Genomic DNA, 72089 nt, shown 5'->3' with positions numbered 1-72089 from the left:
CGATGCTCTTGTCCAGCTTTTAATGACAATCAATTCTCTCTCTGGCTCTTTGTTAAGTAAGTGTCACTGAGAACAATTGCATTTTGTGAACCTGATTGCTGGCCTTGAATTTACAGCTTCCTCCAGCTGAGGAGAGTCAGAGCTCCTTGTTACTACTCTGTTCTCAGCCAGTCACACAGGATGCTCAGCTGGACAATTAATGATCTTTCCGGTCTATTTTTTAGTCAACGTGTCAGCTCCACTAATCAGAAAGAAAGTCCACCCGTGTGCACAGGCTCTAAGGGAGGGGTGGGGGAGCCTGGGCACTGGCTGGCCTCTTTGCTGACCCTGAGTAAATGAGACAAGGTGGCTGGTGTTAAACACACTAGGTTTCCAGTCCCACCTCTGCTATTTACTAGCTGTGTGACCTTGGGCAAATCACTCACCCTCTCTGAGGCTCTGTTTCAGCATCTGTGGAATGCCATAATAACAGTACCACCATGTAGGGGTTGTTAAGAGGATTAAATGAGATGATGCATTAGAAAGGGGGTTAATATAACGTGTCACATCTAAGAGGCTCAATAAATAGCTATTATTATCATTATTGCTATTATTATTATTTTATCCTTAGGAATCCCGGAACTGCATAGTCCAACCTCTGTCAGTGCTGATGCTGACCAGGATAGGAGCCACTGGCCATATGTGGGTGCTGTAGAGCAGTTGACATGTAGAATCCAAATTGAGATGTGCTCTGAATATACCGGATTTCAAAAACTTAATATATAAAAGAGAATGTAAAATAGCTCATCAATACCTTTTCTAAAAATGCTTTTAAAATATTGATTACATATTGCAATAACACTTGGATATATTGGTTTAAACAAAATATATTCTTAAGATTAACTGCACCTGTTTCTTTTTACTTTTTTAATTGGCTACTGCTGGGAAATTTTAAATGACATGTGCGCCTCAGACTCTATTTCTCTTGCACAGCCCTTTTCTGTATGAGTCACTTTCAAAGAAGCCCCATCCAATAGTCCAAAGTAATCAAAAACCAAAATAACAAAAAGCATGTGTTGGGGAAGAAGAATTACTCCTCAACCCTCTAGGTCCTTCTGGCTGGTCTAAAAATTAAATTGACGTGAAACAGAATAACAGGAGAAAATCAAGCAAAGTTTAATAACATGTGTACGTGGGAAAAACCCAGGAAAACTGAGTAACTCGCCAGAATGGCCAAAGCCACCACCTTAAATACTGTCTTCAGGTGAAGACAAAGGCGGATGTTGGGGTGGTGGTTTGAGATTTCACCGGAGAGGAAGGCACTTTACATGGAGATGGAAAAGCAAATGTTTGATAAACAAATATTTGCTGGGCCGTCTATAAACAGTGAGACTCCAGAGAGATCTTTGATAGAAATGAGCTAGCTAGTGCCCTCCTGTCACCTATTTACATCATACTTATGTCTTATGGCATTAGCTCCTTCGTGGGATGGGACTTCTGTCTTAAATTCTTTCAGGCAGTTTCTTTCACAGTCTTTTGTTCTTAACAATAATCAAGCCAAAGAGACACATTTTGGGGTGGGAAATTCTGATCCCCCACACAAACAGTAAACAAAACCCCTAGGAATTCCAACGCTTAAGTTAATTTAGGTCTCTTTAAGCAAGAAGAACAAACAAACAAAATGTAAGCATCATTAATTCCTCTCTCATCGGCTTTCCTCTCCTCCCAATTTTCTTGCATCCAGTGCTGTTTTAAAGCCTTTCATTTGCCACTTCCCCACCCCCACCACCAAGTGCACATAAAGGATCTCTCACTTCAGCCCACAGGACATTTTTTCCCTCCCCACCTGTTTCACCAGCTCCACTACTATGTCTTCTCTCTATATTTTTCCTTTCCTCCTCCCTCCTCTCAAGCCTTGTCTTTTTCTAACTATTCTCTGAATTAACATCTTCCAGGAACTTGTCTCTGGATTTTGGCACCCAAGGAACTTGGGTGGGACAGAACAGACTACCATTAACTAATATCACAAAAGACTGATGGATAAACCAGATTGCCAAAGGGTTATTTGACAACAGAGAGAGTCCTTTTTGGGAACTGTATGCTCCCTCTGCAGTCAGTTGAGGGCCCCTGACCCTGGGTCCATATTGTAGCTTGTGTGGGGTGTGCATTGGACACCAGGGGATAGCATTTATATAGACTACCAGGAACATAGCAGTTCCCAGTATCAGGGTCCCTGAGAAGATGAATTAGTAAATTTGGTGGGCTTGAAATTAGAATCAAGAAGGTCTTGAAAGAGGTTCCATCAAAGCCATGGAAAAGCCTAGTGGGCACGCCCTGCCCGGCAGCCGAGTATAACTAGTCAAGACAGGTTTGCTGACTCTCTTGGCCAGAGCTGGATAAACATCAGCAAACACTTGTTCTTTGACTTTCTCTTTTTCCAGGCTCCAGGACGCATCTTGCTGTTCTGATTATAAGGTTCCCCGCCAGCCTGGACGCGAGACATTTGGTCAGGTTTCAGCTCAGTGACATGTCAATTTTCCCTCCTAAGAATACAGCCTGATCCCCATGACTCGATTTCAGAGTTTCCCCGTGTCCTTGGCCACAGTTACAGGTTGAATTGTGTCACCCTGAAATTCATATGTTGAAATCCTTAGCCCCAGCACTTCAGAATGTGACCGTATTTGGAAACAGGCTCGTTGCAGATGTAATTAGTTAAGTTAAGATGAGGTCGTACTGGAGTAGGGTGGGCCCCTAATCCAACAGGACTGTGTCTTTATAAAAAGGGGAACTCTGGACACAGACACAGAGGGAGAACACCACGTGAAGATGGGAGTGATGCTGCCAGAAGCCAAGGAAGTACCAGAAGCTGGGAGAGAGGCCTGGAACACAGCCTTCCCTGGAGCCATCAGAGGGAGCGTGGCCTGGCTGACACCTTGATCTTGGACTTTCCAGCCTCCAGAACCGGGAGAGAATAAATGTCTGCTGTCTAAACCACCCACTTTGTGGTACTCGGTGGGGGCAGCCGGAGGAAACTAATTCAGCCACCAACCACCTCGGCTGCCTTGAAGGTGACTCCTCTTGCTGCCATTATAGGTAAACTCTTCCTAATTTCTCTCTTGAGAAGAAACTTAAGGTTTTGGGGGAAAACCTGCTATCACCTATGAGTTGTAATCGCTTTATTAATATTATGAACAAAATCTTTTTAAATAAAACATTTAAACTTTTGGTTTTATTTCTTATAAGGTAGACTCATAAATTCCTTTAAGGATACTTGCTTTCTTACGTACTCATCTTGTTTTGAGAATTGATATAAGAAACTGTCAGGAAAAGGAGCTCCTCTGTGTTGGGAGTGACATTTGAAAATATTGTTCATTAAGTCACTCAAGGATCCTGAGCCAAAGCCCCCATGACCTGTCACAAAATCTTCTCAAAGCTCAGAGCCAAGAATCAGTTGGCTTTGGGGTTATTTTTTCCCACGATGCACTGGTCTATGATGAAAGAGCCATGGTGTCTCTCCTCCCCTTTTTTTTTTTCAGATTGCTAGGAAGTCTGGGGTTTTGTGACCATAACTTCCCTCAGCCAAGACTTCCTGGTAAGTTTTTTCTCTTTTCTCTTTCCTACACGTCATTCTTCTCTTCTGCTTCGTGATAGTTGGTTTTATTGTTCCTTCAGTATGACAATAAGCCACTTCAAATGCCTTTTGGAAGCAAGCAAGATATGAATCAACAAATTGAAATTAAGATAAAAGACCCAAAGCAATGACGTTTTTGGAGATGAGAGGGAGGGATAATTATACCAGAAGCCTAGTCTTAAAAAAAACAAAAAACAAACAAAACCAAAGCAAGTATAGTCGTCGGCCGTCTGACGTGAGTTGCAGGCGTGTGGCGGAAGATGGAGACAGATCAGAGAATGGTAGGAAAGGGTCACGTTAACCGATTACGAGCGTGAGCCGACACGGGAGCATGTTGCCCTGCATCTTCTCGACGATTGTTTCATGTCCCTGCTAAGTGTGGAGCCAGGCAGTTCTATAGGAACCCGATTGAGTCGTCTAACTCCTTTCTACATCTGGAGTAAACAGCAAGGCTGCTCCAGAAGCTTTACGAATAGCCGGGTTCTGTTCCCAGCACCCTGAGTCCATCTGGGACTAGTCATGGGTTCCTGTGTGGAGTAGGGTCACCAGGGTGCCGGCGTGTCCCACCTGTTTCTGTGGGGTTCCACACAGGGGATGGAGAGGAGGGCGGATGTGGGGGCAAGAGGCCCCACCCCCCCGCCCAGCAAAGCACGGCTCCTGGGGTGAAGGGTACTAAGTAATGACCCTTCTTGTTTTCTGAACTCTCCCTCCCCTGGGTAGGGCTCCTTTTTGTCAAATAAAGGATTTGAGATACAAGAGGAACCAAGATAATCCTGGTGTTGAAGGCTGTTAGGGGAAATCAGCAGCAGAGCGCACGTTTGTTGAGTGCTGACTATCCGCAGGGCCTGTGGCAAGCACTTTATGTGCACGAACCTACCTAACCTCTCTTCAAGTTTACGGGCAGCTATTGTTATTATCCTCATTTTGCAGATGAGAAAACTGAGGCACAGAGACCACACAGAGGTAAGTGGAAGAGCTGGGATTTGAACCCAGGTATTGTGGCTCCCGATCCAGGTGCCCAAGTTGGGGTGCAGCAGCGAGGCCCATTAGCACGAGTCACGTGTGCACAGAGCCCGGAGAGAGCACTCAATGATTCTTTGCTTTTGCTGTCAGTTCCTCTTTCAGATCACATAGAGGCCCCTCAGATGGGCATCCTGGAGCCCCCTGTTCTCTGGAGTCTCTTTCCTTCTCTTCTCCTCTTTCCTTATCTTGAAACCTGCCCTTCGGGATGCAGGCTCCACTGCATGATCCCCGCGTCCCATCCCGCTGCAGCATTGTTAGATGTCCTGGTTTCTTCCTGGTGGAGCTTGTACACAACAAACATGTCTTCTTTTGTTAACATTGACCTCTTATCAGAGCAGAACTCCCAGGCTTTACTGGGTTAGCAGTGTGGAGCTTTACTCCATTTTGCTAAGGAATCTGTCCCCTGAGTTGAGAAGTAAATGAGGTGGGAAGGAGAAGGAATCTTCTACTTTTTCATGCTAACAACGACAGCTCGTATTTATTGAGCATCGACCACAAAGCAGGCCCTGCGCCAAGTGCCTCATCTTACAACCTTGTGATGGGGGATTCTTGTCCTCATTTTCCAGGGAAAGAAGTTGAGATGGAAAAGGGTAAGTCACTTGCCCAAGGCCTCACGGCTATTGAGTGGCAGAGCCGAGGCTTGAACCCGGGTCTTTCTGGGCTCACATAAAGAAAAGCAGCCAAGTCATTTTTTAAGAGCAAGGAGGCGGTGAGGGAGGCTTCCCCACAGCTGTCATCCCTGCGTCATCACCTGTGTCTTAGAAGCTTTCCACGCAGGTCCCAGCCACTCTCTCCTGCAGGCTCAGCCCTGCCCCAGCTACCATCCAGGGCTGGATGAGGCGGCCAGCGTTCTCCTGCCTCAGCCTCTCATCCAGGGAAATGTGTGCGGTTGCCCTTGGGTCTGCCCTTGGTGACTGTCGAGTGTCTGTGGCTACACCCTGACCAGCGGGCAGGTCTCATGCCAGGAAGATGTTCTGCCACCCTCTTCAGGAGCCCTGAGCTGTGGGGAGGAGGCACCACGCCCAGTCCCCAAGGTCACACCAGGCCAGGCCAAACACGAGGCCAGGCCCAGCACGACTGTTTTCAGGGATCCTGGCCGAGACCCTCCCAAGCCCCCCACTCATCACTGGAGAGTCTTTTGGAGCTGCCCCCACCTTTGGAGTTCAAGAGTGATGGAGGGACTAAGGAGGAACCCCCATTCAGGGATCTGGGGGTGTGGACTAGATGTAGGAGGAGTCCAGAGGTTCCCTTTGGACACTGACCAGGGCCCCTGCTGATGCGTGGCTCTATCTGGCTTGCTCAGTGGCTCTCAGCACCTACACGTGGGCACGCTTAGGCTTCTCCCACACAGACAGTGGGCAGGAGCCCCGAGCGGGGAAGACAATGTGATCAGGACAATCCTATGATGCAGCGAAGCTGTCAGATTCCCACCCAAGCCCCCTTAGCACACGCGCTCCAGTCCCTGCCAACAGGACTGCCAGCACTGCAACTCCCTGCCTGGGACAGAAGGGCAGGGCAGTTAGTGCCCCACCTCCAGCAGCCCTCAGCCAATGACGGATGGAGCTGGAGTTTAGTAGCCCAGCTTCCTCAACCTCCTAGTAGGATAATTCTATGATGTGTGCTACACACTTGCTGCTCAAAGCATGGTCCAAGGGCCAGCAGCATCAACATCACTGGCAGCTTGTTAGAAATGCAGAATCTTTGAGGCTGGCCTGCTGGCGTAGTAGTTAAGTTAGCACACCCCACTTTGGCAGCCTGGGGTTTGTGGGTTCAAATCTGTGTGTGGACCTACATGCCACTCATCAAGCCATGCTCTGGTGGCATCCCACATACAAAATGAAGGAAGATTGCCACAGGTGTTAGCTCAGGGACAGTCTTCCTCACCAAAAAAAAAAACAAAGAAAAGAAAAGAAATGCAGAATCTTGGGCCCCACCTGAACTTCTGCATCAGATTCTGCATTTTAACAGGATCCCAGATTTGTGGATGTGTTAAAGTTTGAGAAGCACCATCCAATGATGTTTCCCTAAGGTCCCCAGAGGGATGAAATTCAGGTTGCCCATCGAAGTAACCTGCTCCATACCATTCTTTTACAGGCTTCCTACACGTTCATTCTCATTCACGCTACCCCTCACTGCTTCCTGGAATCCTCTCCCAAGAAAACTCCATCATGAGTCCTGAGACCCATGGCATCTTTGGGATAAAATAATGGATCTGCTGCAAAAGCCCAGTCTACCTTTCTAAGCTGTGCAATGCTGGGCAAGGGAAATGGGAAGAGACTAATACTTAGTTCTCAGAATTCCTTTGAGAATTAAATGAGGTAGTTCTTATACCGTTTGCACAGTGGCTAGCAAAGAGTAGCCCTTCCATAGATGTTGGCTATTATTACTCTCCTGCTGCTTCTTCTGAAGCCTTCTCCGTCCCCTGTGCCCTGTGGGCATCCAACATCCAGATCATGCAGGAATGGTGACGTGGAGCTTCAGAAAGGTGTCTGTACTTGCGATGGGAGAAAAGGGCTTGAATCTAGCTGGGCCACCTATCAAGGAAACTGAAACTTGGTTTCCTTATCTGTGAAATGAGAATGTAAATATCAACCTCACGGGGCTATTGTGAAGAAGAAATTAAACAATGTGTAGACAGCACTTGGCAATGAATCTGGTGTGTGGTCGGCACTCAGCAAACGTTTGTTGAAGGAAAAGCAGGAGTGACAGGGTCCTGAATGACCTGCTGGGGTTGTGGCATCTCTCCCACTGCCCCCTGCATGGGACTCCCCAGGGCCACCTTGGCCTAGGCAAGCAGGAGGAGTCAGTAGATGGAAAGGCCTGGCCACTTGCCACTCTTGATGAGGCTCAACTCCTTGTTCCGTGCCCAGCCAGGAAACAGTATTATTCCATGAGCCCAAACCCCTCATTGGACGAGGCCAGCAATAACCACTGGGATGCCATTGTTGTTTGTGAGATGTCTGGGCAGGACTAATAGGTGGGGTTGACCAGAATGAGGGATTGTATTATGAGGGAAGGTGTGTTCTCAAGGGATCCCTCCTACTCCAAAGGATGGAGGAAGATGCTCCATTGAATGAGAGCGGAGACACAGACCTGCCGCCCCAGAAGTAGCTTTCAGTCTTCCATCAGTGGGCAGGCCTCAGACTTGCCAAGAGAAGCCACTGTCTTGGAAGGGGCTGCAAAATTGAAACAAGACCAGTCTGCTAGTTTAGGCTGCTTTAATTTTACAAACGGTTTGTTATTTGCTAGCTTATTTGATCCTCACAACCACCCCGTAAAACAGGCTGGGAAATAGTATCTCCTATTGACAATTGAGGGAAACTGAGGTCCAGAGAGGTAATTAACCAGCTTCAGTCAGTTGCTAGCGGCTGACGCAGGAGTCGTCCCATATCGTGGGTCCCGGTCCTGTGAATTCTCCATCCCAGAAGATGGACAATTTAAATGGCAGGAGAAGGAGAGCCTCTGCTTTAATTTTTAAAGATATTTTAAAAGTAAAGGAAAAAAGTCTTTATGAGGCTAGCCTGGTGGTGCAGTGGTTAAGTTCATGGGCTCCACTTTGATGGCCCAGGGTTCACAGGTTTGGATCCCAGGCGCAGACCTAGCACCGCTCATCAAGCCACGCTGTGGTGACATCCCACATAAAGTGCAGGAAGGTTGTCACAGATGTTAGCTCAGTGACAGTCTTCCTCAAGCAAAAAGAAGAAGATTGACAACAGATGTTAGCTCAGGGCCAATCTTCCTCACACTCACACAAAAAAAGTAAAGGAAAAAGTCTTTTATATTCACTTACATTGATACCATTTTCAGTGCTCTTCACTCCTTTGTGTAAATCCTTTGTGTAAATATATATTTCCATCTAGTACCATTTTTCTTCTGCACAAAGGACTCCCTTTGACATTTCTTGTAGTGCAGGTCTGCTGGGGACAAATTCTTTCAGCTTTAGTATGTCAGCTTTTGTTTATTGAAAGATGTTTCCATTGGGTGTAGAATTCTAGGTTGTTAGTTCTTTTTCTTTCAGTTTTTTTTTTTTTGAGGAGGATTAGCCCTGAGCTAACTGCCACCAATCCTCCTTTTTTGCTGAAGAAGTCTGGTCCTGAGCTAACATCCATGCCCATCTTCTTCTACTTTATATGTGGGATGCCTATGACAGCATGGCGTGCCAAGCGGTGCCATGTCCGCACCTGGGATCTGAACCGGTGAACCCCGGGCTGCCGAAGCAGAACATGCGAACTTAACTGCTGTGCCACCGGGCCGGCCCCTTCTTTCAATATTTTAAAGAAGTGTCTCCACTGTCCCCTGACTTACATTAGTTCTGGTGAGAAATCTGCTGTCATCCTTATCTTTGCTCCTCTGTATGGAATGCATACTTTTTTTGCTTTTAACATGTTCTCTTTATCACTGCTTTTAAACAATTCCATTCTTGTTTAGTTTGGTGTTATTTTCTTCATGTTTCTTGTGCTTGGGATTCACTGAGCTTCTTGGATCCATGAGTTTATAGTTTTCTTCAAATTTGGAAAAGTTTCAGCCATCATTTCTTCCGATATTTTTTCTGTTCCTCCCCACCCTCCCACAGGCACTCCAGCTACATATATATTAGACTGCCTGGGGTGCCTCCACAGCTCACTGATGCTCTTCTCACTTTATTTTCCCAGTCATTTTTCTCTCTGTTTCATTTTGAATAGTTTCTGTTGCCAAGTCTTCAAGTTGAGTAACATTTTACTCTGTGGTCTTTAATCTGCTGTTACTCTCATCTAGTATATTTTTTATTGCAGACATTGTATTTTTCATCTTTAGTAGTTCTATTTGGGTCTTTTAAAATATCTTCTGTGTCTCTCTTTAGCGTGCTCGTGCTTTTCTTTACCTTCTCGAAAATATGAATACAGTTAAAAAGACTGTTTTGATGTCCTTGTTCACTAATTATATCATCTGTATCATGTCTGGATGTGTTTCTATTGGTTGATTTTTTTGTCTCATTTTGGGTTATATTTTTCTGCTTCTTTGCATGCCTGGTCAGCTTTTTTTTTACTGGATGTCAGATGCTATGTTTTTGGATGCTGGATGTTTTTGTATCCCTTTAAATATTCTTGAACTTTGTTCGGGGATATAGTTACATTTCTTTAATCCTTCTGGGGCTGGTTTTTAAGCTTTGTTCGGTGAGGCCAGAGGACACTTTAATCTAGGGTTAATTTCTTTCCATGACTGAAACAACACCCTCTGAGGACTCTTTCTGTGCCCTGTGTGGTATGACATTTTTTTTCCATTCTGGTTGGTGGGAACATAAACTACTCCCAGTCCTGAGCGAGCCCCATGGATTGTTCAGGATGCTCCTTTTGTTGATTCTTTTTCCAGCCTCAGGGTGTTTCCTCACAGGCATGCAGCCATCAGTGGTCCCTCCAGGAGAATCCTCTGCATCTTCAGCACTTTCTCTCTTTCTAGCTCTCTCCTCTCCCTGCAGCTCTTCCCTCTCAGCTCTTCTGCCTTGTGAATTCTACCTACCCAACCCCTCTCGAACTCTCAACTTTGTCTTCTCAACTCAGAGAGACCAACAGGCTCCGTGCAGATTTCCCTCCCTGTACCATGGGCTGGAAATTCCTTTTCCTTCTTTGTTTCTCTTCCCTCAGGGATCATTTTCTGGACTACCTATTATCTAATATCTGAAAAGTGTTATTTCATATGTTTTGTTCAGTTTTTTAGTTGTTTAAGGCAGGAAGGTAGATCTAATCCCTGTTAGTCTATCATGCCTGAAAGCGTAAGTCCCCAGCAGTTTTTTAATTAAAGTTTTTTTATTGTGGTAACATAAACACAACAAAAAATTTGCCATTTTAGCCATTTTTAAGTGTACAGCTCAGTGGCATTAGGTAGGTTTAAGTCAGGAAAAAAACTTTATTTTTCTTCTACTAGTTATTAAGCACTTACTAAGTGCCAGGTGTTAAAGTAGATGTTATGATTACACCCGTTTTACAGTCGAGGAATGTGAAGTTTAGAATGTAACTTGCCCAAAGTCTGTGCCAGTGCTCAACATTTACTCCCAAGGGCCAGGCAATGAGCTTCGCTGATAAAACGTCTCAAAATTACATGGCCTTCACCTATGTGTAAGGACTCCCTCTAGAAGACTCTTCCTTGGCCTGGAGCAGACTTCCCAGAAATCAACCCCCAATCTATGGCTGCAGAGGCACACTGGGCTTGGGGCCAGACCGATGTCTGAGGGGCAGAATCCCTGTCACCTGTGAACCAAGACAAAGCCAGACCTGGCACAGAGATCCAGGGAGGAGTCCATCCTCGAGGCGCTGTGCAGGGCAAGGATGCACTGGGAATCTGTGTGTGTGTGTTGCTGGTGGGACCCCGAGACCACCGTACACAGTCAGCCACTTGGAGTTAAATGTCAGCTTCATTTGCATCACTGGTTTATATTAAATTACAATTACAAATCTTCTGAAATTTCTATTTAACTTCTTACCAGCTCCAAATGGGCACGCTAGCAGCCATTGACTCAGCACATCAGGGATTCTTGGCTTCAAGGAGTCGATTCCTTTATGTACATGAATGGAAACAAGACTCTTGTCTCAGAAATACTCTGGCAGCCTCTTTGCAAAGGCTGTGGGTCATTTACTCCCAGCCTTTCACAAGAAAACCCTAGAAACACATTCCTTTGTACGCTTTCCGTTTGTGTCAAATGCACTTTAAGAATCTCAAGTGGGTTTTTATTAGTTATTTCTCACTAGCGACCTGTGAAACCTGGAGCAGTTTATAGATGCTCCTTTTACAGACAGAAGTATCAAAGCCAAGGGACATTCGCTCTCTCACAGCCTCTCCCATCACATCAGGGCAGTGCAGAGCCCACACACCACCCCCTCCTGTTCTCCGGTGGGTCTTTGCTTGCTCCTGAGATGGGGGCCCCTCACGCTGTGTCAGGAGCCCTCTCAGCCCTGGAGGGCTGGGCCATGTTATTCATCTTTGTTTCCCTCCCGTGTCTGGGACAGGGAACCCAACATGCTCCTGAATGAAAATTTCCAGCCTTCATCACCATCACTTTATCTTCAGACAGTCCCAGTTTTGTGGCATCCAGACCATCATTAGTGCTTACCTACAAGGATGTGCAGGGGAAAGAGCAGTGCAAATTTTACTCTCTTTACCCAGCTCAGATTTGGCATAAAACTCAGCCTCACAGAGACCCCAGACTGGGAAACAACTACCCAGTGGTCAGTTTTTCCAGAGATCCTATAGAGGAAGAACTATTCATCTGGTAAAATAATGGTTTTTTTCCAAAAGCCAGGAGTGGGCAGTTCTGGGAAATCAACTTTTCTGGTGAACAGAGGTTCACGGTTGTCCCGGCACTTTGGTTCAGGTGGGCTTGGCAGGGACGGAGCTGATGTCATCTGGGGGGATGACGGAGAATCTGAAGGGCACGGGAACCGTCGTGCTGAGCAGCAGCTCTTTCCTAAAGGTCAGGGTGGAGGGGCAGCAGATACGGGAGCCTCACTATAGTTAAGGAAGGGAACCAACCTGGAGGCAATGGTGTTCCCAGCATCCAAGACACTCAGAGCCAGGGCCAGCTTCAGGGGTGTGTGACCTGTGCCGTCACACAGGGACTCATGTTCAGAAGGGCTCCAAGCTTGGTTTAATGCTTTACTGTCACCATCTTGAAATTCTTAATCATTTTTGAACAAAGGACCTGTGCTAGGCTCTTGAAATTACACAGCCAGTCCTGCCTGGATGGGGCACTCCTAAACTGCCCCCTTCCTTTATAGGACAAAATTATTTTTGGCAGTAATCACGAAATGAAGTGAATAACAACACTGAGAAGAGAAATGCAAACATTGAGATTTTCTTTTATTGAACTTTGTGTGTATTATATATAAGTAAAAATTTTTTAAAAAAACACAGAAAACAAAATAAATATTACAGCACAAAAAAGAGAAAAATCTCAACTGTTTGTTCAACAGTTTTTATCTTTACCCAACAGTTTGAACTAATAATATTTGATAAAAATAATTATCTAGTAACTAATAATTTTCCAGTAAGATTTTATTTTCTTGACTTGTTCTTTCGTTTCTAAACAATCAACAATTTTAAAAAAAGAGCACCTCTCAATCTTAAAGATAGTGTTTAAACTCAGTAAAATAGTTTAGGCATGAACTAAAATTTGTTCTGTCAAAATGAAAATACTACACCTCGCAGTTTGTACTTTGTTTCCTTTGAAATTTAGACACAAATAAAAATTCCAAGTGTTCACATGGAATGAACTCATTCAAGTTCTGTGCTGTCATAATTTATTTCCAATTTCCGTTCAGACAGAACCATCTGGCTGCCACGGTGGTTGGGGGTAAGAACTGAGCTCCAAGTAAACTTGGAGGACTTCAAGCCATCATGAATTTCATCTTGAAAGGAACCTGAGTAGCTGCCCCACGTGTGTCCCAAACTGGGGGCGACTGGATAACTGGGAGTCCTCCAAATTAACTCCCATATGGAATATAATTTGTATTAAAGAAGTAATAAAAATGCACTAATTTTAAAGTTACATATATATTATGGAAACTCAACAATAACCACAACAATTGTTTAGAAATTAGACCCAAAAAAGCTAAGGAGTATTTATCACTGTTAATATTTAATATTGCTGACACATAGTGCTAATAAAAAGCAGACCAACTTTGGTACGTTTTATTATTGTTTTTAAAGTCTCTGCAGACAGAGCATCCCTCATTGCCTGCCTCTGGGCAGGCGTACACTGCTGCCAGGAGATGCCCTTTTTATTTTGCCATCAAAAGTCACAAACTTATTTTTTTTAATGGTAATAATAGCCAGTATTTCTCAGGGTTCAGGGCTACCGGTGGAAATACAGTCTTGGGGCAGGATAAGGTGGCAAAATGTCAAAGTGCACATCTTTTGGCCTAGAAATTTTGCTTCAAGGATTTTCATTTAAATGGATGGCCGTGGGTGTATTTAAAGATCTGGCAGCAGAGACAGTCATCATGGTATTGTTTGTAATAATGACACTGGAAATAAACTGGTCAAATAAATAACGGTACATCCATGCATTCAAATATGTGGCAGCCATTTTTAAAAATGTGTCAAAGAATTTAATGTTACAGGAGACTTTTCATAACATATTCTTGAGTGAAACAATCAGGTTATAAAACACAATGTATTGTATTTCTCTCTTTTTTTAAAAAAAAAGAATATGCATATTATTAGTATATGCCACCACTTCCCAGCTGAAGCATAAAATAAGTTTACGTTTTCTTTTATATCCAAATTATAATGATTCCAGACTCCCCACCCCAAAGATCACAGGAAATTCATTCTTCTTCCAGTTCACATCCAAGGTCATTCTGGGAAGTGCTGGGGGATGCTTGGCAGTTGAAAGTCCTATCTCCTTGCTGTCTCATCTCTAGCAGCCTTGCTCAGCTGTTTTGGGGAGTCACTCTCTTTTCCAGGCAGCTGCTCCAAGCAGCTCCCCTTCCTGAGCTGCCCCAAACTGTGTAAATCCAAGCTCAGGTATTCAGCACATCTTTGCTGAACGCTTGGGGCAATAACCCAGAGTCAAGTGCAGTGTGTGCCTTGGCAGCTAAGGGCTCTACATTCCTTTGGGACTCACAGGCCCAAAGCCACCCTCAGGGTCTGTGCTCAGAGCCTGAGAGGGCCCCACAGGCACCAGCCCAGCCCTCCTCCAGCCCTAATGAGGTAAGGCGGCCCCTCCCTGGTCCTAGAGCTGATCCTTACGCCCACCCACGATGATGGAAAGAGAGAGGATCTCTTTCCTTCAAGGGTTACAGCCTTCCACACACCCACCCACTCACAGACACACACCCCACATGCCTATGGGCACACAGGGTTTGATCTGTCCTCTCTGACCTAGAAAAAGCAAAACCAGCAGTTGTCAGCACAATTCCCAAAGCCAGTTATATAAATGTAAATAACGCAATGTAAAGAACACCGACAGTCCAACCTACATTTTCATTTAGATAAAAATCGCTTCTCCAACTCATTAAGGGCACAGTCAGGCTAAAGAATCGCCCCGTTTCCATTAGTAGCCATGTCACACTATACAGCTGCGGTCGCATTTATGGTGACCTTGCCACTTTCTTTCAGTATCCTTGGTAAGTCCTTTACGTTTACGTAACTAAAGAGCCCCAACTGGCACTTTTCTAAAAACAGAAGTCTGCTCCAAAGGAGAAATGACGTCTCCACGTCTCCGCCTCCAGAAACTAAGCTGTCAACACAGTTCAAATATTATTACTCAAGTTACAAACTTCCATGAGGAAGGGAACATCCCCAGCAGCCCTCGGACTCCCAGATGTGTGTGCACGCGTGTGTATGCATGTACGTGCATGTGTTTTGTGTATGCATTAAAGATTGGTGGCACGCGTGCAAAATCACAAATGGTGGCTACATCGAAGTGAAGAGATTGTGGGCTATGTTAATTTCCTTGTATTTGCTTTGTGGGTTTCTTTTTGCTTGGATTTTAAGATGAGTCAGAAAGTGGAGCAAGCACAAAGCACACACACAAAGCTGAGCTTGAGGTGCTTTTTGTTGGATATAGGCCCCTAATATTCTACTTTTCCCTTCCCTTGATCTTTCTCCTAAAAAACAAAGCCCTGATGTCTGATTAATTAAGGTTTTCAGTTAATCAGCTTTTGTTAGGTATCTTACAAGTTTTATAGACAGTTGTCCTTAAGCTGGCCTGATACAAAATGGCAGATGGGGCCCATCTGATCACAGAGACCAGCCTGCAAAGTGAAGGTGTTCATTTAAATCAGTGTGATTTGGAATCTGAAGAGTTTGTTTTTAAAAGCATTCATTTTAGCAATGGTGAATTGGAATTTGTGCTATTTATTTAAAACTACACAATGCGTTTTGAAACCACAGGCCTACCTTGATTATCTTGTCCATAGCTCACTTTTTGGACTCCAATCTGATTTTCAAAAAATATTAATTTTAATTTTAAAATTTCAAACAATTGTTTTTCTCTGTGCTTGAGCAGTTTCCCATCTGTCAGGTGGCAAATGGGCTGGTGCTTTTTTAAACACGTTTTTATTTCAAATTACCAAAGTAATACATATTCATTGATGAAAATGTGATAAATACAGAGGAGCCCAAAGAGAAACAATCCTCCATAATCTTACCATGCTGTTCATGAAAAAGCTGCTCATTCGAGACATTTACTTCCAGCCTCATAGACACACACAAACAGGCACATACACAGACACAGGCATACTCGTCTTATTGTGCTTCTTTTTATCGCCCTTCAAAGCTAATGCGTTTTTTACAAAGTGAAGGTTTGTGGCAACCCTGAATTGAGCAAGTCTATTGGCGCCATTTTTCCAACGGCATTTGTTCACTTTGTGTCTCTGTGTCACGTTTTGGCGACTCTCACAATATTTCAAACTTTTTCATCATTATTATATTCATCATGGTGATCTGTGGTCAGTGATCTTTGATATTACTATTGTAATTGTTTGGGGCGCCATGAATTGCACCCACGTAAGACGGCGAACTTAATCAATAAATGCTGTGTGTGGTTTGGGTGCTCCACTGACCAGCTGTTCTCCTGTCTCTCTCCCTCTCCTCAGCCCTCCCTATTCCCTGAGAAAGAACAATATTGAGATCAGGCCAGTTAATAACCCTACAATGGCCTCTGAGTGTTCAAGTGAAAGGAAGAGTCGCAAGTCCAGGTCTCTCACTTTAAATCAAAAGCTAGAAATGATTAAGCTCAGTAAGGAAGGCACGTTGAAAGCCGAGATGGGCTGCAAGCTGGGCCTCTTTCTCCAAATAGTTAGCGAAGTTGTGAATGCAAGGGAAAAGTTCTTGAAGGAACTTAGAAGTGCTGCTCCGGTGAACACAAGAATGGTAAGAAAGCAAAACAGGTTTATTACTAATATGCAGAACGTTTCAGTGGTCTGGGTAGAAGATCAAACCAGCCACTACATTCCCTTAAGCCTAAGACTAATCCAGAGCAAGGTCCTAACTCTCTTCAATTCCATGAAGACTGAGAGAGGGGAGGAAGCTGCAGAAGAAAAGTGTGAAGTTAGCAGAGGTTGGTTCCTGATGTTTAAGGAAAGAAGCCGTCTCCATAACATAAAAGGGCAAGGGGAAGCATCTTGTGATGTAGAAGCTGAAGCAAGTTACCCCGAAGATCTAGGTAAGATAATTCATGAAGGTGGCTAACTAAACAACAGATTTTCTTTTCTTTTCTTTTTGTTTTTTTGAGGAAGATTAGCCCTGAGCTAACTACTGCCAATCCTCCTCTTTTTGCTGAGGAAGACTGGCCCTGAGCTAGCATCCGTGCCCATCTTCCTCTACTTTATATGTGGGACACCTACCACAGCATGGCTTTTGCCAAGCAGTGCCATGTCCACACCTGGGATCCGAACCAGCGAGATGAGGGGCATGCAAACTTAACCGCTGCGCCACTGGGCCAGCCTCCAGATTTTCAGTGTAGACAAAAGAGTCTTATATTAGGAGAAGATGCCATCTAGGACTTTTATAGCTAGAAAAGAGAAGTCAATGCCTGGCTTCAAAGCTTCAAAGACACGCTGACTCTCTTGTTAGGGCCTAATGCAGCTGGTGACTTTAAGTGGAAGCCAATGCTCATTTACCATTCTGAAAATCCTAGGGCCCTTAAGAATTATGCTAAATCTACTCTGCCTGTGCTCTATAAATGGAAAAACAAAGCCTGGATAATAGCCCATCTGTTTACAACATGGTTTACTGAATATTTTAAGCCCACTATTGAGACCTAACTCACAAAAAAAGATTCCTTTCAAAATATGACTGCTCATCGACAATGCACCTGGTCACCCAACAGCTCTGATGGAGACGTACAAGGAGAGCAATGTTGTTTTCATGCCCGCTAACACAACACCCATTCTGCAGCCCATGGATCAAGGAGTCACTTCGACTTTCAAGTTTTATTATTTAAGAAATACATTCCGGGGGCTGGCCCCGTGGCCGAGTGGTTAAGTTCGCGCGCTCCGCTGCAGGCGGCCCAGTGTTTCGTTGGTTCAAATCCTGGGCGCGGACATGGCACTGCTCATCAAACCACGCTGAGGCAGCGTCCCATGTGCCACAACTAGAAGGACCCACAATGAAGAATATGCAACTGTGTACTGGGGGGCTTTGGGGAGAAAAAAGGAAAAAATAAAATCTTAAGAAATACATTCCGTAAGTCTTTAGCTGCCATAGATAGCGATTCCTCCGATAGATCTGGCCAAAGAAAACTGAAAACCTTCTGGGAAGGATTCACCAGTCAGATGCCATTCAGAACATATGTGATTCATGGGAAGAGGTCAAAATATCAACATTAACAGGAGTTTGGAAGAAGTTGATTCCAACCCTCATGGATGACTTTGAGGGGTTCAAGACTTCAGTGGAGGAAGTAACTGCAGGTGTGGAAATAGCAAGAGGACTAGAATCAGAAGTGGAGCCTGAAGACGTGACTGAATGGCTGCATCTCATGATAGAACTTTAACGCATGAGGAGTTGCTGCTTATGGATGAGCAAAGAAAGTGGTTTCCTGAAATGGAATCTACTGCTGGTGAAGAGGCTGCGAAGATTATTGAAATGACAACTAAGGATTTAGAATGTTACGTAAACTTAGTTGACAAAGCAGTGACAGGGTTTGAGAGGATTGACTCTAATTCTGAAAGAAGTTCTACTGTGGGGAAAATGCTGTCAAACAGCATCACGTGCTACAGAGAAATCATTCATGAAAGGAAGCGTCAATCGACGCAGCGAACTTCATTGTTGTCTTATTTTAAGAAATTTCCACAGCCACCCCAACCTTCAGCAACGACCACTCTGATGAGTCAACAGCCATCAACATCAAGGCAAGACCCTCCACCAGCAAAAAGATTATGACTCGCTGAAGGCCCAGATGATGGTTAGCATTTTTTAGCAACAAGGTATTTTTGAAGTAAGGATGTACATTGTTTTTTTAGACATAATTTTATTGCACACTTAATAGACTATATTATACTGTAAACGTAACTTTTACTTGCACTGGGAAACCAAAAAATTGTGTGACTGGCTCTATTGCAATATTAACTTTATCATGGTGGTCTGGAACTGAACCTGCATTCAGTTGTATATTCCCTATTTCCTGTAAATAATTTTCTTAAAGAAGAATTGCTAAAGCGAAGAAAATGTGCATTTTTGAGGTTTTTGATACATATTGACAGATATCCCTCTGGACAAGTTGTAGAAATGTACACTTCTTCAAGCCAAATGTGAGCACTGGTTTCCACACACACACACACATAACACCTGTATATTGGGTACACCAATACTTAAAAATGTCTTTGGGGCCAGCCCCAGTGGTCTAGTGGTTAAGTTTGGAGCACTTCACTTTGGCGACCTGGATCCAGTTCCCAGGAATGGACCCTCCACCACTCGTCTGTCTGTGGTCATGCTGTGGCACCAGCTCAAAGACAAAAAGAGGAAGATTGGCAGTGGATGTTAGCTCAGGGCAAATCTTCCTCAGTAAAAAAAAAAAAAAAAAAAAATTCTTTGGCTAATAGGCTAAAGCATTGATATGTTAAGATGTGATTCTGATTCAACAGCCCTAAAATGGGGATTAGGACACTATCAAAGTACAAGGCAGTAGCCTGCATCTGTTTTGCTTCCAGATGCTTGAAGTTGGATCCCATCCTACATTTCACTGTCCTACTGCATGAGCAACAGGGATGCTGGGCAAACAGCAAAAAAGTTCAGATAGCAAAGATATATACATGTATATGTACATACAGACACATATATGTGTATAAATATATCCCAATTTTGTTAAAATGTGTGTATGTTTATATACTCGCACTCATATACACATACTCCCCCAAGAGAGTTTATAATAAAAATTATAAACCAAAATGTTAACAGCAGTTATCTTTGAGAAGTAGATTACAGAAGGTTTTTATTTTCTCCCTTTTACTTACCAATGTTTTCAAATTTTCTACAGACCATCAACTACTTTTGAAAACACACATACCCAATAATCAATGTGATATTTTTTTCTAAGTGAATAAAATTCATCCTGGTGTTCTAGGCAATAGCGTAGCCCTGCCATTGTTTTTCCCTTCCGCCTGCCCCAACGTGGCCCTCAGGTTTGGAAACCAGCGTCGGGGAGCTGGGGATTCAGTCTGCAGAAGATCCAAGTCCTGGCACCAGCCTGCAACTAACCAACGGAAGCAAACCTCTGGGCCCCAGTTTCTTCATCTTTGGAATAAGAAATCAGGGATAGCTTTAGGTTTCAACTCAAGTGTCAGCTCTGCTGGAGTGGGACACTGTGTTGAGAAAATTTTGGAAGCTGAATCCGAATTTAAATCTGGAAAGTGGGAAAGATATCTGTGATTGACTAGTAATGTCTGCCATGGGAAGCAATGCAGCGATTGACTACTGATGTCTGTCATTCTGTCAGGGGAATAAGAGCAGAAATCCTCCTGTCTTATACAACATAGTTGCCACGTCTGGAGCAGGCATCTTGAATATCCCTTCCCAGTTTTAATACTACTTTCTTGCGATTCTTCATTCATCTTGACTTTCCATATTACCTTTCCCTTTTTTAAATGCCTCACTTTTTAAAGAAAATCTGAAATTTAATTTAGTTCCATAAATATTTGCTATAGCAAATGTAAAGGTAAATAGGATTTGGTCCCTGCTCTGGAGAGATCCTTAGTCTTGGGGATACTGGAGAAAGGAGTCCTGGGCTGCATTTCACCTATGTTTTTCTTGGATTATAAAGGAGGCTCAGTGTAGTGATGGCTAAAGAGTTCATCCAAAGGAAAAGGCCAGGGATTCGGGGACTCAGGTGCATTGGAAAGAAAAGTCACCACGCAGAGGAGGGGGGACACCGATTGAATCTCTGACTGGCTCCCAGCCCATCCTGCGTGCAGTCCAGTTCTGCCTCACCTGTCTCCAACTGCCTGCATCTGACCCATCAGAGTTGGCAGGCGAGAGCTGGCTGTGCATCAGGATGAGCACTGGCTGCCTTGAGCACTGGCTGCCTTGCTGGGTCGTTGCTAGTCTTAGACTGACGAGGAAGACAGAAGGTTCGGGATGGGGGACTGGGTGAGCTATTGGTGGTGGCAGGATCTGTTCAGTGTTCTGTAACTGGTATTGAATTAGACTTCCACATCCTAGGGAGTATGGGACCTTGACTCAGGGACACCTGCCCTCTCAGCAGGAGTGAGAAAAGAAGAATAGCAAACACAGAGCTTTCATTGGGAGGTTGGCTCTGAACCCGCTACCCTGGGTGCTTTCCTGCTTTGGCAGAGTCTTTGGTCCCGAATATACATCCCTCTCTGGGAGATGCACTTTTCACTCAGTAGAAAACAGAACTTCCTGACTTGTAAAGGCATCTGAATGGGGACTTTGATCCCCAGTGGGAAATTGGTCCAGATGTTCTTAAAGGTCCCTTCCAACCCTGAGGCTCTGTGCCCCCTCCCCTCAAAATGCCACCTCAGAAGCCAGTGTATCACTCACTCTGTTACATGAAAACGTTCTATTTATGTGAGTGTCACCAAGGCTGCCTGGCCTCCATTCCCGGCTTCCCCACTTACCATCTCTGTGACCTTGAGCAACCTACTAAATCTGTCTGCCTCAGTTTCCTCATCTATTAAATGGGGATAATACTACTCATTGCCTGGGGTTGTTGTGAGGATAAAATGAGCTAATGTGTGCTCAGTAATGATTTGTTGCATATTGAAGGAATGTCTGTTTCCCTCTGGACTGAGTGGATAGACCATGGTTCTTCTTTGTGTCTTGAGCAGCCAAACATAGATTGCACCAGGACTTTCAACTACAAACATCTCCTTCAGTCTTCCTCTTTCAAGAGAAAGACGTAAGTAATAGAATATGCAGGTGTGTGGGATGTGGGAATAAAAGGAAACTTCCAGTGGAACACCAAAGCCAATGGAACTCCAGCTAATCTCCTGATCTTCTCAGGCAACGGTTCTGTGTAGATTATCACAATTTGCTGGACCTGCAGGAGCCTTACCCAGCAACACAAACTCCAGGACAGGGCCTTGTGCCCACATTTTCCATAGCAGGGCTAGTAGGGGGCCAGTTTACAAATATGAATTTATTTATAGGTATGCATGTAATAAAGAGAAGAAAAGAAACGTAACAAAAACATAAAATTTAGAAATACAATAAATGTATTTATTTATTTTTATGATTTATGTATTATACTTTATATAATATAAATTTATTTATTGTACTCTATAAAAATAGAATATAATAAAAAACTAATAAAAATACCTGTGACATTGTAATCTTCCCACATAACAATTCGTATTCATAAACATCATTCTCACTGTAAGTGGAATCTTTGCAAGGGTTGTGGGTAGTAAAGAGGGGGTGCTGTCTGACAAATGGAGGGTGGTCCCCAAGCCCCTCCCTGTCACCTATGAATCAGAAATTGGTGGAACCATTTCTAACCCCTAGAGCAATGGTGTTCAACCTCAACTGCACGTGGGATCATTTGGGGAGTTTTAAAAAATACTAATGTCCAGGGGCTGGCCCCATGGCCGAGTGGTTAAGTTCGCACGCTCCGCTGGAGGTGGCCCAGTGTTTCGTTGGTTCAAGTCCTGGGCGCGGACATGGCGCTGCACATCAAGCCACTCTGGGGCAGCGTCCCACATGCCACAACTGGAAGGACCCACAACGAAGAGTATGCAACTGTGTACTGGGGGGCTTCGGGGAGAAAAAGGAAAAAAAGTAAAAAATAAAGTCTTTAAAAAAAAATACTAATGTCCAGTTGATTTGAAAGTGCTGTCAAGGTTGAGAACCACTGGTCCAGGGCACCCTCAGCCTCAGGTTCTGGCAGGTGTTTGTCATCGCTGACAGTAAGTGAGGGAGGGACCCCTCCTCAGAAGGGGGCCCTCCATCTGTCTGTGTTGTATGGATTCTTAGGGTCCTTCTGTGGAGAAGGCCTGGTCACAGGACCAAGATCTGTTAGGCATGCAGTTGCCACATCACCTGCTTACAGGGCCTTCTGTAGATGATGCAAAAGGGATAGAAGAAATGGAAACAGTTGTTATGTTAAATGGCTGAGAATACAGAGAGAGTTTAAAGTGCTGAAATGCTGATTCTAGTAAATCAACATTTAAAAATCCACTGTTGCCTTTTTTTGTAGAGAGTTCTTTTAGAGACTCTGAAAATGTAATTCTGTGCTGTTGTCTGGCTGGCTCTCCTCAGGAGGTTTCTTTTCTAAAGTTACTGCTGTGGAGAAGCCTGGGAGGGAAGCAGGAGTCAAGCCTATGGAGCTGGTGAGAGCACAGAGTGGGAGGGCAAGGTCTTTGGGCCATTGCTCCTCTGCTTTGGTCATTAAAGAGACCTGCTGGGGGAAGAAGGAGGGAAAGATGAACTCTGCAGACATCCAATTGGGGATGTGAAAAATGGGAGGCATGTGGGTTACAGGTTCTGATCACAGCATGGCAGAGGCCAGGAAGTGTGTTCTGGTCACAGTTCTCCAGGGACAAGACATAGCAAGACCTTGGAAAATCACATGACTTCCCTGGCTTTCATGTCCTCCTCTGAAAAATGGGAAGAGGTCTGAAATAGATGACACCTGTGGCTCCATCCAGCTCAGATATTCTGGGAGACAATAAGTTTGAAAAGAAGTGACTGGCTGACTGCGAGGGAGAAGAAAGAAGACCTCTATTGAAGGAATAATGTTCAGGAGGGTTTAGGGAAGGAACAGATAAGGTTGGGTGACACTTAGGGAAACAAGGGGTCTCAGGACAAAAGTGAGCCTCGGTACTTGGGCAGCTCCATCTCCAGTTTTCCCTATGACCCAGAGGCTGCCATTTAGATTATGAGGCAGAAAATGGCAGTGGTGCCAGCTTCCTCTTCCTAGCTTCACAGGGACTTGCCGTTACCATGGCGATGGCTAGGCAGTGTGATGTGTGGCTTTGTGCTGTGACTACCTCCTTCTTTGTTCTCATCCCAACTATAGGTACTACCTCTAGGGCTATAAGAAAGGGTCCAAGCAGGGAATTTCTGTGCTTGTTTGAGTCACCTCAGGAGCAAATCTCTTTCTCTTCTGCCATTACTTGTATCCTCCAGGGAATTCAGTTTCCTGATTAGAAGTTCTGAGGCACTTCGGTCCTATTTCTTGAGGGAGGCAGAGAATAAAACCTGAAATATAAAACCCACTAAATAAGAACAGAATAAAATTTGGTCTGTCTCTTTGTTCTGTCTCTGACAGTAGTAGCAAGGGATGCTTTATGGGAAAGACGGTAGCTGCCTTGGGTGAAGTCGATTTCTAAAGGTTAGAGATGTGAGCCTCTTTGACTCGCCCCTTAATAACTCATTCTGGCTCTATCATTCATGTGAGCTCCTCTAAGTCCTTCTGGAGCTTATTCATTCTTTCAGTCTTTATTGGATTCCAAATGATAGAGGCAACCCCTGAGACTTGTGGTCGAATCATGCCCTCATCCATCAGCTGTGGACTCCAATTGTGAAGTAATGTTCTCTGTAGAAAATTCTCCACTGGGGTTCTTTCCTTGGCTCTGCCACTAAAAAGCTATGACCCTGAGCAAAGTCCTTCAATCTCTCTGAGTCTCAGTTACCTGTTCTAGAAAATAGAAGTAGGAGCATCTGACAACCTCTAGCTCATGGGGTAGTTGTATTTTGAGGGCAGGAGCTGTACCTTATTCATCGTTGCATCCCGAGATCCCAACATGGTCCCAGCGCAGCAAAAAAATTCAGGGATGGCTGTCAAATGGAATAAATAAGAGAAAACAACATTAGTGGCAATACTTCTGTACCACTTGGAACTCTTGGTGCCAAATGGCAGAAACCAACTCAAACTAGCACAAGCAAACAAGGAATTTCCATCTCACATAACTGGGAAATCCAGTGGTTGAGTTGGGTTCAGTGATGACTCTATTCCAAGGGCTCTGGGAAGCCACAAGAGCAAAAACCACTGGAACAAAAGATAATTCTGCTTGTTTGGGGGCCACACCTCTGCAGGGAGCTAAGTTTCAGTATCAAAAGACATCTGGATTTCTCATCCTGCTCTGCCCCTTCCAAGTTAATTGATCTTGAGTGAGTCACTTTTTTCTAAGTCCTAACTCTCAATTTTCTAAATGGGGATAAGAATACTTGCTTTGCATAGGGTGATTGAAAGCTCAAAAGAGGTAAGAATGTGAAAATTTCCTACTAGTCTTAAAATGTAATTTAAATGCAAGATGGCAGCTTGCATCTTATTATTGGTTTAAGTAAGTGTGAAAGTTGAATTTACTCTGCAGGAATTCATGTTAGGAAGCGTGTTCAGGACACCACTCATGTAAGCCTATTCCTTTTCTGACTTAGACATGCTGTTTATTGAGCACTTTACATGGATTATCTCATTTAATCCTTACCTAACTCTATGCGGTAGGCACTGCTATTAGGTCCATTTTAAAGGTGAAGAAACTGAGACTTTATACACACAAGTAACTTTGCCAAGGAACGTGGATAGTAGGTAGTGGCGACAGAAGACTAATACTTAGGTCTGAGTGAGGATCCTACAGGTGTTACACCTGGGGATGCCACCCCTGTTCTAGAGGTTCTCCTTGCCTGTCATAGCTTGTTAGTGCTGGACGGGATTCACAGAGTATGGGATCCCACTGCCCCATCTGAGTGAGGCCTGGAGGAGCCAGGACTTAGACCCAGCTTTCTAACTTCCATTCTGCATCTGCCAGAGCTTCTAAAAAGAAGCCACAGAAATGCAAACCAAATGAATGCATTAAAGGAGAGCTTACAGAATTGCTGGAGAAACTGGAGAACCAGGCTGGGTCATGCAGGCAGGAGCAACACTCTGATCATGCAGCAGAACTGACCTGCAGGACATGCCTTTCACACTGCCCAGCACCAGACATGACAGTTGGCACCACCAAAACTACCAGCACCAAACGCCACGCCTAGCCCCTGGCTGATGCCTCACAGACCACCATAACTCTATCTTCTTGCATATTCTACTGTTCCTGCCTCCTTATCTCACTAACTCTGGATTCATAGTCTGGTTGGGTACATATGATGGGTGGAACCTCTTTGATGTGCTCACGTCCTAGCTGCAAGAGAGGCTGGAAAACAAGTGTCTGGCAATTTTCATTTCAATACTTGAAAAGGTGGTGATTTTCCAAGATCTTGAAAGGGGATTTTGATAGTTAGTGGTCAAAATTAGTTCTTGAAACTCTGAATGAGAGCAAATGTGGTCTCAGGAAATGTTGGTTCTTTCCGCCTGCCCCACCCTAGGAGCTGAAAAGTAAATGCCCTCAGTCCCTTTCCTGCTTGCTGGGAGTTGGGACATGTGCCTTCCACTGAGTTTTCCGAAGCTTGTTATTCTCAGCTCTCTGCTCCTCTGAGAGGTGCATCTGCAGCCTCTATACGGGGTCTGATTCATGGGCATATGGCGCTGTGTCATATTGTTGTAACAGAAATAAAAATATTTTACATGGAAACTTAAGGGATGAAGGCTCGTGGAGCCCCCATGCTCTATCAGCAGCCTCAAGCTGTGAAAGGAAGAACGTGTTTGGTGTCCAGGCAGCCTCTGCCTCTGTAGGAAGCTGGCTGGGGCATGGCTGCCTCTCTCTAGCTGTCTGTTTGCATCTTTCTCCTTCATGCTCCTCCCCCAGCCCTGACCTCCAAGGCAACTGGGTGTGGCTCGGAAAGGAAGAGGTTCTTTGGGTTCGAGGTGTGAATTTTCTAGAAATCTGGGAGGAGAGAGAACACCTAGAATAGAGGAAAGCACAAGTGTTGGTTGGTCGAGGGTTCGTCTCGCCTAATCAGCCAGTCTTTCGGCTCTGCCGTGGCTCATGTCCTGAGTTGACAAGTTGTGACAACATAGAGAGTGTCCTGCTCTTATAAAGGAGATGACTTTCAGCCCATCTGATTGAAAATATTTTAAAGAGATTCATTTGTGTGGTATTTACAGTGTGTCAGAGGCTTCCCTCATCGGCCACCTCATTTGCTGCTATCACAAAGTCATTACCCCTTATTGCAAATGGATGAACTGGCAGAGCTGCAACATGACTACCCCGGTCATGTGACTGGTTCTTGACATTGCAAGGACTGGAAACCAGGTTGCCTGACACCTGGGCCAGAGTTATTCTAGACCAAAGATTTTGAATCAGAAGGAACCTTAGGGTCCTGCTCATTTTATAAGCGAGAAAACTCTGGCCCGGTTGGTTAAATGACTTGGCAAGCATTCTCATGGGTAGTTACCAGCTGAATGGAGACTAGACCTGGCACAGAGTATTGCTTTGAGAATAAACAAACCCAGGTTCAAATTCTGCCTTCACCTCATTCCCAACCAGCCTAGATGGGTAAAATGGGCACAGTCACATACTTTTCACAGCATTGCAGTATCTGGCACACAGTAGGCATGTAATACATGCTACTTCCTCTCTTCCAGTCCCATTCTGGACTTCTCATCCAGTGTTCCTGCTGCTCATTCAGGAGGATAGTCCCTGATATTAGAGACACTGCCTGTCTCCTGTCTCATGGAGGCCAGGCCATCTAACCCCCTCATTAACCACAATGACTTTGATTAAGTGCCAGCCTGCAATCCTAAAAATCTCACATTATTGGGGCCTAAATAGGATCCCCAGTCACAATCCAGGAACCCATCCTCAAAACAGACAGGTAACGGAGACTTCCTTCTCGTGTCTCGTGCGCCAAGATTGTGTAAGCAATGATTGTCATCTTTATTTTTTCCAACTTCATTTTCAGGGATTATTTAGGCATACATCCTGCAAATATGTGTCCCCTGCATTCCCAGGGTGGTGACTTGAATGACTGTCCCTCCCTCCTCCCTCCCAGCCCTGCTTTTTGGCTCTGTGATATCTCATTATATCCAAAGAGCTATCCACAAGGCAGGGCACCGCGGATGCAATTAAATCTGCCTCTGTAGCAACACTGCTCTTAAGCAAAATATATTGATCGCCAAAGCTTTGGACTCACTTTAATCAAGTAATCTAAACAGGGCTTAAGCTTCAAAAGCTGAGCGATGTGCCCGGCTTCAAAGCGCTTACTTACACTGAATTAATTTATCCGGGATGTACTAATGCTCCCCGCAACCCTGTGGATTATAATGTTAGAGGTTGCAATCAGGGCTCTGATAATATCCCCAAAGCCCAGCCTCTATTGATTGTCATGTAAAAAGACATAAAGGGGAGTGGGGTGCAGGGGAGGACGGAACAAGGGGCTTGGGTTTGACTGAGTCAGACGGAAACATCCCCGTCCACTGGCGTCCCAGGGCCCCACTGGCTCTGCCCCTGGCTCCCAGGGCTAGTTTTGGGGATGGGATTGGGAGGAGGCATGGTCTGCATGCAGAGGTGCTGCATTAACAGGGGGAATTGCTGCAGGATGCTCCAGCTGTGACTCTGAGTGGAAGCCAGAGGGATGGCTTGTCTGTGTGTGTGTGTTGTGGAGAGGGAGGGAAACTGGACATCTGCTGTTCTGGAGGCCAAGCTGCCAGTCACTCTCCTGCTGGTAGTTAGCCCTCCCCGCCAATTTAGCCAGGGAACTGCTTCTCCTTGACCTCAGTCCTGGCTTTTGAGTGGGGCCCCAACCACGTCCCAGATCTGGAGCCTGTGACCTTGTTAGTCATTCATTCAACAATTTATGGAGAACTTGTTAGGTACCAGACATTATTCCAGGTCCTGAGGCTATAGCAGTGAGCAGGATAGACAACAATCCTTGGTCTCATGGAATTCACTTTCCGCAAGTTTGGGGCAGAGGATGAAGAGGATGGAGACTAACACACCGTTTTCTTCACTTATTTATTCAGTGCTAGTCTAATGGTGAAATGTGCTTTAGAGAAGATAAGACACGAGGCAGACATACGGAGGGTGTGAGTATATGTAGGTGGTGAGATGGTGTGAGCTCGATTTTAAATCCAGTGGTCCTCATCGGGAAGGTGATGCTTGAGCAAGGACCTGAAGGAGACGTGGGAGGGAGACACCATATACTTCCAGGGGAAGGGTGCTCTAGGCAGAGGGAAGATCCAGTGCAAACGCTCTGAGGTAGAGCATGTCTGGAGTGTTCGAGTAGCAACAAGGAGGCCATGTGGCTGGGAGAGGGTCAGCAAGAGAAGAGTAGGATGACCCAAAGTCAGAGACGATACAAGAGCCAGATGGAGGTCGAAGTCAACCAATGTGCTTAGGTTCCCTTGGCCACAGTGATTGGTTCAGGAATGGACCAGTGACATGAACCGTGAAGGCTATGGGCTGAGCAGTCAGCAGCCATCTTGTCACCACACGAAGCCTGAGGATAAAGCCAAAATGGAGGACAGTGGAGCCCAGAAATGGATGACATTGTTAGAGTCCCTGGACCCTACTGAGCCTGAAAACGTTATAACACTTGGATTTTTCAATTTATGGGAGCCAGTACATCTTCCTTTTTGCCTAAACCATTTTGGATTTTTTTTTTCTAAATAAAAGAGTTCTACCTCTTGACACTAACTTCAGAGGCAGAGCCTATAACCCAAGCATCCATTTTCTCTCTGTGTCATGCTGGAGGCCCAATCTGGTCTCCACTCTCCTTAGGAGGAAAGTACTTTTTGATTGATTCCCATGGGACTAAGAGAGGACATGTCTTACCCCTGAGGACTTGCCCTGCTCCCTCCCCTTTCCTCTGCTTCTAGAATGCACCTGGGCTGGCAGGGCTGGGGGATGCAGAACTCTGAATCCCTTTGCAAATTCTATTCATTCTCTCCCACTCCATCTCCCCCAGATTGTTTGACCTTTTTGGCCCTTTCCTACCTGAAGTAAAAGGAGACGGTAATACCATTAATTAAGGACCTACTATGTGCCAGATTTTTATATATGTTGAGTTTTTACATATGTCATTGCATTTTTGCAACTCTAGGAGGTGCATATTGGCAGCTCTGATGTTCACCCGATACTGGTGTCCAGGCCAGGATCCAATTCTGATGGCTGATGCCCTACACACAGGCTGCTAAAGTTTTTAGAAATGACTCCTGGATATAAACACCTCCTCGTGTCCCAGATGTCAGCAGAGTCCCTCTGCCCTTTTAGGCGTCAAATTAATTGATTCAAATGCTGCTCTGTGTGTGGATTAATGCCAGCCCAGTTCCCTTCAGTCTCTCTGGGGTTTTGCGAGGGTTGGAGGTTGGCGGTTATGGCTTATATTTTCCCCTGGGGTTCAAACTTCTCTGAATTACTGCAGATTCTCTTGCTGCCCATCTCACACTGCTGCCCTTGTTCCTGATCACACTGCCCAGGTGTGGAACTCTGCCCCCCAACACATATTAGTAACACAAGGCATTTGTATGTAGAAGACTTTACTGAAGGTTCAGAGTGATGGAGGGTACATCACAGTACCAGGTCAGAAAAGGAAGCGAACATTGCGCATCCCTCTGCATTTATTTATTTGGCCATTTCCAACAAGAAGGCTCTCCCCCTTGTTCCCTCTCTCATCCAAGCCTGTTGCTAAGCCCTCTCTTCTTCCAAATCCCTCCCTCCACACTCTCCAGGCCCATCCCCATTCCCACCTTTTCCTCATTCTTTTCCTCCCCTTTCCAGCTCAATTCCCAGTCACTTTTGCAAAGAGAAGGAGTTAGTTCTCTCCCCTTCTCAGCTCTGGGCTTATCTAAAGCCTCGTTAGCGTGTTTGCTCATCAGTGGGACAGTCGCTCTGGGTCCCTTTTTTGAGCAGCACAGAGGAACCAGCCGTCCTGATCTCTCCTGGGGGAGGCATGGATTAATGACCCGTTCTCCAGTGTTACTTATGAATGATTCTATCACCTGCAAGAGACAGAGGAAGCGACCACGGCCAGCCTAGGCTTCCAGAACTACAGTTCTCTTTATTACACTCATTTTAATGATGAGAAAATGGATGCTCCATGAGGTTAGGTGGACAAATAACTTGCCCAATCTAGCACAGCTAGTACCCAGGAGAGAGGGGGTTTGAATCCAGGTCTGATGATGGCAAACTTATACCATTTCCACTGCAGCATCATGAATTCAATAAAAATTGGATTGTTAAAGCGACCTAGATCCATCCACATACGTTTGCCGAGCATTTCTTATGTGAAAGCACCAGGCTGGGCAGATTGTGGTGGGGGATATGAGGATGAAACATAAATGATCCCTTTCCTAAAGGAATTCTTCATCTCACAGGGAGATAGGCCAGATGGCCCCCTGAATTAAGTTCAGGATGTTCAAGGAAAACAGGATAAAATACTCCAAACACCTTTTACCTGCTTATTAAAAAAAGCAGAATAGCAGTGGCTATGAACTTTGTTACCTGCTCTGTGCCTCATGTTTTTTTCAGTTGCAAAATGAGGATAATAATAGTGCCCCTCTTATGGGCTTACTGAATGTTAAGTGAATTAATACATCTAACATACTCAGCACACTGCCTGGCACTTAGAAAACAATGTGTTAGCTATTATTATTAAATAACGTGTGGTGTGTTTGGCCAACAATGATTTTACTTGATAAATATCACCATCCCTGGTTGACAGGGGAAGAAATTGAAGCACAGAGGGGAGGTACCCTCCTCCATGTCATGGAGCCATCTTTGGTAGAGGCAGGAACAGAACGCGGGTCCTTGAATGCTGATCTGGTATTATTCTCAGTATGTCCCAACCGAGAGTTGAGAGTGCAGGAAAAATTGCTAGGCAAGCTTGTAAAAAAAAATGAGACTGATTTGGAATGGAATAGATTGTATTTAGGAATGGATGATAAGGAAGGATGATGTGATAAAAACAACCAGTTGTCTACCAAAGTCCATCCTCCTCATCTTCCACGATGATCGTGTAGTATAGCTGCCCAGTTGGGCACTTCACTTCCCAACTTGCCTTGTGGCTAAGGGTGGTGGCCATATTGAAAAGTTCTCATGGATGGAGTGTGAGTAGAAGACAGTGATCCCTTCCTAGGTTGGCATCTTAAGACATGGATTGTGCCTCTACCATGCTCCTTTCCCTTTTCTTGTTGGCTACAAAATTGACCAGACAGAGTAGCAAGCCCAAAGGCAGCGCTTCTCAAACTACCTGTGTTGAAGAACTGGATTTCTACACCACCACACCCCCAATCTATCACTGACCCAACTTTTGTTCTATAATCTGACCAATGAGATGAGTCCACTGGTCCTACTCTCAGATGTCATGGCAATGTCAGGTTGCGGTAAAAGTTTCTGAAAGCTTGCACTCAATGTCATGACTCAATTCATGGTACTATTACCAAGCAGTTTGTGTACTGGGCTTGTCTGCAGTCCACACTTTTGGTGGCTCTGCCCTAGCGGATGCAGGGACAAGATGGAAGGTACCAGGGTTCCTGATGGCTGCATGGAGCAGAGTGGCCTGCTGGCCTGTAACATTCAAATCAGTTACTTACATGAGAAGAAATTTAAAAATCCGTATTCTTCAGCCACTGCATCTTAAGCTTGCTTTCTTAGGGAGGTGTGCTTTGCCATAATACAGATGAATCATGCCACATATTAAAAGGAATAGTGGGCTTTCAGACAAGGCAAGGTGACCCCTCTAATAGCCTGCACTATAGCTCTGTTGGCTCCACTTGCTGGGACAGTGCCACACCTCCACATGATTTTCCTGAGCACCCACTGCGTCTATATACTGAAGGATGATACAAGACCCTTTGGTTCCCTGCCAACAGCCCCCTTGCTAGATGCCTTATAATTTTTAGGTTCTTGGTACACCTTGGAATGATTTGGATCCAAGTAAATCCATGTTCTGAGGCTCAAATGAAATCATAGGTGTTGAAGTGCTTTGAAAAAAGAATGGTAAGCAAATTTTAGTTCATAACGCAGCTGGAGATGTGAGAAGATTGAGGTAAGGATTTAGTGAGCCACAGGCAGATCTGCATGATGTCTGAGAGACCCTAGGGGGTGATGAGCACTGAACTTGGAAGTGAGACCAAAATGCTTTTGATGCCTAGAGTCACAATTCCCAGTTGAGTGGCCTAGGGCAAATCATATAGCATCCTTTCTGTGAAGGAAGATTGTTATGATGACACTGCAAAATTTGTGTGAAGGTCTGTGAGAAGGTACCTAAAGACCTGAGTGCACCTGTGTGCCAGCCAGGGCCTCGCAGGAAACAGATGCCACACTCAAGCTGGATGATTTGAGAGAGTGTAATAAAGAGCAGTTTACAAAGGTGTGGCAGGGATGGGGAGACTAACAAGGGACAGTGAGTACCTGGCTGGCCATGGTGTGTACGGGATGGGAGAGTATCTGTTACCTCCCCAAGGCCTGAAGGGGCGAGGAGAAAGCAGTTCTCAGAATCCAGAAGCCATACTACATCCAAGTGGCGTGATGGAGAGGACTATCCAACAGGAATGGCGGCCGGCACTAAGACGGATGCTGCCAACCTGGTGGAGTCTCTGTAGGGAGTGAGCTGGGAACTATACATCCTGACCTACTCTCTTCCCACCTTTCTAACTCCTGCCGCTCCCTCCCACTTCAGGTGGAAGGCAGAGGAAAAAGGGGCCCTTGATGCCTATCAGCCTCCTGGGCTCACAGGAGGATGGAGAAGCAGGAGAGGGGACCCCATGGATCCAGTGACTATATCCCCCCAACCCAGCATATGAAGCTGCCCAACTTACAAGAGCACTTAAAAAAAAAAAAGAAAAGAATTCATAGTCTTTGGATGTAACCGCAAATGAGGCCACGTGCTTCTTCCGAGGCGCCACTTAACTGAAAATTGGACCTCCCGGATGCCAGGCGTGCAGGTCTGTTCTCACCTCGAGCAGAGACGATGAACAAACAGTTCTTTCTGTGTTGGACCCTCGCCAGGTCCTTTTCCACCTCTTTATTTCTCGTTCTCCATTGTCCTTGCCTAAGAAACCACCATCTGGCTGCAACCTGCCTAAGGAAGGGATCGGTGAGTTGAGGACCTGGGGTAGGTCCCCCACTGCCTTAAGAGATGATTAGTGGTTGCTTGTCGGCAGATGTAGCTCAGTGGCATTTTAATATCCAAATGTCCCCCCCACCCTCACGAGGGAGTCTGCGGACTATTGAAGGCATTTCACACAGAGAGCCGTGATTGCTGCAGCAATAATTTCCTTCAACAGCCATTAAAACACTTCTGAATGTGTTTTAAAAAAGAAAAAGAGGAGGAAAAGAGGGGGGTAGGGACAGGAGTCTTTCTTTTTTCCTGGCAAACATCAATGTTCACAGAGTGAAGTTTAATTGGATGGGATTTTTAATATCGGTGTGTTTAGGGTTATTAGCACATTGTCAGTGCCCAACTTTCATCCTGAGCTCAGCCTGGAGATGTGGTGGGGTGGGCAACTTGGAGATGCTTGAGGGCTGCCCCAGAGACCCTGAGATAAAGCATAGGCAGAGCCTGGTTCTCCTTGGGGTGGTTCATGTCTGGGCTGCCCATCAGCATCCTCTGATCCAGAGAGATGTTGTGTCAAGTCTTCAAGAGTAAACGAACCCTCTCAGTTTAGCTCCTTCTCTGGCAGAACAGCCAGTTCTCTGGCCAGGGCCTGTGCTCAGCCCCATGGTCCACTTACCAAAAGGTAAGAATATAGTTGTGCCTCCACTCCTTCACTCGACACATATTTATGGAGGGTCTACCAGGTGCCAGGTGCAGCTCCATATGCTGGGGTTGCAGCAGGAAGGGTCTGTGGGATATTAACAGCTCACCAAGCCCCAGCGATGGGTAACCAGAACAGACATGGGTCAAGGGTCTGAAGGCCTAGTGGGCCAGGCACTAACCCTTTAGGTCTGGATCATGGAGGCCAGGAGAAGCCTGAGAGAAAGGGTGAGGCAGCCAGGGCAGCAGGAGGCACTAGGGCTTCAGGATGGTGATTGTTAATTGGTCTGGAAGCATTTCAACATCTTGCCGATTGTCACAGTCTTACTGGTATGCGGCAGCTGAAAAAGACACCACAATCTCTCCCATATGGAGTTACCTTCTTACAAGTGTCAAGCTTGCCTTCATGCTTATTGTGGAGATGTTTTAAAATCTCCCCCAAAAGTAGGGGCAGCTCTATTTTCTGTGCTAGACCTATGCAGACTCTGAAAAATGATGAGACAAAATTTTTGGGCCACCAAGGCACAGGAGGTGTTCAGCAGAACCCTTTGGTCTTCATTTAAGACAAGACTGAGTGACATTTGGGAGTGTCTGCACTGTTTCTGCTAGAGATGCATCTGGACAGCTGTCACCAGCACCCTGTCCCCTCATCCCAAAGAGGTGAGTGAAGACGAGTTTGCCCACATATCTAGTTCATGGGACAACTGCTTCAAAAGGGATATGTGTCCTGTCCCCCTTGTTGCCTTTCTTAGGGCCAAAATAAGGGGCTATGGTGACATCCAATCACAACTTCCTGACGTCATCTGCTACACCCAGGGGCTGGCTTTCTCTATGGGATCTCTTTCTGGATAGAAAGCTCTATCTATGGACAGGAGACTCATTCTTACAGCTACATATAGAGTAACATGGTTCCTCACTCTGGAATAATGGTCACAGATTACGCGTCCAGTTTTGTCCCTGGAAAGTAAGAACCATAACGTGATGACTGTTGACATCCGTAGTCCATCAAAGAGGTTTTGCAAGCACTTTATAGAGCCATCATCCATTAACCAACCCGGATTTCTGGGTACCCTGTGTTCTGAGGATTGCTAATGCTATTAAGGAGGCAGAAATGCTGAGAAAAGACAGGAGAGAGCGGAGAATGCAGTTTACCATTTACAACGATAGAAGCAGCAGCATTATTTTTCTCAGAATTTACCAAAGGGTAATTAGATGCCAGCTCTTGTCTTCTGGGTTACTCCAAGATCAACTCTGCCAGAAGTTTGTTTAAGATCTGTATGTGCTGCCACGCTAGTAAGAAGGAAAGCAAGATGCAGGGTAGCAAATATAGTATGACTCCTTTTGCACAAAAAAGAAGGTATATACAAATGCATATAAGTCACACAAGGAATATGTACACACATACAACTGCATAGAAAATGTTGGAAGAATACATATTCTAGTGATTTCTTTCAGACTTCAGACTTTTTCTTTTTTCAGAGGCAGAAAAGCTTTCCCATCTTTGAGACAATGCGTGCTATGAAACTCACCAGGTTTCTCTTTTTGTTTCAGCTGCTGGGAAGCTCAGATTTGAACTTGTATTCTCATTTTAATAATGGTCGGCTCCGGGCCGGTCCTGTGGTGGAGAGGTTAAGTTCTCACCCTCCGCTTCGGCAGCCCAGGGTTTCACTGGTTCAGATCCTGGGCACGGACGTGGCACTGCTCATCAAGCCATGCTGAGGTGGCGTCCCACATGCCACAACCAGAGGCTCTCACAACTAGAATATACAAGTGTATACTGGGAGGCTTTGGGGAGAAGAATAAAAAAAAAGAAGAAGAAGGTTTGCAGCAATTGTTAACTCAGGTGCCAATCTTTAAAACAAATGAAAAGATAATGGTAGGCTCCACTTAGGCCAGAGGTTCTCAATCTTGGTTGCAGGTTAGAATCACTTGGACAGCTTTAAAAACTCCTGATGCCCAGGCCACACTCCAGACCAGTTAAATCAGAATCTCTGGGGGGCAGGACCCACATACCCTACTTTTAAAGATCCCTGAGTAATTCCCGTGTGCAGCTGTGGTTAAGAACCGCTGCTCCAGCCTGAACATCTGAAGTCTGACTTTCCCTTATCAAAAAAAAAAAAAAAGGCTGACCTTTATTTGCATTTTCCTTGGATCTGATTTTTATTTATGTGTAATTTTTCAATTTGATTTTCTGTATTCTTGTAAATGGCCTCAAGTCCTCTCTTGAACAAGATGCGGTGTAGACAGAAATGATAAACTTGTGTTCAAGCCACATGACGACGGGTCCAGAGCTGTGGGATTTCGGTAGGGGGACTATTCTCTGTGCGAGGTTGCCCACTGGAGGGGATGGGGGTGCTGAAATCCCATCATGCCCCTGCGTGTGGGGTGAGGCTGCTCTAAAGAAAAGCCCTTGCTTCTAATTTGAAGAAAGACGCCCTTTGGACGGTGGCTGCCCAGTTGACACCTTATTTGTGGGTGGGAGCAAGGGGGTGTGGAGAATTCAAATTCTGTAAGAAATACATTCCAGAATGTGTCAATGTATTTTCTTCCTGGTTATCTGAGGATAACTTGCTAAATAAAGCTTGTGTGTAGGTCCAGGGGATCCAGAGAAGATGGATCTGACACCCTCCCAAGGGGAATTTCTCTGTCACAATTTGCTAAGATGGGGCTGATTGGGATAATCACCTCCCTTTGGAATGATGGTCACTGTTTGGGTGGGAGCCAGGTGGGGCTAGGCCTGGGGTAGGGGAGAAGTAGGGACCATTCTCTCTTGCTTTTGAATTTTCACCTTGTAAGTCTGTCCCGGGTACTCATTAACCAGCCAATCACCTGTGTATAAATAGGACTGAAGTAGGGTGACAGGAAGGCTGGCTATTGCCTTGAACTCCAGTTGCAAATTTAAATGTTTACTGGGGCCAGAGAAGCAGGGATACGTGAGCAAAGCCTTAGGGTGCAAGAACAAGTGGTGATGGGGACTGTGATGAGATGGATTAGAGAGCACTTGAGGGATGCGCAACCTCACACTAAAATGGGGTCAGGGGGTTGTAGGGTCCTGGGGAGAAGAGGTCCAGAGGAGAAAAGACCTCCAACAGGGGGATGATGCCACCAATGACTAACCTTACCTACTTTGAAATTTTGCCCAAGGGCATAAGCTGCCACCTGGCTCACGTGGAGCCTTTAAATTTGGAAGCCTCACACACGTGTATCTTTGATCACAAGAAGGACCAGGCAAGTGAAGAGAATGTTGGTAAAGAGACCGACAGCTACCGGGGAAAGAAAAGTAGCATCTCTTGTTAGCGCTGGGGACTCTGCCCACGATGTCACAGATTCCTGAGAATCCTTCCTGGGATTAGGAGTGTCCCTTGCCCCCCTTGGCATCCAGCTCTTGGATAAGTCCTGGGCAGAAGTGTCCAGAAGTACCCGAAGGAAGTCAAGGCTCACACTGGTGAGAGCAGAAGCTTCCAGAAGCTGTGGGACTGATGTTAGCTGGTTTATTGCCCAGGAGACTATACAAGAGACTTAAAAATAGCGTATTCTATAATTGCTTGAGTCTCTGGGTGTTTAGTAACCATGTCTGGCAGTCTATACCCAAGACAGGCTGGCTGTGGGGAAAGCCATTGTTAAAATAAAATCATTAGCTTAATAAGCTTGATGAAAAGGGTGGGAAGATGGGAATTTCCTCTTGCAATATGTTCTCCACTCAAAACAGACCCTGAAACCAGTAGGCCATGTTAATTATTGACTAAAATATCCCAATATCTCTCAAGATTTTTTTTCTTATGAACCTAACAAACATTACCTCTGAAAACAGCTTGAAGTCCCAGAATTTACAGCCTCAAAGAGGGCTGTATGTCACCTAACTCCTTTCCTTTCCGGATTTATTTATCGTTTGTTCTGTTCCTAGTGACTATACACACACGCGCATGCACACACGTGTATACACACATGCGTGAACATTTTGCCATATTCCAAGGAAAAGAAACGTCAGCTAATGAACTGGAGTAGTGAGGACAGATAGCAAGGCCAAATGCTCAGTAATGTCAACATACTAAGGACTATCAAGCCAAGAATAAGAATGCAACCCAAGAGAACTATGCAGAAACACAAAGGACCAGGACTTGGTGAAATCCACAGCAGAAGGGTATTGCAAAAGGAGTCCCTCCAAATCCCACCTGTGGTGGATGAAAGATGGCTGTAAATTCTTCGGCAGTCTTCCTCTCCCCACACCCCTATCAAGAGGTGGAGTTTATTTCCCCTGGGCTGACTGGCCCTGGGACTGCTTTAGCCAAGTGAAATCACTGTGCTAGTTCCATGCCTGAGCCCTCAGTTGGTCCAGCAGCTTCCCCTATGTGCTTTTAGGGAGCCCCGCACTGCCAGGTAAGAAGTCTCATTACCTTAAGGCCTGGTGGGAAGGAGAGGCCCTGAGACTCCATGGAGACGGCGAGAGGCCCAGTGCTCCAGTGCTGAGCATCCAGACAACTCTAGACCCAGCTGCCATCTGACTGCAAACACAGAAGAGCGCACACGCACGACCAGCCAAAGAGCTGCCTGGTCAACCCACAGAATTGAGAGAGATGAAAACGATTGTTATTGTTTTAGGCTGCTAATTTCGGGGGTGGTTCATTATGTAGAAAGAGAGAATCAAAACACCGCTCAAGCAGAAACAGAGAGCACACTTACCAAGAGAGGGTCCCAAGCCACTGTGCAGCCCACTCTGAGACTGGCCACGCCCTTCCTTGGTTTTCTAGGTGTTGCCTTTTCTCAATTAATGGAATTGGCAGCAGTGAGAGGGGAGTCAAGCCCCAGGAGGAGAGGCCTCTTTTTCAAAACTGCTATCTGTTCAGATTACCTGGGCAGCCAAGCAGGTAGGACTACAGGTCTCCGGCACGAGCGACCATCAAACGCAGGGCCGGGCAGGGAGGGCAGAAACACGAGTCCTGATGAAGAAGGTGAGAGCGGATCTTCATCAAGCAGGAGAGATGAAGGTGCCAGAATCTAACCAAACAGGCCCAAAGAATGTCTGGGGAGACAAGTGATTGTTTTACTGTCTTTACAACATCATTTTGCCGGTCAGTCTCAAGACAGAATCATGTGACCCTAACCCCAGTTCTTCCTTGGAGGGAAAGGGAAGTGGTTTGGACACACATTTACGGGACAAGGACTTACATGCCAAGTGCTGAGCCAGCGCTCTCCCACACACTATCTCCCACACCTCTAGGGAGAGAGACTGGGTCCCCGGGCTGGTTTTCGGTTGCTTGAAATCCATAATTTCTGTTTACAGTTATCAACTTGATCCTTGAGTCTTGTGTTCTATCTATTTGAACTTAGCCACCTTTTAATTCAAGATAGAAAGAATATGGCGAAATAATATAAGGGAAACTTAGGGTAGAAAATCCACTTATAGTATTTATTACCTTTGATAGAAGGAGAAATGTAGCAACATAAATGTTTGAACAAGTCCATTTCCGCTCTTCAAATATGGATGCACCAAGAGGCATTTAAAATGTCCTATCTCTTGATTTTCTGATTCACATTTCACCCTGACATCTGAGCAGCTTCAACATAAGATCACAGTAAACCATTTCCTTCTTATTTAATAAGTCAGGATTTCAGGCATCAATTGTATTTGAATACACCAAACACTCGCAGAGAGAGAGTGACTTTTAAGTACTTTGTTCTTATTGATCTATAGGAAAAATCAGCTCCTGTCACTCATGAGGTACATGAAGGTGATTCGAAGGATGAGTTTACGGTTGGAATGACCTGGTGTTTTCTGTGTCAACTGAAAAAGACTTAGACTGCAGAGAAAGGAAAGCACTTCTTGTCACTGAGAATTGTTAAGCATCAGAACCAGCTTGAGCAGTGATGACATGGTTAGGCGTGTGTGTGTTTTCTAGAATGGTTTGGGAATGGCAATATCAAAGGCAGGAAGTCACAGCTTTTTCATTCCTGCTACACTTATTAATGAGTCACAATTCATTTGTTTTGAAAAGGAGCTGTAAATAAGGCCAGGGCATGGTTCCCGCACTGATAAATGGAAAGATTCTTTTGCAATTTTTTTGGAAAATCACTACAGCAATTAATAAAACACTTTATTTCCCATGGAGTCCACACAATGACAATGCCCATTTCTTCAGGATCTTTCTAACTTTAAATATTCTGTCCCTGGGAGACAATTTGTTTGGTCTGAAAGATATATACACATAATATTTAAACATACATTGAGAAAAAGTCAAGATGTGGATGTGGTAGATTGGTCTACTTTTTCATACTTCTTCCATCTGTTCCCGTTCTTGCCGAAGTTCACTGGAGGAGAGTCTTTCTTTGTCTCACACGGCCGTATGCTTTGGCCAACAGAACGTGAACAATTAAAGCACACACCACAGCCGACTAGAGGTTTTCAACGTTGCTTATGTGGATCGGCTCGACTGCTTGCATGCCTGTCTGGCCCCATGTTAAGAACCTGCCCCAAGTAGTAGCTGATCTTTTAGCCTAGGTCTTGGCAAAAGATATATGAGGAGTAGGCTTGAATTTCACCTGAAGCCTGAAGCCAAGCCACAACAGCCAACTCACAAACTTTTGAGTAAGAAATATACATTTGTTGTTGCAAGTCACTGAGAAATTTGGGGTTATTTGTTACACAGCATTAACTCAACAATAGCTGACTAATAAAGGAGTTTATGGAGGAATTTTAAAATTCATTTTCTTTTTATATATCTGTATTTCCAATTTTTCTACAGCAAATGTTATTTAATTTATTCAGTTCATAGTTATATATTGAGTACCTACTGTATATGCCGCTGAGCCAGATATGGGGAATAAGTTGGTAAAAAGACAGTCGATATACCTGCTCTCAGGGAATTTAGAGTCTAATGGGGGAGACAGGCATCCATCTAATCATGAGGCACATAAATGTAAAACTGCAACTGTGATCAGTGTTACAAATGTGAAGTGTGTGGGGCTGGAAGCATGTAGAGAACAGCAATGTGACTTAGGCAGAAATACCAGGAAAGGCTTCACTGAGGATCAGACAACTGAGCTGAGATTTGGAAAATGACTAGGAGTTAACCAGGTGAAGTGGTATGATTAAAAAAAAAACAGCTTTTAGGAAAAAATAGCTTTCTTTTGATTTTTCAGGTTCTGCCTGACTGCCATGACATTAACAGGTAATATTTAGCCTCAGGACCAAATTACCATTGATCTTGATATTAACAGTCTAGAGGCTATATAGCGGGGGCACATAGCTGTCCATCAAAACCCACGAGCCCCCTCCCATAGTACAGGGCTGTTGTTGGGAAGTGCCTTCTCAACCAGGAACTCATTTCCCAGATCCCCTTGTGTTCAGTTGCCATTGCTCTTGTCAATGGAATTGAGCCCCAGTGATGGGTCTCATTTTGGGGCCAGGACTGTTAAGAAGCGGATGTGCCTTCTCTGGCTCTTTCCTCTTCCCCCAGCAGATGAAGCTGACAACAATGGGACCCTGAATGACCACGTGGAGGAAAGCTGCTCACCAACCAGAAACACTTGCCTTGGAACACCTGCTCACTGTTCTGTGAGCAAGAAATAAACTAGTATGTCAAGCTGCTGAAATCTGGAAACCTCTTTGTTATAGCAGCTGGGTTATGCTGATTACTAGAAGATATACTTTAAAAACAAATTCAGTATTTTCCTGACTCACACAAGTCCACAGCCAACCTTTTAACTGGGTGGAGTGTTTTCTTTGTGTGAATTGAACTTTAGTCTCAATTTTCTCTCTCCTCCAACTGGGTAGGACCTTTGTGGTGTGGGTCCTGCGTGTCACAACTGATCGGTGAGTTTGGTGGAACTGCTTGCTTTTATATACTATTAATTTTGTTTGCTTCTCCACTTTTATGAATTCTTACAGGTGATGCTGACATTTTCAGCAGGAGGAATGTTTTACACAAATCAGAGGTGCTCTGATACCTGAAACACATTGCCTTGAAAGAAATACCATATTTACTCACAGGAATCTAAAAGGTCACACTTGTGAGGGAGGACACCAGACTAAGGAGCCTGATTTGGGAGGCAATGGGGAGCCATTGTAAGTTCTCTAGAAGGAGAATGATATGACTGAAGAGGTGTTTTAGGAAGATGAATCTGAAGTAGCACACAGAAGAAATGAGATATAAAATAGCTCAGAGATAGAGGGATCAACTGTTGCAACAATCCAGTTGTGAAATAAAGGGGCCTGGTCTGGGATGCTGCCAGTGGGAATGGAGAGAAACGGTGAATAGGTGAGGCTGCAGAAATGAAGGAGCAACGCTTGACCACTGTTCCCAGCTCATCAACTGCTCTTACCAAACCCCAGAGGTTCCATATATCAGTTTACTCATGTAGCTCCATCAGCACCATCTTCCCTGCAAAAATAACAATATAGACAGGATTATTGAAGTTATGGCATTGTCTTTTAAAGAATGTCCACAAGAATAAAGGAGGAATTGTTCTACTAGTTAGAAAGGAGATAAATGAACTATTTTCCAAAATCATTCCTAGTAGCTGACTACTCTCTAGAGAGGAAGAGATTGCATATCTTAGTCAGAGGGGAAAATTACTTAAACTCACCTATATGCCGGAAAAAGAAAATAAGCCAAAGGCTAGGAAACTAGCATGAGAGGAAAGAGAATGCCTGAAAATAGTTTTTGGAAGCGTTGGAAAGTCACTTCCATGCATGCTTTGGTGGAGTAATAGTCAGATGGCGGGGCTGAATCCTGGCTCAGCCTTCCATTCCTGACCTCAGCTCCCACCACTCTCGCCTGCCCCCTGGGCGGCAGAAACAGGTCTGCTTTCTGTTCCTCAAACACACACACTCATCCATATCTCTGGGCCATTACCCAGCTCTTTCTAGTTCTGGAATAATCTTCCCACTAATTTCTTCTTGTCATTTACATTTCACCTTAAAAATAACCCTCTGGAGAGTCTTTTCCGACTACCCAATCTATTGCAGCCACTCTCTCTCCCATTAGCCCCTATCATGTCTCCTTATTTTAATCCTCGCAGAGCATTTATTTCTATTTGATATCCTCCCATTTAGCCACGTGTTTGCTTGTTGTCAATCTCTCTTGCTAGAAGGTAAGCCGCATGAGAGAGCACTGAGCCAGTCTGACTCCCCACAGAATCCGCAACACCCAGAACAGCCCCCTGATTTAGTAGGAGCCCAATAAATAGTTCGTACTTCATCGAGTGACCTAGTCAGGGACCAACAATGAGAACATCTAATGAATTACCCTCCAAGTAAACTCTCTCTCTTCAGAGGAGCTTATTCAATGTAACGTTTTTCCCCTGTGGTTTCATTTAAGAAATACATTTTTGCAATTACGGCTGAATTTTTCCAATCTCTATTTCATATCAGGCAACTAGACTCTAGGAAAATGTAAAGTTCCCAATCAAGGGAAAAAAACAAACGTGTTTAAAATCATCTCTGGGGGAAGTATAACCTTAAATGCAAGTCATGAATTTTATGCATGGTCTTTGCTACTAATAAGCCTCTGCTTAAAGTTATAGTATCTTCTTGGTAGCGCCTATCACAGGATTAGGCACACATTCAAAATTCGAAATATGTTGAGTCAAGGCTGAGGAGATGGTGTTTGTGATCTGTGGGTTTGGGTTGGCTGAGAAGTCCAAAATATATTGTTTATCACCACCTCTGGAAAGCCTTTTCTGATTCTTCCAGATAGAATTGAACTTTTTCTTTCTCTGCTCTCATAGCACTGTTCATTTGACTCTATAATCACCCTAGTGTCCAACACCAATGAGATACTTAACAGGCACTCAACTAAATGGATGCATAAATGAATGAAATTAAAATTATATAAGAAAAAACTTAAAAATTGGGATAGGATTTAGAAATCAACCAGGCAATGTTTCCCAGAATGCAGTCATTTGCATCTCCCATTGCAATTTTTGGCATAGTTTTAATTCTTACGTGTTTCTTCAAATCAACCTTTCTACTACTTAAATACATTATATTCTAAGAAAAATTTACATCGTAATCCTAAATGGAAAACTGGCATGGCTTGCCATAAATAGAAACCAATCCACACCACTCCAAACACCAGTGAAAGCTAAATAATGTCCTTAAAATCAGGGCTAGTCTTCCTCAAAAAAGAAAAAAAGTCGTCTTGAGGGGCTGGCCCAGTGGAACAGTGGTTAAGTTCACATGTTCCCCTTCGGTGGCCCAGGGTTCACCGGTTCAGATCCTGGGTGTGGACCTATGCACCACTTGTCAAGCTGTGATGTGGCAGGCATCCGACATATAAAGCAGAGGAAGATGGGCATGGATGTTAACTCAGGACCAGTCTTCCTCAGCAAAAAGGAGGAGGATTGATGGCGGATGCTAGCTCAGGGCTGGTCTTCCTCAAAAAAGAAAGGTCATCTTGAGTATATCTCAGGGATGCATCATATGTTTTGAAAAAAAAAATGATCTGGACCAATCTCTTAATTGCATAACTGAAGTTCACAATGCAAGCGTTTATTTGTTGCTACATGCCTTCTTTGTGGTGGATTTCTAGCCAGATCTCTGATCTCTTGTGGTCTATACTTAAGCTCTTTCCACTCAACTCTGTGAGCACAAAATGGTAGCAACCAGAACATTTGATGTCTATTTTTGGTGCAAGAACCTTTCATTGTTCAAGTGCGATCATAACTGGAAATATTCTAAAGCCCGATACTGATATTGAAGAACGTGAGGGCAACTTGTCCCATTTAACATTTCATCTGGAGCACGCAGAGACCTTTCCCACCCATGTTTGAGGCGAATACATCTGCAGAATCAATGAAAACGTATGATTGCTCAGTGTTGTCTGGTTAGCATCCAATTATGTACAGTGTATTTATTTTAAATTTAGAAGATGCACACAAGAGATTTCTAGGAACAAAATGAGAAGAAATTGGCAGCGCACTGAATGGAAAAAATTAATGACTTGAATTATACAGCCTGTGAATTGAAGCCGACAAGAGGGGGAGCGAGGGGGAGAAAGGAGGGCGCAGTTATTCTCTCTGTACTCTACCGACAGTCCTGAGCGGCGCTTGAAAAGCGGTCACCCTCCACGCAGCTGTCACATCCTTTATCTTCATGGCAAGGCTGGGCTTTGCGGGTCACAAAAGTATCACAGTTTCGGGAGTACAAAAGCAATGCCCCCAAACAGACTTCAACAGCAAACTTCCTTTTAGAGATTAGATTCAACTCTTAAGTTTAGGCATAATCACTTTGTCAGCTCCAGTGGGGAAGAGGGGAGGGAGGAAAGCCAGAGGAAAGGAGCCAGGATTGGGGCTTTGGGCATCTCTCTTGGTGGAAGGAATCAATACTTGTTAAGCTTCTATGCTGTGCAGCACCTGTTATGTGCTAGGGACCTTCACATGCTGTCCCATTTATCTCTCATTATTATCATTAACTTTAGAGACAAAGAAACTGAAGTTGGAGAGGTTGATTACCTTGTCCAAAGTTGAATTATGTCCCCTCAAAATTTATATGTTGAAATCGTGGCCCCCGGTACCTCAGAATTGGGAATAGGGTCATTGAAGATGTAATTCGTGAAGATGAAGTCAGACTGGAGGAGAGTGGGCCCCCAATCCAGTGTGACTGGTGTCCAGATAAAAAGGGGACATTTGGAGACAGACACGCACACAGGGAGAGTGCCACATGACCTTGAAGGCAAGGATCAGAGTGACGCTTCTACAAGCCAAGGAACGCCAAACATTGCCAGCAAAGCCCCAGAAGCTAGGGGGTGGCCTGGAAGAGTTTTCCCTCCAGGCCTCAGAAGGAAGTAACCCTGCCAACACCTTGATCTCGGCCTCCGGAACTGTGAGACAATAAATGTTGTTGTTCAAGCCTTCAGGCTATAGTAGCCTGTTCTGACAACCCTAGCAAATGAACACAACATGGTTACGTAGTGGGGGGCCACCGGCTTCCGCTGAGTCTAAATCTCGTCTGCGAGGGCAGGCTCCATACCTGCTTGGCACCTGCTTGTCTCCCCAGCATGAGGCCTGCCTGACATCCAAACGTGTCTCCTCACTTTATAAAGGAGGAGAGAGGCCTGGAGCCTGGACTGTCCTGTCCAAGGCTGCACAGCCAGGCAGTTTTGGGCAGAGGGAGGTCCTTCTAAGCTTTTTCCTGCACTATATCATGATTCTTATCTTCGTCACTCAAATTTCAGTGTTCTGAGCCAGCTTCTTTGATTCCTGGTAAATCAGGAGCAGAAAGCAGAAAAAGAATGTTTCTGGCCTGGAAGTACTGGAAACCTTTGCAGGGGGAAAGGATTTGGGGTCCTGGCTGCTGTAATCTTAGCCCTGAGGCTGCCCCTGGCTGTAATCTCAGAGCCTCCTCATGCCGCACAGAGATCTTGTGGGGTTGAGGCCTAAACCACAGGCCCTGGGAGCCTCAGCTTGCACACAGGGCTTTGCATCATGTTACCTTTACGAGGGCTTTATCTTTCCAATTTTCAATCAAACCTTGGGATGCAAAACTCAGAGGGGAGGCTAAGGGAGACTAGGAGTTTCCAGCATTTCTCCCTGGATGCCTACAGTGGGAACTAACATTTAGGGAGTACCTACCATGTGCCAGGCCCTGGGCAAAGGGCTGAACAGTCTTTTGTCATTTGTCCTGCCCTATGAGTTAAGTCTTGCTATTCCCATATCACAGATGAGAAAACTGAGATCAGAAATTGTGCCAGTTGTTGGGGAGTGGGGATTTGAACCCCAGCAGTGCAGACTCCAAAGGCTGATCTGTTCCCACCACACCATGCTGTCCCGCCCGCAGCCCTTGGATGCAGCTGCCTGCTGGGCCTCCCCTCTCTGAGGCCCATTCCTTGGTCTTCTGGCCCTCTCGGGTCTTATCCATCCTTTCTGTGTTTCCCTCTGGACTCCCATGACCTTCTCATATGTAAATCGGACCACAGAAAACAGATATCATGTTCCAGGGCCACCATGGAGGACTTGTAAAAGGCTGATGGAAAATCAGTCTGTGACCCTTTGATGACTATCACCTCCAAAAGAGGGGCTGGATTTGGAGAAAGGATTTCTTCAGAGAGCACTGTCTATATGGAGGCGATGGGGAGGGGGCTTCTACTCTTATATCTAATCTGGTGAAAGAGGCTCCAGTGTATACTTGGAAAGATTGGGATGTGCCTCTGAGCTGGGGCACATGGTGGACTGGTGTTTGACTCATGCCTAAGAGGGCTGAGGAGTAAGAGAGCTGCCATGGGAAGTAAGTGTGCTCTCACCTGACCACAGTACATGCGTCCCATGGACCACATATGGGCCAGGTGAGGTGGGCCACGAGAGAGACAAGCCATGCTCTCTACCCTCACATCTCTCCATCTGAGCTCAGCCAAATCGACTAGTTGTAGTTCCCTAAGTGTGTTGGGCTCTCTAAATCCCAGGCTGCTGCACATGCTCCCGCCCCTTGGAATACCCTGTCTTACCCTTCCTGCCGGCCAACTGGAACCTGCCCTCCAATATGGATTGAGATGGCACTTTCCCTGGGACCCCAAACCCCAGGTCAGCTTTGCCTCCTGGGCTCAGTCGAGCCTCCCTGCTTCAGACAGCTCCTGCGCCAGACTCAGAACTCCTCAGGTGAGGGTCAGAATGGACCCTCTGCCCACCTCTTCCCCCTGACTCCTGCAGCGGCCCTCCCATTCTACAGTATCTACGCAATGAATGAATGAGTGGGAGCCCCCAGGGTTCTCCCCAGCAGGCTCATTTTTGGGCAGTCACACCCTAAGAGGGCTGTGGGCTTGTTGTCCCTTCTCAGCCCACTTGACCCCCAGCCAGGTGATGAGAGAGTGGCTCCAAACAGTGAGGAGGGATGAGGGCAGGGGTATGTCTCCTCCTGTTCGCGCCCTGGTCCTTGAGTTAAGTCTTGTCACAGATGAGGGCAGTCATTTTATGGGTGTTTCAGTGATTGGAAGTAACTTAGAAATGTGATGTTGCCGACAGAAAATATAACTCTTGGGAGAAGGAACTTACCCTGCGCTCTTGAGTGGTGTGAGAAGGATGGCCAGTTTGGTCTCAGAGGGTCTGAATTCAAGTCCCGTTTGCCCCCATTTATTAACAGGGTGCTGCAAGGAGTTCTCTCTTCTCCCTAAAATTCCGTGTCCTCAGTGGTAAAATGGGCATCACTACACACCCGCCTCCCTGGCTTGTGTGAAAACTGGGCGCAGTTACACGTATGAAAATACTGTGAGGCTGTCAAGTCACAGAAGGGAGCTGGGCTAGCTCATTCTCTCTGGGCTGACGCCGTGACAAGGCAATACCGGCTTGCAGGTGTGTGCTAAGGACACAGTGTGTAAAGTATCGTGTGCAGTCAACCTGTCCCTCTTAGGGACTCCGAGAGACGTATCCATTCCAGACCTGGCTCTCTGGTCCTTGGGAGACACCAAGATAAATATGCACTTTCGGTCTTCGAAAGATTTATAATTAAGTAGCAGAGTTCAGACCTTTAAAAGCTACTTCAGTGTACTAATATATGACCCTGATGTCAGCCATGATCTCTTAGCCCTTTAAGATCTAAATAAGAGCTGCTTAAAGCTCTCAGTCAGGATTCCACGAAAGTCCAAAACCATCCCCAAGATTTGTGAGAAGTCCAGGGAGGATCACCGCCCCTTGGTCACCCGCTCGCTTTGTGTCCCTGCTGCAGATCAGTTCAAGGACCGTCCACCTGTCCCTGTTCACTATCTCAGTGAACCAGAAAAGGAGCTCAGCCTCTTCCTGGATTGCCCCTCAAATCCCACTCAGACAAGGCTCATGTGAGTGTGTGTGTGTGCACGCGCGTGTGTGTAGCTGACTTTATTGAAGGTTTGGGGGGAAAGCGTCTCGGAGGGGTTTCCATTGCAAAATCACAACAACTTAAAGTTGAATGTTGCATCAAAGATGTTGCATGCAAAGATGAAGCTTGCATCAAAAAGTCTCCTGGCCACCCTGACACTGCGGATGTCACCACATGGTGCCCCGGCTGCGTCCCATCTCCCTCAACAGTGATTCTTTTCCTGCTTCTCGCCACCCTTCCTCACCCTCTTCCCCCAGATTATCTCCTGGGATCCAAATTCTTTGTCCTCCTCTCTGCACAGCAATTCCTTTCTCCCTCATCTCTCCCAGGCTCTCTTCCAGAGTCTCCTCAGCAGCTCCAGACTCATCAGGGGGCCGGTGGGACCGAAGGGCCTTCAGGAAGCCAACAGTTTACAGCAACCACGAGTCTCCAGGTGGGACCTTCGGAGGCAGATTATAGTAGCAGGGATCCCGGGAGGAGGGATACGAGCCTGGGGGCCAAGACAGCAGGGACCACACCCTCTGCCCACCACTGATGTAGCCTGTTGAGAGACAGAACAGACCCAAGGTGGCCCTCGGGAAGGACAGAGGGAGGCAGAACCCAGTTCTGCTCCAGCACTACACTGGCCTCTAGTTGTTTGTTTGTTCGTTTACTTTTATTCAAGTATTATATATATACATGTATGTATAATATAACACTTATCTATATACATATTATATATAATATATTCATTGAGCTATATATATATGAGAGAGAGAAATGCCCGTCATCAGTGTACAGCTCGATGAATACCACAAGTTGAACGTGCCTGTGTCCCCAGCACCTCAGAAGTCCCCTTCCAGTCACCTGCCCCTCTTGTAGAAGCCCTCTCCTCTCTGCTAACTGCGTATATTTGCTTTACCTATTTTTGTACTTTATATAAGTGGAATCCTATAGTCTATTCTCATTCATGTCTGGTGTCTTTCATTCAATGTTCTGTTTGTGAAATGCATCCACATTTTTGGGTACAGTCATACCTAAGTACATGCTCTTTATAGTTGTTACTGTGTGACTATGCCACAATTTATGTATCTATTCTATTGTGGATGGACATTGGGTTGTTTCTAGCTTGGAGCGGCAATATGGCCTCTGCTTTTGAACCAGATCTTTGCAAAAGGCCAGTTACCCTGAAGGAGATGCTGGACACAAGAGAGGGCCATTTATTCATTCAGTAGACATCTGTGAAGTTCCTCCAATGTGCCAGGCATGTGGACAAGCTCTGGGACTCAACAAAGAGCAAAGTTCACTCAACCTAGCCCTGGTGGAGCTGACCCTGGGGGAGCAAGGGAGATGGATGTGTAGACAATTAGAACACAGAGAGATTAGAGTTTGGTCGGGGGTGGAGAAGAACCCAAGAGGTGAGGGCTTGAAGGAAATCAAGCACAGAAGCCTGGAGAGAGTGTTCAAGGTAGAAGGAACAGATTGTGCAAACAGCACAGTTGCAAAACTTGAACGTTCCTATTACCGGGGCCTGGAGAACGGGATGGGCATGGGTGAGATCGGCTGCAGAAGTAGCAGGGGCTGGATCCTGAAGGGTGAGAGCCATTTTAAGGAGCTGAGACTTTTCTTGAGGACAGAGAAGCTCCATCTAAATAGATGAGCGGCATCAACTGCTTTCCCTTTTAGCAGCCCCTCCTGGTGGTGGGGCAGGGTGGATGGAATGAGGCACGCCCAGAGACAGATGGACAGACAGGATGAGTGTGACCAGCGAGGGGGGGCAGACCTGAGCCCCACCCCCCTAATCCTGCCCGCTGACACGGACCTCACAATGCAGGCTTCAAGGCGATTCATTTGCCAGAAACCAAGACCAAAGTGTCCTTGCTTAGGGAAGCCCACGTTTACACTTCCACTCCTCTCCTATGCCATTTAGTCTGGAATCTTCCAAGATAAACTCCCATCTGAACTTTCCGTGTTTCTGGAGGTCTCTCTTCCCGTTCAGAATCCTGACCCTCAATGGCCATTTCTCCCCGGGGTCGCCTGGTTCTCCTCCTTTGAGGCCGGGAGTCTGGGAAAGGGAAGACACGGTCTTGCCTCGTGGGGAAAGAGGCAGCTGCTGGTCCCCGTCTCCTCCCCCTTGCTTATTCTGCATTTTTGGGTGAGCTGTTCTTGTTTAATGTAAGCAGAGCAAATCCATCCATAGCAAAATCAGAGAAAATAACTTGTTGATGTGTAAACCAGGATGTCACAAATAACCCTGTTTGTTTAATTATAGCAGGCTGAGTGCTGTGAGCAGGGGAGGCGGTGGTGGCGGCTGTGGTGCTGATGGGAGGGGAATTCAGGATACCATCGCTGGCCTCCCGGAGGCCTGCCGATGAGACCTTGAGGAAACTGTGAGCGCCTGGAGCCACGTGGATAAACTGGGGCACATATGGTGCGTGAGTCAAACTCAACTGAGTGGGTAGACGGCTTTTGGTGCTAATGGGAGCTTGCTGTCGAGTCGCTAGACAAAAATTAAATCATAGGTGAAAGGATAAAAAGGAAACATGGAAATAATAAGGCTGTGACTGTGGGAAATTTCAACTTTATGAGTAATTGCTTTATGAAGAAATTTGTTCTTCCCCATGAAACGCATGGATCTGGTAGAAGGCAGAGGACACTGGGCACAGGAAGAAGGCTCTTCCCACCTCACCCCACCCCACCCCAACTACCATTATCTCCTCTTCCACTTCAGAATAATATGGAGGCCAGGACTTCAGAAGAGCTAGAAGCAAGGTAGTGTATAGCATTTAAGATCACAGCTTTGGATTTAGGTAGGCGTGGGTTCAAGTCTCCCTTTTCTCCTAGAGGACCACGGGAGTTAGCTCACCTCACAGTGGCTCAGCAGGACGACAGGTTTTTGGGGAGATGGAGTTCAAAAGGCATAGCCAAGCTCTTAGCACCGTACCTGGGACAGAGGTAAAGAGAAGCGAGTGAGACAGATATTAGCGTGAGAACTGAATACAGTGAACAAAGTCGTGGATCCAGGCGAGGTAATTCCCTCCCAGCACACACCAGGCTTCCCTTTCACCCGCGTCACCTCCCAGTAGCTGCCCTAATGTCCCCCGTTAAGCCTTTTAAGGAAGCTGTTATTCTAACTGGCTAAAGACCCTTTCCTCAGGGAGGATACTGTATTGGTGAGCTAATGCAGGTGAAGAGCTGACTTTCTCTGGAGATAGAACATGACACTCACCTTCTGAAATTTAGGGAAGGGTTTTGAGGGAAAGGAACGGAGGTAGGACTACCTCATGTGCCTCAACTTTCTTGAGCTCATGGCACATTTGCCTTCGTGGGCCTTTTCTTCCATTAAAAACATTTTTTAAATTATATTGTATGGCTGCTTTGGTGTAAAGATGAATATAATATAGCTTGCATTCATTATTATATATTCATCATAATAATATTTTTATTCTGATTTTTAAAGAAATTAAAATAAAAACATTTTGGTGGTCTCTAGGCACAGTGTCTATTGGTGGGCAGGAGTTAGGAGCATGGACAGTAAATGCATTTTCTATCTAAAGGGAATTTTTATTAAAACAGGAAAATGTATTGAGTTTTGTATGAAGCTGCCCTTATTTAAATAAAGAGAGCTCTTTATTTGGATACTTTCTTTTCTGTTTTTGTTTTTGTTTCATTGTTAAAATGGGCTTTCCTTTAGGAAATGATCATAAAATTGCATAGTAATTTTATTTTATTTAATATATTGTTAATCTGCAAGATAAAAACTGCTCTGGGTTCACGCCCTGCTTTTGTCTGCTCAGCTTCCGCTCTGGCTTCTTTATGTAACAATGTTCCTGTTTTGACCCACTCCTCTCCCAGTACCAGTAATTCTGATTTGGGTAGTGCTGGCCACACCCCCTTGAGCTGGTCTGGCCAATCAGAGCAGTCCTTTTGGGCACTGATTGGTTCACTGGTGATGAGCACTTGACTGCAGACAGGCCAACTGGAGCCAAATCTGAGATTCTTGCTGGTGATGGGAGAAGAAGGAGCTCTCTTCCTACTAAGATCCTGGCTATAAAGGCAATTGTAAGTTTCCTGCTCCCAAGTGCTACCGAAAGTAGCTGCCCACCAAGAGTGAAGCTATCACAGAGGAAAAGAGAGACAGATGGTGCTCTGAAAGCACCATTTGAACACCTGGATCCAGTTATACCTGAAGCTAGTTAACTCTCAGGATTTAAATTACAGGAACCAATAACTCGTCTTTTTTATTTTTGCTTAAGTCTGCTTAAATTTAGGGGTTTTTAAAAATTGAAACAAGGAATTCTGTCTAATGCACTTGGTAATCCCAGAATTTTTAAAAATGATTTATGAAATATACGTATGAAGTCAGAGAATATTTGCTTCGGGCCAAGTGGAGTAAGAGAAGGCTATTGCCAGGGATGTCCAACCACTATTCCCACGTGAATGACCTGGCTTTTGTAACTGCCCTCCTCTGCCTTTATTTCATTTTTTTAAAATTTCTTTTCTTCTTCTTTTATTAAGGTAACATTGGTTTATAACATTATATAAATTTCAGATGTACATTGTTATATTTCAATTTCTGTGTAGATTACATCATATTCACCACCCAAAGACTAACTACCATCCATCATCATACACATGTGCCTAGTTACCCCTTTTGTGTTTGATTTAAAAAAAATTTTTTTATTGTGGTCTAAATAGTTTATAACATTGTGAAATTTCAGTTGTGCATTAATATTTGTCAAACACCATATAAATGTGCCCCTGCACCCCTTGTGCCCACCCTCCTGCTTCTTCCCCCTGGTAACCACTAAATTGTTCTCTTTGTCTGTAAGTTTGTTTATCTTCCACATATGAGTGAAATCATACAGTGTTTGTCTTTCTCCGTCTGGCTTATTTTGCTAAACATGACTCCTTGAAGGTCTATCCATGTGGTTGTGAATGGGATGGTTATGTCTTTTTTATGGCTGAGTAGTATTCCATTGTATATATATACCACATCTCCTTTTCCCCGTCATTAGTCATTGGGCACTTGGGTTGCTTCCATGTCCTGGCTATTGTGAATAATGCTGCAGTGAACATAGGGGTGCATAAGTCTCTTTGTATTGTTTATTTCAAGTTCTTTGGATAAATACCCAGTAGTGGGATAACTGGGTCATATGGTAATTCTATTTTTAGTTTTTTGAGAAATCTCCATACTGTTTTCCACAGTGGCTGCACCAGTTTTCATTCCCACCAGCAGTGGATGAGGGTTCCCTTTTCTCCACAACCTCTCCAACATTTGTGATTTTTTTGTCTTGGTGATTATAGCCATTCTAACAGATATAAGATGATATCTAAGTGTAGTTTTGATTTGCATCTCCCTGATGATGATGTTGAGCATCTTCTCATGTACCTATTGGCCATCTGTATATCGTCTTTGGAAAAACGCCTGTTCATATCCTCTGCCCACTTTTTGATTGGGTTGTTTATTTTTTTGTAGTTCAGTTGTGTGAGCTCTTCATATATTACGGAGATTAACCCTTTATCGGATATATGATTTGCAAATATTTTCTCCCAGTTGATGGATTGTTTTTTCATTTTGATCTTGATTTCCTTTGCCTTCCAGAAGCTCTTTAGTCTGATGAAGTCCCATTTGTTTATTTTTTCTTTTGTTTCCCTTGTCTGAGTGGGCATGATATTTGTAAAGATCCTTTTAAATCTGTTGTCAAAGAGGGTACTGCCTGTATTTTCTTCCAGAAGTTTTATGGTTTCCGGTCTTACCTTCAAGTCTTTGATCCATTTTGAGTCTATTTTTTGTGTATGGAGAAAGATAATGGTCTACTTTCATTCTTTTGCATGTGGCTGTCCAGTTTTCCCAGAACCATTTATTGAAGGGGCTTTTCTTTCTCCATTGTATGTTCTTGACTCCTTTGTCGAAGATCAGTTGTCCGTATGTGTGTGGTTTTATTTCTGAGCATTCAGTTCTGTTCTATTGATCTGTGTGCCTGTTTTTGTACCAGTACCATGCTCTTTTGATTTGTGATTAATTTTTAAAAATTACTTTAGGGGTTTCTTCATCAGCAACAGGTTTTCTTGAAAAGACATTCTTCTGAATGAAAAAATGTCCTCTTCTTGGTAATCAGGAACAAGTAGAAAAGGCCCTCCCTCCACTGGGTCCCAGATCTGTGCTGTTTGATAACTTCCTCTAAAGAAGAAAAGCAGCAAACCCTGAGAATCAATGAGTGTGATGGGGGCAGATTCATTCACTACGGGCAGCGATTCTCAGCATCAGCATCACTCGGGAACTTAGAAATGCAAATCCTGGGCCCCACCCTGGACTCACTGAGTCAGAAACTCTGAGGATGGGGCCCAGCAATCTCTGTTTTTACAAACCCTGAGAAACACTGGCTTAGGGGTTTCCTCTTGCATGGTTATTACAGACACAGGTGCAGGGTGATTAAAATCAAACCTGAGTTACTTTTATAGAATCACTCTGGATTTGAGTATTTGCTATTTCTCTTTGCGGATAGGAAGTAGAAGAAGTCAAACTATATTAGATTGATGATTTTCTTCTTTTCCTTTATATCAGTTAGTAGTTTGCTAAATATACATTTTGTTTTTATTCTTTCTTCAAGCATTTATTTTTTACACTTTACTCAGCATACTTGAATGTATATATTTTCATCAATGTTAAGAGTTAACTAGTGTCTATTACCCACCTCCATTACGAAGGCTAGACTTTGACACTTTATCATGTCTTTCTTCCCTTTCCGTGTACTCTCCTTTCACTCATTCCCAAGTTTTGTTGAAATCTTTTGGAATTTAATGGATGGAATTCTTTCTTAACAATTTATTAAGCTTCACAAACATATTTTTGGCAGCCATTTGGGCTTTACTAGTAGTTTCTTTGCACACCACTATTGCTTGTATCCTATCTGCCTCTTTCTTGGATTCATTTTTCCTGTTGTTGGAGTATATCATCTAGAAAATCTTTCAGAAAGGGTTCCTGGAAAGAAAGTTTCTGAGCTCTTGTCCATTGAAAAATAATTTCTATCTTGCACTTTATTTTTTTGGCTGGGTATAGAATTCTAGATTCAAAATAGTTTTTTTCTGCAGGACTTTATGGCACTGTATCTTATAGAATTTTACACTTACTGCTCTTGAGAAGTCTCATGTCCATCTGGTTCTTCTTCCTTTGAAGTTAAACTATTAAGATTTTTTTTTCCTCTCTGGAATTTTTTTCTTTATTCCTAGAAATTTTAGTAATCTGTCTAGAACCAAATCCTCCACATCCCTTTCCCATGTTCTTCTCAATACTTTGTGGGCCCTTTTAGTGTGAAGACTTGAGACTCTCTTTGGCTTTGAAATTTTTCTCTGTAATTTATTTGATGATTTTCTCTGTTCATTCTCCTGGATATTCTTTGAGACAGGTTGGAACTGCTGGTTCTGTTTATTCGTATTGACTTTTTTTATCTTACACTTTTTAACAGTTTCAATTTTGGAATTTTGCACTATGTTCTGGTGGATTGCTTGCCTCAGTATTCCAATTTATTAATGCACTTTTCAGTTGTGCACATTTATTAATCAATTCGTCTATTGTGGGATTTTTTTCATTTGAAAAAGTTATAAACCACAGAAAATTGCACAAGATAACATAACGAACACCCATGTAACTCATCACTCAGAAATAACAAACATGACCATTTTGTCAATTTGCTTTGGTGCCTTTCTAGTAATATAAATAAAATATTACTGATAAAAATGCAGTTTATTCCTCTCCCTACTAAATTTATTTCTCTCTCTACTCCATTTCTCCGCTTCCCCAAAGCAATTACTATCATAAACATTATGTGTTTATATACATATTCCACCATCCCTCAGTCTTTCCTAGTTTTTTAGCATTTTAGGATAAGTAGTATCATGCTGGATTTACCTTTCTGTAGCTAGCTTTTTTCTCTCAACAATAACTTTTGGGAAATTTATTTAGGTTTTTGTATATCTAGTTCATTCATTTTAACTACCATGTAATAGACCATTGTAGGAATGTGGGCGATGCATTTCTTCATGGCACTAATGATGGATTTTTAAGTTGTTTCTCAGTTTTTTGCTATGAGAAACAGCACTGCAGAGAACACAATGTGCTCGTTAGCTTGTGCATGTGTGAGAGTTTCTCTATGGTTTATACCCGAAGGAGGAACTGGTGAGTCAAAGGACACACAAACTTTCCATTTATTAGAAAAACTGTTAAGTTGCTCTCCAAAGATGGTTGTACTTGTTATATATTTCTACCAACAGCGTTTGAGAATTTGTGGCTCTTCACATCTTTACCAACCCCAGCTAGTGTCAAACCTTCTTACTTGGGGAAACTCCTGGGTGGAAATTGTGTCTTCCAATTTAATTTCTGTTAGTCACAATTTTAGTTCCCAAGAACTACTTTTCAGACAAGTTTTGTCTATCTGTCTATCTATCTATCATCTATTTATCTATCTATCTGGATATGCAGCTATCTCAAATGTCTCTGAGGCTACTAATTATATTCGTTACAGAGTTTCTTTTTTTCCTGCTTCCCCATTGTATGGATTCTGTTTCTTCAGATATACATTTTTCTGAAGGAGAGTTGGTACTTTTCTTTCATTCTGTTAGCTTTCCTAAAGGTTTTGGTGATTCTTGGCCATCTGCCTGTCCATATTGCTCTGGCTAGAGTGGATCCCTCAGCTCACGTGAGAATCCCTGTCTATCTGGCCATACATGCAGGTGCTGAGTAGAGAAAGAGAAGCCTGGCTTTCCCTTGTGTGGGACAGGGAGAGGAGTTTGCGTTATGAGCACGAGGTCTCTTGTCCACTGTGGTTTCCATGGGTGTCTGGGGCACTGCTCAGCCATTCTGGCCATGGGGCTCCTCTGAGAGTATCTCCCTTTTGTCAGAAACCCTAAACTAGTCTGGTCACCCTGGCATGGCCCAGCTCTTGTTCATTCACCTGCTGCTTCTAATCTTGATGCTTGTATTGGTTTGTTAGGGTTGTGGAACAAATACCACAGACTGGGTGGTTTACACAGCATAAGTTTATTTTCTCACAATTCTGGGCTAGAAGTCCAAAATCCAAGTGTTGACAGGGTTGGTTTCCTCTGCAGCCTCTCTCCTTGGCTTGTAGATGGCCACCTTCTCCCTGGGTCTTCACTTGATCTGCCCTCTACATATGTCTGTGTCCTAATCTCCTTTTCTTATACAAACACCAGTCAGATTGGATTAGGTCCACCCTAATAGCCTCATTTTAACTTAGTCACCTCTTGAAAGGCCCCATCTCTAAATAGTGTCACATTCTGAGGTGCTGGGAGCTAGAACATCAATGTATGAATTTGTGGGGGACACAATTAAGCCGATAACAGTGGTTATGCCAAAAACAGGGTTCTGCTAGAAAAAATAATCTCTTATTTGCAGAAGGCATCTCTTTATTCTATCTTATTTGTGCCACAGCATACATACCAGACAGTCTCATATGGACATTAGCTAATTTGTTTCATTGAATCCTGTGATTAGATATTTAGTTGTACTTTCCCCCCAATCTTTTCCATTATAAACAGTCTGGGAAATAAACTTCTTGTGGCTAAATGCATGTTCATAATTATTTCCTCCTATGCAAGTTTTCATAATTCAAATTAGACGGAATGTGATCGATGAATTAAGGAAAATTATTTGCATTATAGGAATCTCTATTGATTACAACTCAAATACCTAGTGAGAAGTAGCACCAAACATGTAAGGGAAAAAACTATGGAACAATCTGAGCCAACCCTGATGGCCTAGTGGTTAAAGTTTGGTTCCCAGGCGTGGAACCACACCACTTGTCTGTCAGTAGCCATGCTGTGGTGGTGGCTCACATAGAAGAACCAGAAGAACTTATAATTATACACAACTACACCCTGGGGCTTCGGGGGGGAAAAAGAAGGAAAAAAAGGAGGAAGAGTGGCAACAGATGTTAGCTTAGGTTGAATCTTCACCTTCAAAAAAAACAAAAACAACTGTGGAACAATCTGGAATGCACAAGGGAGCTTCTGGAGTGCTGGTAATGTTCTGTTTCTGATTCTGGGGCTGCTGACATGGCTATGTGCAGTTGGTGAAAATGCATTGAGCTTTATATATGGTTATGATACATGCACATTTCTGTATGGATAGCATATTTGGATAAAAATTATAAGAGAGAGAACTTGGTGAGCTGGCAGATCAGGAACACAGTAACGCTGAATACTAGTTGCTCAACTGGCATTGCATTTTTTTAAAGACAGTTATGAGTTACGTGCTGTGTGGTAATTTATTTCAATGGTCTGGTGGTTCTCAACTCTGGCTGCCCATTAGAGCCGTCTGGGGATGTGTTTTAAAAATACTGCCATCCGGCCCTGCTCCAGATCAGCTAAATCAGAACCTCTGGGGGTGGGGCTCGAGCCTGAGTATTTTTACAAAGCTACCAAAGATTCTAATGTGCAGCCAGGTTTGAGCAAAAGTGGTCTAGAAATAGAACAATTTCAATGCCCTGTGCTCTGTTCAGATTTGCTCAGTGATTTTAGATTTCTTCTGTCAGTTTAGATCAACTGTTTCATTTTACAATAATAGAATGCATATATAGTTAAAATATAGTTTATTATCAAAAATTCTTACAGAAAAGAATAACTTTTTACTGGGAAAGTGAATTTCATACCTACCCACCTCCTTTTTCTTTTAAATCTTTGAAACACCTTCTTTAAGGAAGCAACTTTGGTAAACTCAGGAATGTGATTATTGTGTTGCAGTAAGATGGAGCATATTTCCTTAGGATGCATTCTTGAGAGCAAAATTGTTGGTTCCAATGGATGTTTTATCTTGCAGTTTCTGATACTGCTAAATCGCCTGCGAGGATTCCCACTGATAGAAGAGCAGGCTTGCTGTTCCCAGTCGTGCTGCCTCCCCCGCCCGCTCCTTTTTTTTTTTTTTTAAGAAAAATGTGTTTATTAGAAAAATTCTAATTGTATAGAAAATATTAAGGAGACAGTTAAAACTATCTGAAGTTCTCCCACCGAGTAACCCCCCTTAACATGTTGCTATCCCACCTTCTCAGGTTATATACAGATTTATATAAGATGCAGATGGTAAGAAGGATTGCCACATCTCTTCCTTCCTGTCCACCGTCTCCTCCTGAGCCACTGTGGTCAGGAGAGGTGGCTTCAGCCTGATGCCGAGACTATCACTTTTAAGGAACGAACAATATAATAATTTTAGAAGAAATATATACATATATATACACACATAATAAATATACTCACACATACAATTCAGATGTGACTGAATGGTCTTTGAAAATAAAACCAAATTTCATTTTAGATGCCCACTTTCCTCCCGGCTCACCATGTCCAATCCACATTTACGCCTCACCAGGACTAAGCGGAGAAGAAAATGCTTGACCTTCCACCAGCTCCAGAGGCTGTGGAATTTCAAGATACAAGAAGGGATGAGGGCACTGGGGACCTTCTCAATGGATGTTCTCTGCGGGTGACTCACAGTGAATATAAACCTTTAAAACATCTAAAGCCGAATTCATTATCTAACCCGTCTTGATTCTTAGTCCAGGTTTTGGCCAATGGCATTTCTCAGGCTCCTAAATGGGAGCTCATGGTCGCATTTGACCCTTTTTTGTCCCTAAGCAGAGTCTGGCCGCTCTTCTCCAGGCCACCAACATTCTGTCGGGGCAGGCTTCATCTCTCCTTCCTCATCCTCCCAGCCACCCTCAGTTACCTTCTGAGGCTGATCTGATCTTCCTCCTTCCCTGCTTTCAAGCCTCCTTAGCTTCCTGTGGTCCCCAGGATCAAGTGCCATCCCCTAGCTTGATGGTCAAGGTGCTGTATAGTCAAGAGTCCTTTACTTCTTCATTGCTTCATTCTCACCTCCTGCTGCTCTCCACAGCACCACCAACACACCAATTGCTCTTCAAACGTGGAGGGCTCTTTCAAGCTTCTGCATCTTTGTGGGGCTCTTCCTTCGGCTCGGAACACCTTCCTCACCTGGAGAAGTCATCCTGATCTCTCATGACCTAGCTTAGAGGTCACCCATTTGGCAACATTTTCCTTAACTCCCCAGTCCCTCCCAGGGCCAATCATGGAGGGGTGGATGGTGGAGGGGGCGGGAGGGTCATTTGACCTGGGCCACATATTCAGGAATGGTCTCAAATTTGGACTTTTGATGTTATCTTCAAAAGATGTGTGTGTACACACACATACACAGGATAATACACTGACTGCATTGAAAAGCAGGAAGAGTCATCATTTGCCTTTAAATGTGTCTCATTACCCAACCGCACTGGCCATTTTGCACTCTAAATTCATGGTTATTTTAAAAGGACAATTTATGATTATGTAATGACTGACCCAATCATATTGCATTGTATTATTTATTAAATGCAAATATTTGAAATATCCCACAAGTTTGATAACTCTTTTTTGGTATTTTTTCCTTCCTTCCTTTTTTTTTTTTTTTTTCAAATATACCAAGAAGCAGGGAAGTCTATGTAACTCCTTGCTTGGTCTTCTGTAGAAGATACATCATTTATGGTGCTTACATGTTAGGTTGCAACAAAACAGATTATCCAGCAGGCTGGGCTCAATGGGGTACAAGAGAAAACTTTGTCCCCCTGCTGCCTCCTGACATGCTCTGTCGTCTCTCCCTTCCCTTAATTACATCTCATGCAGGTTCATAGCTTTTCAGTCACTTACAGCTATGAGGACAGTTTCTTTTGGGGGGATAGTGAAAAAGCCAGTTCCATTTAGATCAAAACCTCAACTCAGGGGCAGGCCCGGTGGCGCAGTGGTTAAGTGCCCACGTTCGGCTTCAGTGGCCCAGGGTTCTCGGGTTCAGATCCCAGGTGTGGACATGGCACCACTTGTCAAGCCATGCTGCAGCAGGTGTCCCACATAAAGTAGAGGAAGAGGAGCACGGATGTTAGCTCAGTGCCAGTCTTCCTCAGCAAAAAGAGAAGGATTGGCAGCAGATGTTAGCTCAGGGCTAATCTTCCTAAAATAAATAAATAAATAAATAAATAAATAAATGAAATCTCAACTCGCATCCTGTTCCATGGAGCTCTTCTCCCAGCTCAGGCCAGTGGTTGGAGGATGCGGTGGGGATGGGAACACTGCCAGCCTCGTTCTTCCTCCAGGTTGTTCTTCTACTCCTGCCCTCCCTCCTGCTGGGTCCTCCAGAGTTGGGAAGAGGAGAGAGGACTCGAGGAACAGGGTTAGTGCTCTCGAGATCTGCATGCCAGGCCCTCCCTCAAAGGGTTCATTCGTGACTATCTCACAGGATATTTGGGGTGAGGGCCCTCCCCTGGCAGCAGCCCTAGGGAAGGTCCTTCCGTAGGGTCCTCTGGGCTCTGCTTCCACTGCTGCCTTCCCTCTTCTCTCTGTGCCTGTGGACATCCCCGGCCAGTCTCCTGCCTTCACTATCCTGAAGGCAGCAGGGAGGCATCTGACTCCACGTCCATGTCACCCAGACTCCTGAGGACATATCACAGTCTGAAGAACTGTCTTTCTGTGGCTCATGCCAGCGGCCTCTCTGAAACGAGTCTTCAAGTCTCTGCAGCTCCCAAGCCTCTCGCCAAGGAGTGAGGGCTCAGGGGCCTTCTCCAAGCTTCTCCCAGTCTCCAGGAACAGTTCTCTTGGGGTCCCCACTTGGCTGGGGGTGGAGGTTCTTCCAGAAATCCAAAGTACTCTTTTCTCCCACAAATACCCTAGATTAGTTTTCTATTGCTGCTGTAGCGAATTACAACGCTGGGGTAGCTGAGAACAACTTACATCTGTTCTCTCACAGTTCTGGAGGGTAGACATCGGACCTGGGGCTCACTGCACTAAAATCAAAGGGTCAGCAGAGCTGCTTGCCTTTCTGGAGGCTCGAGGGAGAATACTTTTCCTTGCCTTTTCCAGCCTCTAGAGGCCTCCACATTCCTTGGCTGCGGACACGACCCCTCGTCTGTCTTCGAGGCCAGCAACGTTGCATCTCTCTGACCACTCTTCCAGTCACATCCCCCTGTCTAACGGCAGCTGGGCAAGGTTCTCCGATTTTAAGGACTCTTGTGATTAGATTGGGCCCATCTGAGTGATCCAGGATAATCTCCGCACACTGAGGTCTTTAACCTTACTCACACCTGCCAAGTGCCTTTTGCTGTGTGAGGCAACATATGTAGAGGTTCTGGGCATTAGGACGTGGACATCTTTGGGGGAGCGTTATTCCACCATATCCCATTGCTTCCGTGAGCCCTCCTTAAAACTTCTAGTCTTGTGTTCTACAGGCTGGAGGAAGGCAATGGGGGTTGACAGTTATAGGACGGGCTCTGCCACATTTCAGTAACTCCTGTAGGGGCAGCTCTCTTTAGAATATGGGGTACTTATTGCCTGTGGCCCTCAGCTTTAAGGCTCTAACTGAAATTCCAAGCATCCTGAAAAGTCACATTCCACACGCCAGCTGTGTGTATGTTCCCTCCTGCTCCAGGCTGTGAGATCCTGGAGGGCAGGGTCTGTTCTCATTTGTCCAATCTTGGTGCCAGGCACAGTGCCTGGAGCCAGTGAGCCTTCTGGAAAAGTTTGTTGTGTGTGCGACAGAAGAGAGAAAAAAAGCTATCTGCTTTATTGATTAGAGGAATTAGGGATGTATGACTCTTAAAATTCTGCATGGGTAAAATGATGCCATACATTTATCTCAAAGAGTAGGTGGACTTTAGACAAATATTAGGCCCTATTAACCTGCAGAGAAGGAAAAGGGACTTGTGACCCTCCGGATTGATGATGTTCTCTTGGTTATTTTAATTAACATGGCAGTGTGAGAAAACACTTGATAGTGTTCCAGCTGCCCTTTGAGAAATGGTTGGCTCCACGGGCCGGATCAGTCTGCTGGGCCTCCTGGAACTGCCTCAGAGCTACGCCTTTAAATTCTATTTCTCCTCTTAAGCAACAGCAAAGTTTACTGCAGGTAGATTATTTTCAGTGCTGCCTTCGGGGCACTGGGAAGGTGGGAAACACTTTACCTACTGTTAACTCGCAATGGAATTGGGCATCGATGCATTAAGACAAACTGGCTTTCACTCTCCTATTGACGGTAGTGGACACACACGGCTATAGAGTCATTTAAACAACTCTTGACTGCTCCCTCTTATTTATGTTTGGTCCCCAGGCAACCTGAAATTCCTCCTGTGACTTTTAAACAAAGCCTGTGGGTGGAGGGTGGAGGAGGAAGCATGAGAGGGCGGATGGGGAAGGAGTCAGTCTTTCACACTCTGGCTTCCTTATTTTAAATACTGTGAATACTGAAAATTTAGTCACACCTAGATTCAAAGCACAGTGAAAGTCCCCAAATAACTCGATGTGTGTATTTTCATTTATGCCATTGTTCCTCTTTATTTGGTGTAGAAGGCAGAAAGAAAAATGGTCCCCAAAGTTTCAGGTAATAATCTCTGAAACCCGTACATGTTACCTTATATGGTTAAAAAAAAAAAAAGGACTTTGCAGAAATGATTAAGTTAAGGATCTTGAGATGGGGAGATTATCATGCCACATTTTCAGGGTGAACCCTGAATACAGTAACATGTATTCTTATAAAAGGGAAGCAGAGGGAGATTTGATTATCAAAAAGAAAAGGCCACGTGACCATGGAGGCAGAGATTGGCGGATGTGGCCACAAGCCAAGGAATGCCAGGAGCCCCCAGGAGCTGGAAGAGGCCGGGAATGGATTCTACCCTAGAACCTCCAGAGGCAGCATGTCTTGTTGACACCTCAATTTCAGCCCAATGGCACTGATTTTGGACTTCCACCCTGTGGAATTTTAAGAGAATAAATTTCTGTGTTTTAAGCCACCAGGTTTGTGGTAACTTGTTACAGCCTTAGGAAATGAATGCATTTGGTATATAGCTGAGAACTACTAATACACACTATTCATGTATTCAGCAAATATTCACTATGGTGCCGGCACATTTGAACCAGATAGGCAGGCAGCACACAGTGGGGAGATGTTCATGCTCCCACGGTCATATGCAAAATGCTCTAAATGTGTGCATTTTTCTGAATAGAAGTTCTATAGTTTGCATCAGCCTCTAAAAAGAGTTCACCTACACCCCCCCCCCCCCCCCCCCCCTCCCCCCCCCCACCCCCCACCAAAAGTTAAGAATCTTTGATGAAAATGTTGATGGGCAAATTATCTTCTTTGGCTGAGTGACTCCTCCACCCCCCACCAAGACCTTGAGGACAAAAAAAAGCAAAAGTGCATGCTTTGCCTCCCTTGGGAAAAGAGACAAAGAGATGGAAATTTAACTATTGAACCTTATTGTTTATATTAAACTTTAGAGATCATTTATTTTGGCAAATGTTTACTAAGTACCTGCTTTGCGCCAGCTGCTACTCTAAGCCACTGGGGACAAAGTGGAGAATGAAACAGATCAAAACAGTCCTGCTCTCATGAAACTGACAGTCTAGTTGGGGGGAACAGACAGAAAAGTCAAATTCATATGGAATGAGTCAGGGGACAGTAAGCGGGAGGGGGAGGGGAGGGAGGCTGGTGGTGGGCCTTGGGGCAAATCAGGGGAGGTGCTCTGTGGCGGTGACCTGCGAACAGAGACCTGAGGAAGTGAGAGAATGAGCCATAAACGCCCATGGGGAAGGGAGTTCCAGGCAGAGGGGAAAGCTGGCTCAAAGGTCTGGAGAGAAGCGAGCTCAGCTTGCTTGGCCAGGAGCAAGTAGGCAAACTGATTCAAACTAGTTGCTAGTTTAGTTTAGCTAGTAACAGACTAGCAATAAACAGAGGGAAACCATTCAAATAAAAGAGAATTTTTTTCCTAGTGATGTTGGATCTCCGTGACACTCACTAGATGGTGAATTATCCCCCGAAGGAAGAGACGGAAGCTCTGTGGACTTGCTTAGAATTCCTCTTGGGGAAGGAGGAAATACACACACATTGATAGGCAAAGCTAACTAAAACCATCCAGGAAACAAAAGGGGACATGGGTTTTTAGGCAAATGTGAAGGAATAATGAATTGGCCAGATAAAAGAGGTGGGATGGCGTTGGTTGGAGTTTTGTTGGATTTTTGTATGTGTTTGTTTTCAGTATTTGGTGACTGAGCCTCTGGACTATGTTCCCATCTTCCCTATTAAATATCGATGATAAGCAATGTTCGTATTTGAGGGTTTAAGATAGACAACAGGCCCTGGAAGTTAAGTAGAGAGAGTGGCTGGAGTGGATGACTTGGAAAGACCTCCAAGCCAGCCAGTCGGCCTTTGGAAGGATCTGGAGGAGAGTGTGAAAAATCATCGCTCCCTGGAGAGCCTGGACCAGCAGAAATGAGATTTCCAGGGCCCCGGTCCCCGAAATGCTGTTAGGATGCTTGTGTCCCAGCAATTTGAAGGTAATAAAACTCCAATTCAATTCCACAAATGGAGACAACTGAGAGGCAGTAAAGGGAGGAAACAGAGCGCTTGGCTTGGAGGCAGAGCAGACCTAGCTTGAATCCCCGTTCCTCTTCTTATTCCATGACCTTGGGTGAATCACTTTTCCCACCTGAGTATCTGTAGTGGGGTGAAGAGGGTCCTGCCAAAATTCACGCCCCCCCAGAGCCTCAGAATGTGACCTTATTTGGAAATAGGGTCTTTGCAGATGAGGTCGTCCTGAATGGGGGTGGTCCCTAAATCCAGTGATTAGTGACTTTATAAGAGAAAGAAGAGAGAGATTCCAACACAGAGACACACAGGGAAGAAGGCCATGTGACCATGGAGGCAGAAAATGGAGTGATGCAGCTACAAGCCAAGGAACACCAAGGATTGCTGGCAGCCGCCAGAAGTGGGAAGAGGCAGGAAAGAATTCTGCCCTAGAGCCTTCAGAGGGAGCACGGCCCTGCCAACACCTTGATTTCAAACTTCTAGTCTCAAACTGTGAGAGAATAAATTTCTGTCCTTTTAAATCACCAAGTTTTTGATAATTTGTTACAGCAGCCGTGGGAAACTAATGCAGTACAGTAGTCCCCACTTTATCCACAGTCTTGCTTTCCACGGTGTCAGTTACCTGTGGTCAACCGGGGTATGAAAATATTAAATGGAAAATTCCAGAAATAAATAATTCATAAGTTTTAACTTGCATGCATTCTGAGTAGTGTGATGAAATCTCACGCTGTCCTGCCGGCATGTGAATCATCCCTTTGTCCAGCAGATCCAGATTGTATATGCTACTCTCCCCCTTTTTGGTCACTTAGTAGCATCTTGGTTGTCAGATCTACTGTCGAGGTATGGCAGTGCTTGTGTTAAGTAACCCTTATTTTATTTAATAATGGCCCCAAAGTCCCATTAATCTCTTACTGTGTCTAGTTTATAAATTAAACTTCAGCATAGGTTTGTACGTAGGAAAAAACAGTACATTTAGGGTTCAGTACTGTCGTGGTTTCAGGCATCCAGTAGGAGTCTTGGAATGTATCCCCTGCAGATAAGGGGGGACTGCTGTATCTTCATCTGTAAACTGAGGGAGAGCAGCTGGCATGCATGCCTGCCCTTAGTTCATGGAGCCGTCATGGTGTTCACTGGCAGGCGTGGGCACCCGGTGCAGGGCCCAGCACCCCGTGGGCATGCAGAAACATTAGCCAAAGGCCCAGATCTGCATCGTGGCATGTTTAGCTGGCTGACCCAGGGTCACGTTGCGTGGATCAGCAGGCTTACATTCTGGTGGGAAACTCTGACCATAACCTAATAAAATAAATAAAAATATAATGTGGGGTGAGGTAGTGGTGAGTGCCGTGAAGAAAAGCAAGACAGAGTAATGGGATCAAGAGGATGGAGAGCAGGGACCACATGCTACTTTTAAATAGGCTGGTCAGAGAAAGAGGCCTTTCTGAGAAGGTGAACTTCGAACAAGGACCTGAATGTTTAAGGGGGTGACACATGGCAAGCCCTCCATCAATGTTAGCTAGTGTTATGAATATTATTATTTTGATCGTTATTATTAAATAGGCAGATGTGATATAAAAAATGTGGTTCAAATCCAGCCTCTGTGAATACACAGAGGTCTTGTGGTCTTCTCTGAGTCCTGGAAAAAGAGGATGGTGACCAAAAGTTACATGAGCAATCGTCCCCATCACCCAGGACTGAGAGGTTTCCCAGGACGCTGAAAGGGGAAAGCCTGGGGCTCACCGGGAGCAGTAGGTCACCCCTCCCCCACCCCCAGCCTGCACAGTTGCCGCACGAAGCCACTGAGAGGGGTAGACGAGATGCCCTGTGTGGGTAACCCCATCTCACACTGCCCTGGGGCACACAATAGGTGCCCAAGGAATGCTGGGTGAGTCTGAGTGGGGCGGAGGCCTTCATAGGGGAGGTGGAGGAATTTGCCACTATGTGTCTGCTGGGTCCGTCTATCTGTCCTCTGACCTCAGGCCAACAGTTGCTGTGGAGCTCAGAGGGGCTTCCACCTTGCTTTGGAAATGGCACCTCCTGGAAAAGGCCTCTCAGAAGGAATCTGAAGATGGAAAACCACTGCCGTCCCTCCCATTTGGCAGCCCTTTCTGCTCAGCAGTACCCCTGCCATCCCTGGAGAGGGATGACCCTGGGAAAGTTACCAAACTTCCCTGGGCCTCAGTTTATTCATCTGCAAACAGAGATAATAAAACTCACATCTTTCAGATTTTTAGAGGATTGGAAGAAATAAATCGTTTGCTTAACAAATGTTTGTTAAACGACCATAATAGGCCAGCATTAATTATACTAGCTAGATACACAGGTTGAACAAAATACACGTAGTTCCTGCCCTCCAGTGTGACACACTGTAGTGGGGAGAGCAGATTTTAGTGAGTAAATTACAACCCGGGGTAAGCGCAGCGAAGGAAAAGATGGAGAAAAGAGAGGGTGGACCTAATCCAGGTTGAGTGCAGGAAAAAGCCTCTGGGAACTGAAAAGGAGCCGGCTTTTGATATTTTATATGGGAACCCATTAGATGTGTAAGTTGATGGAGGGACAATTGACATCTTTATAATATTGGTTTTTCCTACCCAAGAATAAGACAAGCTTTTCCATTAATTCAGACTTCTTTCATGCTAAGAGGAACTTCTGTTTTCTGGGTTTTGTTTGTTTATCGTGTTTTAATTTTTGTTTTTGATAATGGACTAGTTCACTGAAAATAAATAAGGTGAACAATCATGTACGCCCACCACCCATGGACACCCCATGCAAGCTCCTCCTATATATCAAAGACCCTGCATCTTGCCTCTATCTCAAGCTGGGGAGGACACCCCAAAGACTGTATTTATGATTTCTTTATCTTCATTTATAATTTTACACATTTCTGTGTAGACCTGTTGTCAATCTTCCTGTTTTTTCTTGAGGAAGATTTACCCTGAGCTAGGGTCTGTGCCAATCTCCCTCTATGTTGTATGTGGGTCACCGTCACAGCATGGCTGCTGATGAATGGTGTAGGTCTGTGCCCAGCAACTGAACCCAGGCAGCTGAAACAGAGTGCACCGAATTTAACCATTAGGCCACGGGACCAGCCCCTATTTTTGCTTATTTTGTGAACTTTATGTAAATGCAATCACTTTGTATGCTTTCTTTTGAAATTTTCTTTCTTCACTCAACATCGGGTTGATGAGATTCATACAGGTTGATGGAGGTGGCTGCAGTTCCTCCATTTTCACAGCAGCATGGTATTACACTGTGTGAGGGTACCATAGTTCATGTATCCATTCTCCCATTGGTGGCGATTTGGATTGAATGTGACTCCTGGTGCACATGTATAAGAGTTTTTCCAGGACATTTATCTAAAAGTAGAATTATTGGATCATAGGGTGTGGGCCTCTTCCACTTTAAAGATGATGCCAAACTATTTTCCCAAAGTTGTTGAACTAATTTATATTCCTACTAGTGGCACATAAAAGTGCCCTTGGCTCTGCATCTTTGCCAACACTTGGTTTTGCCAGATCCTTTTTCATATTCACTTGGGTCAATGCAGGTAATAAACAGTAGTTCCTTGTTTTAAATTAGCATTTCCCTGTTTATTGCGTTTGGCCATCATTTCAGATGTTTATCAGCCATTGTGTTCTCTTCCGTGAAATGTCTTTTATTTTGGTGTCCATCAAAAAATTGAATTGTCTGTCTTTTATATATTGACTTGTAGGAGACTTTAGTCTCCTATGCTGGATACTAATCCTTGTTAAAAGATGAGGCAAATATCATCTCCCAGTTTGTGGAATATCTTTTAGTTTCTTTACAGTATATTCGATGGGAAAAGTTTATAATTCTAATCTAGTCAAGTTTCTTACTCTTTTCTTTTATGGCTTGCACTTTTGTCTTGTTTAAGAAATACCTCTTTACACTGAGGTCATCCAGGTATACTTCAATAGCATGGGTTTTTTTTTAACTGTTTATTAAGATTATGATAGTTTACAACCTTGTGAAATTTCAGTTGTACATTGTTGTTCGTCAGTCGTGTTGTAGGTGCACCACTTCACCCTTTGTGCCCACCACCTCACCCCCCCTTTCCCCTGGTAGCCACTAATCAGTTCTCTTTGTCTACATGTTTAACTTCCACATATGAGTGAAGTCATACAGAGATTGACTTTCTCTATCTGGCTTATTTCACTTAACATAATACCCTCAGGGTCCATCCATGTTGTTGCGAATGGCATGATTTTATCCTTTTTTATGGCTGAGTGGTATTCCATTGTGTATATATATATATATATATACACCATATCTTCTCTATCCAATCATCAGTTGATGGGCACTTAGGTTGCTTCCACATCTTGGCTATTGTAAATAATGCTGCAATGAACATAAGGGTGCATGGGACTTTTGGAATTGCTGATTTCAAGTTCTTTGGATAGATACCCAATTGGGGTGGCTGGGTCATATGGTATTTCCATTTTTAATTTTTTGAGAAGTCTCCATACCATTTTCCATAGTGGCTGCACCAGTTTGCATTCCCACCAGCAGTGTATGAGGGTTCCTTTTTCTCCACAACCTCTCCAACATTTGTCACCTTTTGTTTTGGTTATTTTTGCCATTCTAACGGGTGTAAGGTGATATCTTAGTGTAGTTTTGATTTGCATTTCCCTGATGATTAGTGATGATGAGCATCTTTTCATGTGCCTATTGGCCATCAGTATATCTTCTTTGGAGAAATGTCTGTTTATGTCCCCTGCCCACTTTTTGATTGGGTTATTTGATTTTTTGTTGTTGAGTTGTGTGAGTTCTTTATATATTATGGAGATTAACCCTTTGTCGGATATATGACTTGCAAATATTTTTTCCCAATTGGTGGGTTGTTTTTTTGTTTCAATCCTGTTTTCCCTTGGCTTGAAGAAGCTCTTTAGTCTGATGAAGTCACATTTGTTTATTCTTTCTGTTGTTTCCCTTGTCTGAGAAGACATGGTGTCCAAAAAGATCCTTTTAATACTGATGTCAAAGAGTGTACAGTCTATATTTTCTTCTAGAAACCTTATGTTTTCAGGTCTTACCTTTAGGTCTTTGATCCATTTTGAGTTTATTTTTGTGAGTGGTGAAAAAGAATGGTCAATTTTCATTCTTTTACATGTAGCTTTCCAGTTTTCCCAGCACCATTTGTCAAAAAGACTTTCTTTTCTCCATTGTATGCCCTCAGCTCCTTTGTCAAAGATTAGCTATCCATAGATACATGGTTTTATTTCTGGGCTTTCAATTCTGTTCCATTGATCTGTGCACCTGTTTTTGTACCAGTACCATGCTGTTTTGATTACTGTAGCTTCGTAGTATGTTTTGAAGTCAGGGATTGTGATGCCTCCAGCTTTGTTCTTTTTTCTCAGGATTGCTTTAGTGATTCTGGGTCTTTTGTTGCCCCATATGAATTTTAGGATTCTTTGCTCTATTTCTGTAAAGAATGTCATTGGGATTCTGACTGAGATAGCGTTGAATCTGTAGATTGCTTTTGGTAGTATGGACATTTTAACTATATTTGTTCTTCCAATCAATGTGCATGGAATGTCTTTCCATCTCTTTATGTCGCCGTCAATTTCTTTCAGGAAAGTCTTATAGTTTTTGTTGTATGGGTCTTTCACTTCCTTGGTTAAATTTACCCCAAGATATTTTATTCTTTTTGTTGTGATTGTGAATGGGATTGTATTCTTGAGTTCTTTTTCTGTTAGTTCATTGTTAGAGTGTAGAAATGCTACTGATTTATGTATGTTGATTTTATACCCTGCAAC

The sequence above is a fragment of the Equus quagga genome, chromosome 20, assembly GCF_021613505.1.
Source record: "Equus quagga isolate Etosha38 chromosome 20, UCLA_HA_Equagga_1.0, whole genome shotgun sequence".
Classification (NCBI taxonomy): Eukaryota; Metazoa; Chordata; class Mammalia; order Perissodactyla; family Equidae; genus Equus; species Equus quagga.
This window is presented reverse-complemented; position numbering follows the sequence as displayed.